This window comes from Gastrolobium bilobum, unplaced genomic scaffold (assembly GCF_033153095.1).
Source record: "Gastrolobium bilobum isolate Gb01-03AN ecotype WA unplaced genomic scaffold, APGP_CSIRO_Gbil_v1 utg20029, whole genome shotgun sequence".
Lineage (NCBI taxonomy): Eukaryota > Viridiplantae > Streptophyta > Magnoliopsida > Fabales > Fabaceae > Gastrolobium > Gastrolobium bilobum.
In genome coordinates this window covers 1,115-73,203 of record NW_026899277.1, presented here as the reverse complement: position 1 = coordinate 73,203, position 72,089 = coordinate 1,115, and the positions used below count along the sequence as shown (strand labels likewise).

The 72,089-nt window shown below is 38.2% G+C and overlaps 4 protein-coding genes and 1 non-coding gene across 7 annotated transcripts in view; all 5 read right to left on the bottom strand.

Annotated features, from left to right (window-relative positions):
- LOC133289135 (uncharacterized) overlaps positions 1–5,081 on the bottom strand; it is a 5,224-nt gene extending 143 nt beyond the window's left edge. Inside the window, exons 1-2 of the mRNA XM_061487005.1 lie at positions 4,710–5,081; positions 1–127 (exon numbers count right to left, since the gene is read on the bottom strand). The exon at positions 1–127 is cut by the window's left edge and continues 143 nt beyond it. Of these exons, the coding sequence (XP_061342989.1) occupies positions 1–127; positions 4,710–5,081 (499 nt within the window). The remainder of the gene's footprint in view (positions 128–4,709) is intronic.
- A 2,169-nt stretch (positions 5,082–7,250) lies between these two features.
- Positions 7,251–9,019, bottom strand: LOC133289136 (protein Asterix-like). Of its 2 annotated transcripts, none has more exons than XM_061487006.1 (3): positions 8,815–9,019; positions 8,607–8,707; positions 7,251–7,459 (listed from the first exon to the last, which is right to left on the bottom strand). In XM_061487006.1, exons 1-3 carry the CDS (start codon positions 8,953–8,955, stop codon positions 7,378–7,380), a joined length of 324 nt encoding a protein of 107 aa, XP_061342990.1. In that variant the 5' UTR covers positions 8,956–9,019; the 3' UTR covers positions 7,251–7,377. The 2 variants fall into 2 exon arrangements, with proteins under 2 accessions (XP_061342990.1, XP_061342991.1); XM_061487007.1 differs by lacking the exon at positions 7,251–7,459 and adding an exon at positions 8,495–8,531.
- Positions 9,020–13,024: 4,005 nt separating this feature from the next.
- LOC133289134 (uncharacterized) lies at positions 13,025–13,675 on the bottom strand. Its single transcript, XM_061487004.1, has one exon. It carries the CDS (start codon positions 13,673–13,675, stop codon positions 13,025–13,027), a length of 651 nt encoding a protein of 216 aa, XP_061342988.1.
- Positions 13,676–37,679: 24,004 nt separating this feature from the next.
- On the bottom strand, positions 37,680–58,654 carry LOC133289133 (uncharacterized). 2 transcript variants are annotated; one of them, XM_061487002.1, is made up of 10 exons: positions 58,586–58,654; positions 55,080–55,123; positions 54,741–54,940; positions 51,912–54,544; positions 51,651–51,775; positions 49,499–51,361; positions 49,223–49,271; positions 48,890–49,137; positions 48,652–48,753; positions 37,680–38,208 (listed from the first exon to the last, which is right to left on the bottom strand). In XM_061487002.1, exons 2-10 carry the CDS (start codon positions 55,094–55,096, stop codon positions 37,974–37,976), a joined length of 5,472 nt encoding a protein of 1,823 aa, XP_061342986.1. In that variant the 5' UTR covers positions 55,097–55,123; positions 58,586–58,654; the 3' UTR covers positions 37,680–37,973. The 2 variants fall into 2 exon arrangements, with proteins under 2 accessions (XP_061342986.1, XP_061342987.1); XM_061487003.1 differs by having other exon boundaries at positions 49,499–51,265.
- Positions 58,655–69,162: 10,508 nt separating this feature from the next.
- Positions 69,163–69,269, bottom strand: LOC133289137 (small nucleolar RNA R71). Its single transcript, XR_009748452.1, has one exon. It is a non-coding gene; the product is annotated as a small nucleolar RNA R71 (small nucleolar RNA).
- Positions 69,270–72,089: the final 2,820 nt, after the last annotated feature.

Sequence of the window (72,089 nt, the reverse complement as noted above, 5' to 3'; positions counted from 1 at the left end):
CTTTTGACTCCATCTTTGCCAACGACAATGGAGGCGTTGGCTCCGGTGCAGCCCTCACCATGGTCTTCTCCATAGATGACAAGCAGCGTTGTAGCACATCTGCTCGGAACTGCGTCCATGTAGCATTCTTCATCCAACCCATCCACCATTGGAACTAGTTCAACACACATCCCTCCAAGGAGAAATTTTTTAGTGCTCTAGGACCACCAACAATTGGTTGGTCCTTTCTCAAAATGGAAAAAAGTGGTTCCATTTGAGTCCCTCCAGTTTTTCATAATTCCCTCCTAATCCCTTCCCTTTTCTCTTTTTAGAAGGGAGCATGGTGCTCTAGGACCACCAAAAAAGCTCTCCCCTTCAAGGCCTTCAGCACGGTTGTTAGCCACTCTGGTTCTGGCTTCTGTATCTCGCAAAAAATAAAGTTATACCCGATTTAGCCATCTGTATGTGTCGTTGTCGCCAGAAAATGCCGGAATTTTCAACCTCTTCCTACATTCACATGTTGGTACATTGAGTGCTCTAATCGACCCTCCATCATCCCAGATCGTGTTTTGACTTCCTGTCGTTTCTCCGTGTTTCGATTCTAGCTTTGGTGGCTCCAATTCCACTTCCTCATCTTCCAAACATATCTTCGATAGGTATCACTGTAGAAACGCCCTAAAAAATATCCACTAATTTGCATTTGGATTGAGCCAACTCCAGCATTTGTACCAATTAAAAGCATGACCCCTAAGCCCCTTCACTGCCTCTGTCAACTTCTCTTCTTCAAGAATTCTTTCTGCCTGGAAATATTTTTCCTTATAGATGACCCATCCCCAAGCATCACCATCTTTATAGAACTTGGGAACTTCTCTTCTCCATAGCTTATTTTTTAGCGTGGCCATGGTTCAAAGCTACCCGGATCAGATAGCTCTGATACCAATTGATTAGATCTGAATAACAAAAATGGAAAGAAGTAGTAAAAAAAGGAAACTACTAGTATGATATTGATTGAAAAATGAAAGGTATATAGCCAAGCTTGCAACAATGGTAGATTACAAAGAGAAATAGCAAAAGTGCAGAAAAGAAAAGATAAAACCAAGAGAATTATAGAGCCCCTGGACTCTCCCAATGCCTAAGTCTCAAGATATCCCACATGCCCCTTTGCAACTATTCCCTACCCTTTATATAACAACTTTAGCCTCACCTAACAAAACACATCCATAGCTAACCACATGTTATTATCCCCATAACTAACCTCATACTGACTGGATGCCTTACTGTTAGGAGTTGTAACAGTATGCAATACAACATACAGAAGAAACAAGGTATCAAGAAAAATAAAATAAAATTGAGTCACACTTCAGAAAGTTCAGGGCTTTTATGAAGAAAAAGAAATTTAGGGACTCGGCTGTTAGCACCACATATAACATTGGTTACCTTTAAACAACATATATAATAAAGTAAACCGTTACATGCCTTTTGATAAGAATACCTAAATTTGTACGAAGTTGAAAATAATGACGAAGATTTTGATGCATTTATAAATGACTATGACTAGCCATCCTAAATGATGACAGAACCAAACTCAGACATTTACCTAATTGATGCATGTAATGAAGTATATTCTCCATCAAAATACAAAAACTCTGCAGTAAAAGGGAACTACTCAGAACATTGATCGGAATTAAAAAAAAGTTGGAAGTCCGCAGTATAATTGAAAGGAACTGACATTTGAAGCTTAGCATCTCTATTTAAGGAGACCCTTAGTTCACCATAAGGCATCTTGCATTCAAGCTCTCTAGCAATCACTCACTCTCACGTTCCCTATTTCCTCATTTGTAATCCTTATCCCTACCTTACACCTAAAGTAAGATCTAAATTCAATATTTGTAAGATTGAGCTCAATATTTGTATGCTCACTTTTTTGCATGCTTGTATTATTGCATATTTTGTAAATTTCAATATCAACATCAACATCAACATCAACAACACCTTTATCCCAAATTAATTGGGGTCGGTGGTAGATGAACCCACATGAAAGATACAAAACGGTTGAAAAAAAGTATAAAAAATAAAAAATAAAAATAAATAAATAAATAAAAATACACAAATAAAATAATAAAATAAAATAAAATGAAATAAAAATATATGTATATATAAATAAATAAAAGTAAAAAAGAAAGGGACAAGAAGAAGTGGGGGAAATGAAGGGGAAAAGGACTAAAAAAGGACCATCTGGAACATAGGAATAACAGCGAGTCTATCCCTCCACCATACTTATAGCTTTTCTCCATTCCTTTCTAAGACATACTGTCCGCCAATCTATATCCCACTCCATTAAATCTTGTTTTACTACTTTCCCCCAAGTAAGCTTCGGCCTACCTCTGCCTCTTTTTGTGTTTAGCTCTTGGTAACAAACTTCTGTTCTTACAGGAGCATCCATGGGTCTTCTCATCACGTGCCCAAACCACCTCAATCTATGTTCTCTCATCTTCTCGGCTACCGGTACTACTCCGACCTTTCGTCGAATATCTTCATTTCTTATCTTATCCATCCTTGTGTACCCACACATCCACCTTAACATCCTCATCTCTGCTACTCCCATCTTATGCTCATGTTGCCTATGTGCTAGCCAGCATTCCGCTCCATATAGCATTGCCGGTCGTACTGCCGTTTTATAGAATTTTCCTTTTAACTTCAGGGGAATTTTGCGGTCACACAAAAATGCAGATGCACTACGCCATTTCATCCACCCTGCTCTGATTCTGTGATTTACATCCTCATCAATCTCTCCACCATTTTGTAAAATGGAGCCCAAGTATTTAAAAGCATTTTTTTTGGGTACCTCTTGACCATTTAGATGCACAGGTTCTTGGTCCTCATCTTGTACCAGAGAAAACTCACTTCAGATACTCAGTCTTGCTTCGACTTAATGTGAATCCTCTGGATTCCAATGTGCTTCTCCACAATTCAAGTTTTCTATTAACACCCTCCTTGCTCTCATCAATAAGCACAATATCGTCTGCAAAAAGCATACACCATGGCACTTCCTCTTGAATATCTTTTGTTAGTTCATCCATAACTAAGGCAAATAGGTAAGGACTTAGAGCCGACCCTTGGTGTACACCTACCGTGATAGGAAAATAACTTGATGATCCGTTACAAGCTTTTACACATGTAGTAGCCCCATCATACATATCCTTGATTGCCTTTACATACTTTAATGGAACCTTTTTCTTCTCCAGGACCCACCATAAAACTTTCCTTGGAACCCTATCGTATGCTTTCTCAAGGTCTATGAACACCATATGCAAGTCCTTCTTCTTTTCTCGGTATCTTTCCATTAGTTGTCGCATCAAGAAAATGGCTTCCATGGTACATCTTCCTGGCATAAATCCAAATTGATTTACAGAAACCTTGGTATCTCTCCTCAAGCGATGTTCAATAACCCTCTCCCACAGCTTCATAGTATGACTCATTAGCTTAATGCCTCTATAGTTTGAACAATTCTGTATATCTCCCTTGTTTTTGTAGATAGGCACAATCATACTTTTCCTCCATACATCAGGCATCTTATTCGTCTGGAGAATCTTATTAAAAAGATTGGTCAACCATTTTATTGCCACATCCCCCAGGCCTCTCCACACTTCAATAGGGACACCATCAGGCCCCAAGGCTTTATTAGTCTTCATCTTCTTTAAAGCCTCCTTAACTTCATGTGTATTAATTCTGCGTACAAATCTTCTATTCATATCATCATACGCGTCCTCTAAGTCCACCTCGCTTGTATTTCCATCCCCATTAAACAGCTTGTTGAAGTATTTCAACCATCTTTCATTTACATCTTCATCTCTCACCAGAAGTTTTTGATTTTCATCCTTGATGCATCTAACTTGAGTGAGGTCTTTACTTTTCTTATCCCTTATCCTTGCAAGTTTATAAATACCTCTTTCACCATCCTTGCTCCCAAGACTTTTATACAACTCGTCGAAAACCTTGCCTCTCGCTTCTCGCACTGCTTTCTTTGCATTTTTTCTCGCCAATCTAAACTTTTGCAGGTTCTCTTCATTGGGACTTTTATGCAAAGATCTAAAGCACTCCTTCTTATGTTTAATTGCCTCTTGCACCTCTCCATTCCACCACCATGTTTCCTTTGTATGAAATCCATTTCCTTTGCTTTCTCCCAACACCCTCCTTCCCAAATTTTGAATACACTTAGCCATCTCATTCCATATTGCATTTACTCCTCCATCAAACTCCCAAGGTCCTTCGTGCAACATTCTATCATTGAACTCTCTCGTTTTTCCCTCCTTAAGCTTCCACCACCTTATCCTTGGATTCTGAGCCCTCTTCTTCATTGTACGTACTTTGTTGAACCGAACATCCAAGACTACCAGCTTATGTTGCGTAGCAACACACTCTCCAGGGTAGACCTTACATTCGACACAAGAAGTTCTATCTTCTCTTCTAGCCAGAAAGAAATCAATCTGACTACGATTATGGCCACTATGATAAGTGATCAGGTGTGACTCCCTTTTTTGAAAAAAGGTGTTCACTAACATCAAATCGTAGGCTAGTGCAACATTCCAGATATCTTCTCCAGTCTCGTTTCTCGTCCCATAGCCAAAACCTCCATGGATTCTATCAAAACCTCCATTGCTTTTACCAACATGACCATTTAGATCTCCTCCTACGAAAATCTTCTCCTCTCGAGGTATTCCCCTCAAAACCTCCTCCAAGTCTTCCCAAAATTGGCTTTTATCAGTTGGTTGCAATCCAATTTGGGGTGCATACACACTGAGGATATTCAGGATTAAGTCACCCACAACAAGCTTAACCAGAATAATCCTGTCGTCTTTCCTTTTGACGTCCACAACTTTATCTCTGAAACTTTTGTCGATCATAATTCCAACACCATTTCGACTCTTATTCGTACCTGTGTACCATAACTTGAAACCAGTTCCATCCACTTCCTTGGCCTTTTCTCCAGCCCACTTAGTTTCTTGCAAACAAACAATATTCACTTTCCTTCTAGCAAAAACATCTGCCAACTCCCTCAATTTACCCGTTAAGGTTCCTATGTTCCAGCTTCCCAATCTCATCCTTAACCCCTGGGCTGTGCTTGCCCGCCACGCTCGCCCATCTGCGTGTTGGGACCCTGGCATACTTCTCACCAAATCCGGGTGAAGACCTGGCGCCTTGCCTTGGGGCAAGGACCCTAGCCCACTTTTCACTACACCTCGGGTCCGATGCAGCGCCTTGCCTTGTGGCAAGGACCCTAGCCCATTTTTCGCTACACCCGGGGCCCGGTGCAACGCGTCGCTATGAAGGGTACGCCCCAACGAAAAATCATATAGGTTCATCACATAAAAATATAGCTGTTTTTTACGGCCGGTTCGCAACACCTGACGCCAACCCTCCTCCTTTATCCTGGCTTGGGACAGGCCATGCATGCAAGCACACATGGGCAGAGTTTTGTAAATTTCAATATATTTCAAATTTTCTGTTCAAACATCTTATATTTCATATCAGAATTTTGTTTAACAGAAATATAAGCAGGACTGTAGATTATTGACAAGAAAATAGACTTGAGTATACAAACATACTTACAAAAAGTAATCTTGATATAAAAAATGGTCTTGAAACAGAAGTTACTGTATATTACAAAGGCCTCAAGAGCACAAAGGATTGAACACAAGAAGTCAGGCAGAGAATTGGTCGCAAGGAAAATTAATGCCTTTTTTGAGTACTGAACTGCTCCCTAGAAAGAGCTAATAATCGGATTTGAAGGATCTGAAATCCGAAATGCTTATCTTCAGAATTCCAATGATTTGGAGTCCAAGTGATTATCTTGAAAGATTTCCTTTTTTCAACGTAAAAAATCATTTCAACCCAAAAGTTTAAATTGTAAGGTGAAGCATTTATATTATTTTGTATTATATTATCCTTAACACACCTCCTGACGCCAAGAGGCTTATAGGATTGAAGAGTGGACAATTTACGCAAGCCCACCGCATCAACAGCTCTTTTAGGGATTGAAACAAGGATAAATCACATGCCCATTACACCAAGAACCATTTTAGGATTGAAGCGCTTGTGCTGAAATTTTTTATTAAAAGGGGCGGTAAGAATCAAACTCATGACCACTTGATCACAGGCTCTGTTACCATATAAAGAACCATTTCAACTCTAAAGCTTAAGTTGTTAGGTGAAGGTATTTATATTACTTTATATTATATTATTCCTTAATATTCAGTAAGTTTTATCTTTGTTAGGGAATCCACCTTTTTGCTTTTTGCATTTTATTAATACCTTAGTCTTGCTTGTCAACACTTTTGACTTGACACTTTTGGTCCCATTTCTTGAAGCTTTAAACCGATGCAATCATCTTCGTCTTGAGGGGATATACTGATTAAGCCTCATCTTCAGCTTCATCTAAAGAGTTAATTTCTGAGGCTGCCTTAAAATTTTTATTAAGTCTTTTGAGTTTGCGGCAACCAAATGGCCATGATTTTTTTTATTTTATGCTTAAAAGTGGGATGGATTATGAATATAATCTAGATCAAATTGGGGATTGTTGGTGATCAGCTTCTGATTTTCAGGGACAGTGGCAGACAGAATTTTATTTTATTTTATTCTTATTTTTTTTTATGTACAGCTAGGTGTGTTTATTAGCTCCTATTGCCTCCCCTATATTTTAGTCCGAGATTAGTATACAGTTTTTCCTAATTCTCTATTTATACTACTAGTCCGCCATTGTTCCTTTGTGACCGAAAGGTCGCGGATTTGAGTCTAGGAAATAGCCTCTTTGCAAAAAGTACAAGGGTAAGGTCGTAAGGCTGCATACAGTCGACCCTCACCCCGACCGTTGCATCGGGGTTTTCCCTTTGCCCAATTTATAGTGCCATCTTGTGATCAAGAGAATGAGGAACAATACAATATTTTCTCCATGGTATCAAAGCATGCAATTTGACCATCTCCATCATTGCTTCAGCAACAATCATCGTAGCCCTATTCATCAAAGGCAAACGACCAGGAGAGCAGCACCTTGGAGATGATATCCCAATCATAGATTGGTAGAACTGCCATAACCAACCCGATTGAAGGTCCATTCCTTGCTATCATTGGCCAAAACTTCATTCAATGGCCCAGATCAGTTTCAATATTTCTCCAAGGAAAAGGAATAGTACATCAACGGTGATGCCAAACAACCCGAGAAAGATTATTTCAACCACCACAGATGGAGACTCGAGAACAACCTGGTGATGTCATGACTGTTGAACACAATGACCAACAAGATTGAAGAAAACTTCATGTATTACAACACTGCTAAACAGATCAGGGACACAGTAAAGGAGACTTATTCAAATATGGATGACACCTCCCCTTTCTGTGAAATCAAGAGCATGCTTCATGACCTGCAACGTTACTCGATATTGGCAGCAGCTTGACATTTACAAAGAAATCGAGTAGAAGTTCCCTAAAGACAGCAAGCAATACAAAAATATTGTTAGGAAAGACAAGATCTACAAGTTCTTGCTTGGACTTAATAAGAACCTTGATGAAGTACATGGGGCATTCTTGGAACAAAGCCACTACCAAAGGTTCAAGAAGTATATTTTAAGGTAAGAAGGGAGAAAGTAGGAGGAAAATCAGATTAGGAAGCTCTGCACTTTACTCAGAGAGCTCAGCCATGGTAGCTAATGAACATCAGCTCAATCAGCCACACTCCCAACAAAAGAAAAATCAACCTTGTGGGAACACTGTTGGAAGATAGGCCACACAAAAGATACATGATGGTTCATTCATGGCAAACCAGCCAAAGCAAAATCGTCTAGTGGAAGAGACAATCATGGCAATACAGCCTCTTGAAATATACTAGAGACAGACAAGATAAATGCTATGCCTGAAGCACAACCCTTCAGCAAGGAGCAGATGGAAATACTTCATCAGACAATGAAAAATGATGGACCTAATCTTTGTACAGTGTCTGTAGCCCAGAAAGGCAAGATTTTACATGCTTTGAATGCTAATTAGGAAAGAACAACATCCTGGACCGTAGACTCAGGACCCTCCGATAACATGACTCAAGATTTTATTGACTTGAGCCTCAGATTCTTTGATCTATATTTCACAGGTTCTTGTCCTCAAGGATAATTCAGACTGGAACGTGGACAGGGTAAAAATTTATTTTGATATTATACCTGGCATTTCTGGAACATATGAAGCATGTGAATAGGATAAAAAACTTTCAACTTAAAAAATTTAATAAGGATAAGGGAAAGTTCCTCATTCCTGATTTCAACTTATAATTGATCAAGCTATTGAAGTAAGCCTCCAAATCTGACTTTTTTTATTTTTCCTGATCCAGCCTACTGATTCGGTCCATTTTATAGAAAAATTCGTATTCTTTCAAGTGCTAAGTTTGTAATTCATAAACTTACATGACATTGCTGGAAAATACACTAGCTCCCAAATGTAAGAACCATTTTCAACCTTTTTTTGTGTGGTTCCATTTTAAAATAACGACTCACATAATTAGATGCGTGGATCTGCAAAGAAAATTCATAGAGCAGAATGCAAACGCAAGTGTAATGCTGGAGAAATATAAGAATGAAGAAACTTACATCATAGCCATCATAACTTGTTTGAGATCATTTTCCACATTCCTCATGTTCGCAACGGATTGCGCACAGAATATGAGAGCCAGCCACGAGCTCAGCTTGTACTGATTTCACACAAAAATTAAAAAAAAAAAAATAGATTAATGCAACGAAGATTGTAAGATCCATCAAAACAATGAACGAAGAACGTAGAGGAGCTACAAATTCAAACCCTGAACATGACGCCGGCGACGCCGAATACGACGGCGATGAAACCCGCGTAATCGATCGGCATGTCTTGCGGGGAAACCGGCGGAGCCACATACGGCTTCGCCGTTGATGGCATGCGTGGATCGTTCCCCTGTGATGACATCTCCGATTTCTCTCCCTCTCCTTCGCCTTTCTGATTTTCTCCCACTTCCTTTAAATGTGTTTATATTCCCTTTTGCCAGGTTTTTAAAAAAAATATGTTGCGATAGTTATTCTAGCTACCCTACAATGCACGCACACAGATACGGGACACGTTAATTCTAAAAAATGTTATATTTCGACACGTTGAGACACGTTTTGATATTAAATAAAATTTTTAATATATATAATATAATTTATATTTAATACATATAATAATACATAATAAATTATATAATTAATCAAATATTTAAATTTTATAACATAAATTTGAAAAGTAAATTTTTATCCCTTAAAACATAAAGTGAAAAATAGAGTTATTAATTAAGCCACAATTAATGATCTGTTCAAAATTTGAAAAACATCTATACGTGGCATACTCATCTTTCAAGTAACATTGGATAACAGCTCATTTTTAATAAAAAAGAAAAAGAAAAAGAAAACTATGGATACCTCGTTTTTTTGTTTTTGGTACAGACAAGGGGCAAAGCCCCAAAAGAAAGCAACAACAACAGAACATAAATTAAACTACTGCATAACGAAAAAACACAAAGCAACAACACATGGGATTCTTAATCAGGGTTCCACACAGGTGGCTGGCCAGCAGGGATCTAGGCATCAATCTCCAACAGATATTGAAGTTCACCCAGTTGGTTCAAAAGGGAGTAGACACCAAGGTGCTTGGAGAGAGCATCTTTTGCTAGCCAATCTGCGCAGTTATTAGCTTCTCTATTTGTGAAAGAGAAAGCAGTCATCCAGTTTCTGTCAATTAAAGCTCGAATCCTAACTACCAAGGGCAGTTGTCGAGCATCTTTACCACTGGGGGAAAGCAAGTTGATTGCTTGAGAAGAGTCACTCTCAACAACAACTTTGGAAATACCTAGCTGCCATGCTAGATCGAGCCCATGGAGTATAGCCCACAGTTCAGCATGTAGGGGAGAGCAAGTACCCAGAAAAGCTTGAAAACCACTTACCCAACCTCCGTCCTTGTTTCTCAAGAGACCCCCACAAGCTGCTCTTTTAGAAGAGACAGCTCCATCAACATTCAATTTGAGCCAATCCAACACTGGCCGAATCCAAGGAGTGAGCAACCTGTTACTAGCTGTTCTGGAGGTTGAACTGAGCACCTGTTTAACATTAGACAATTCAACACAAGTTCTTTGAATTTCTACAGTCACATTATCAGGCCTCTTGAAGTCTTGTTCATGACAATCTTTATTTCTCCACAGCTAGATATACCAACAAGAGATAAAGAAAAAATCTCTCCAATTAGGCTGCCTCACATCAGAAAATAATAAGCAGTTTTCTAACCAGATGCGCAAATTTTGCTCAGTAAAGAAAAAAAGAGGTTGAGCAGGGAACAAAGAGCAGTTCCAGAATTTAGAGGCACGGGGCAATCTCTGAAGGCGTGGAGAATGGTTTCTGTCTTATCAAGGCAGAGGTGGCACCTGTCAGATGTATTTCCCCACTTGGCTACTAAGTGGTTGGTTAGGATCCTTCCATGAGCAAGTTTCCAAATCAGGAATTTGTATTTTTCAGGAACTTTTTCACTTCCAAATAATATCCCAGTGAAAGTTTGGAGAAAATGCATCAAATTTCATCAGGCTTGAGTAAGCCTTCTTGACCAAAGAGGTCGATGGATTCAAACCTTTCCAAGCAAGCACATCACACCCAGCTGCAGCAGTGGGAGGGGGAATGGCTGCTATCTTGTTAACCACTTGCTGATCAAAGAAATGTTGAAGAAAGGTGAAATTCTAGTTGGTGGAGTTTTTATCAGTGCGATCAGCCACGGTTTCAGCAATAAGAAGAGGATGAGGTTCCATGATTGCAACATTTAACAGCTTAGGAATATCTCCAAGCCAATCATCAAGCCAAAAATTGGTATTTTTGCCATCACCAATGTTCCACATCAAGTTGTCCAGAAGCAGAGGCCAGATTTTAGAAAGATTCTTCCAAAGTCTTGAATCATAGGCCTTGCTGATGCATTTACCATGCAGCTCCACCTTCCTCCCATATTTAGCAAGGAGAACCCGAGACCAGAGCTGGTGGGGATCTTGAATAATAGACCAAGCCATTTTCATTAAGAAAGCTTCATTCTGCTTCCTTAAGTTTATGATGCCAAGACCCCCCAAGCTCTTTGGTTTGCACAATTGCTCCCATGAAACTAGATGGGTTGTCCTCTTTTCTTGAGTGCCACCCCAAATGAATCTTCTTTGAATTTTTTCAATTTCATCACAGATCCCCAGAGGTATATTGTTATTTTGCATGTGGAACATAGGGATAGAGGAAATGACTGATTAGCTAGGACTACTCTACCAGCTATAGAGAGGTTCTGTTTAGACCAGCCATTCAGTCTTCTGTGAATTCTGTCCAGGACTTCGCTATAAAGACTCTTGCTAGCTCTGCCATGTTTCATCATTGAACCTAAGTACCTCCCAAGGTTTTTAGTAAGGGCAAAACCACAGATGTCTGTTATTTTCCTGGATAAACCCTCATCAATATTCCTAGAAAAGAAAATACTGGTCTTGTCTTTGTTGACTTTCTATCCAGAAACATCACCAAACAGGTTTAGGATCTCCATGATTTTGGTGATTTGACTTCCTGACGCTTCAGCAAATAACATAAGATCATCTGCGAAAAGCAAATGAGAAATATTTGGGCCACCCTTACCAGCTTTCAAGGGTATCCAACTGTTACTTTCTACTGCATCAGCAATAAGATGTGAGAGTTTCTCCATACATAAGACAAAAATATAAGGTGAAATAGGGTCACCTTGTCTCAGACCTCTAGTAGGATGAATGGCTCCAGCTTTAGCTCCGTTCCAGAGGAGATCAAAGTCAGAAGAAGTAATGCAGGCCATGATTAAGGAGATCAACTTAGGTGGAATACCGATTTCAGCAAGGACTTTCTGAATGAATTCCCAAGAAATACGGTCATATGCTTTTTCTAAGTCAATTTTCACAGTCATAAAGCTTTTTTTCCCTCTCATCCTGTTCATGGTGTGGATCATCTCCTGAACAATGATGATGTTATCTTGGATATTACGGTTAGGAACAAAGCTGACTTGGTGGGGAGAAACCAACTTCTGAAGGTACGGCTTCAGCCTGTTAACAATGATTTTGCTAATCCCTTTGTACAACACTGAACAGAGGGAAATCGGTCTAAACTGGGCAACCCTTTCAGGTTTTTGAACTTTAGGAATCAGTACCAGTAGGGTTTTGTATGTTCACAAGATTCAGCCAGAGTTGGATAACAGAAGCCACAGCTTGCTTTCCAATGACATTCCAATTTTTCTGAAAAAATAAGGCTGGATAGCCATCCGGGCCACGAGCCTTCAAAGCACCCATTTTAAAGAAAGCTTGATGAATTTCTAGAGGAGTAATGGGAGCATCCAGATTGCGCACCTCTTGCTGGGATAGAGTTGGCCACTTTGTTATGGTATTGTGCCAAGGCCTAGTTAGGTGATCTTCCGTGAATAGATGAGTATAAAATGCATGAAAGAGTCTAATGATGCTCTCTTCTTCTTTTAACCAGTGTCCATCTTCATTTTTAATGACAAGAATCTTGCTCATAGCTCTCTTGATCATAGTAGTGGTATGGTAAAATCTTGTATTTTTGTCCCCATCTTCAATCCGTTTGGTTCTAGATTTTTGGTACCAAAGACTTTCCTCTGCCTCTAAGACAGCAGTGATGTCTTGTTGTAAAGTGAATTCTAGAGGGGGGAGAGACTCGTCATGAGTAGAATGAATTCTGGCTTGCAAATCTTGGAGACTCAATAACAGCATCTCTTTTTTAGTCAAAATATCCCCAAACACCTGCTTATTCCACATTCTCAGCGGATTGACCAAATGAGATAAGGAGGTAGGTACATCAAAGTTGGGGTTCCAATGCTCTTTGAGGAAGGATGGAAAAGCACCATGCTCTTGCCAAGCAGCCACAAAGCGAAAAGGTCTCTCTCTCTCTCTCCAAGTAGACACCTGGGGACAAAAAGAGAGAAGCAGGGGGTTGTGATCTGAGTTAAGTCTTGGCAAAGCTTAAACAGTAGCCTCAGAGAAGGCAATTGTCCATAAGGCATTGGCATAAATCCTATCTAGTCTATTAAAAACTCTCTCCAGGTGTAACCATTTAGATCCTCTCCACGTGTATTTAGCACCATGACAGCCAAGATCCATGATATTGCAGTCATCAAGGACCTCCATAAACTTTGCACATTTGGCTACATTGATAGGTGCACCCCCTTTTTTCTCATTAGCACTCAGAATCTCATTGAAATCCCCCACAACTGCCCAAAGAACAGAGATAGTCTCACTGATTCTTCTAAGGTCCGACCAGAGAGCATTTCTCTCTTCCTCTCTAGGGCTGCCATAAACAACAGTAAGGAGAAAGCTGGCTCCATTACTACAAGTACAGAGGACATGAATGAACTGGTTAATTTTTTCAATGAGAGAAATCTTAAAAGAATCATCATTCCAACAGATCCAAATACCACCCATGAATCCCACTGCATCCTCAATCAGGTAGTTTTTGAATCCCAGTTGTTTAATTTTCCTAGCAGCTGAGAACCCACTGATTATGGGCTCTAAAACTGCTGCCAAACCAACCTTGTACTTCTTAGTGAGATTACACAGGGTCATTTTAAAGGATTTCTTAGCTGCACCCCTGCAATTCCAGACAAGGCAATTCATTGGATAAACATCTCATAATCAGGATTATTGAGTTCCTGAGCACTCTCAATCAATTGGTCCGTAGCCACAACACAAACACTGTTCACAACATCCATTCCTTGCAGATTTACCTTGTTAGGGGGATCAGTCCCATTCAATTGTTCATCACTGTTGCTCTTACCAATATCTATTGCAGAATTCTCTTCTTCCACAACACTAGATTCACACTCCGGGGAAGATACAAAATTTCCACTAATTCTGGTTGTGGAGATTTTAGAACACAGATCCTTTTCAATCTCCAGAGAGGGGATCTCATTTCTTGGCCCATTAGTCGGATCAACTGGGTTAATATGATCCTGTGTTTGAGGGAGCTGCTTGTTCAAAGAACTGGATGAAGGGAGCTCTACTGAGCTAGAGCTAGTGTCTGCTAGAAGGGGCTTCGATGTAAACACAAATGTACTACCCTTGTTTTGAAACTTGGGTTTATAACTGCCTTTAGGAGGAGACTTCTTGTAACTCAAGCCATTTTTCTTTGCTATTGCCCTAGGAGGAGGCTGTGAGGGATTTGCAATTTTATTTTCTTTTAGTTCCCCTGGTTCCTAACTAGAGAGAATATTGTTAGGCTGCAAATTCGGGGGAGGAGGCCCTAGTATTATCACAGGGGATTTGTTCCTGTGACTAATGTTCTTTTTGTTGGAGATGTCCTCACCAAAAGTTCTGCCTTCTTGCCCAGCAGTTTTAGTATTAGGTTGCTGTTTCACAAACTTTTTTTTCTGCACCACCATCCAAGGGCCCACTCCTTGATTACAAGTAGGTTTAGCTGCTTCTGGCAGAGGATCCTGTTTGTCGGTACTTACAACCGGCTTCTTGAGCTCTGAGCATTTGTCTATATTGTGACCGTATTTTCCACAGTTAAGGCAAATTAAATACAGTCCTTCATACTCTACCTTAAAAACTTCCCCTTTTAGGATATATTCACCCCTCAACTGATTGGATAAATCTAATTCAACACAGATCCTGGCAAATTTGCCCCTATCACCCAAAGAGGTAGTCCTATCAACCTTTAAAACTTTTCCAATGGAGCTTCATATCATTTTCAACACAGAATGGACACAATATTCTAAAGGGATACCTGGAAGCCGAATCCAAGCAGCAACTCTATGGATGTTTTCTTTGTGAGGGTTGAAGAACGGCTCCCAACGGCGGATGGCAAGATAGTGCCTCATTAGTACCCATGGGCCTCCTGTGAGCGCCAGGTTGAGATCCTCCACGCTCGAAAACTTGTCTGAGAAAAAGTCATTACCCAAATCTGCTACAACAATAGATCTCAGTCGCGACCACAAATTCTCCAGCTTGGTCTTCATATACGCAACCCCCACCTTCTTCCCTAAAAGTTTGACAATAATAGTATTCTTCCAGGGACTCCTTAGCCTTAGCTTGGCCTCCTTCGAACCCCTGAAGCTGACAGAGCCGTCGTCTCCGTAACTGACTTAGAACCCCAGCTCGTTGATTTCGCCGAGCGCAGGATCAAATGGTTCGCAAGGTTCCTCCATAGCGTCTTCGTGCCAAGAATCATCTTCCTCCATCAAAACTCCATCAGTTCTTAGTGCATCTGCAAACGATTTGAACTTACCAGAGGGAATTCGCTCTTGGATATTCCCGAAGCTGGCCTGTTAGACGATTCACGGGAGAATTCCTCCCCATTTTTGGATCTCTTGATACTTCTTCTCATACTTTCCTTATTCTCCATTGCGATTTCTGATGATGCTGCTAAGATTTCCTTCGTAGAACCCATTGCTTTTGCCCTAACAGATAGAAAGGAACGCGCGCGTGTATCTCACGTGTCTAACCTCGTTTTTAGCAGCCACTAGCCAGTACATGAGGATAAGACGAAATAATAAAAAAATAAACCGTTTTGTTTTCTTTCTTCTTCTTTCTTCATTTTTTGTTTTCTTTCTTTCACTTCTGCTTGCAGCTTGACGACAGCGGTTTCCTTCGTACTGTTTGGAGCTTGACGACGGCGATGGCATGTGCCTGTGTTATTTGATGTCTCCTTCTTCTGTTTGGAGAGATCAATGGTGGATGATGAAAGTGAAGAAAATGAGGTTGAGATTGCCTAAAATGGGCCCTTCACACCATGGAAACCTTGGAAGAGGTTTTCCCGGTCAGTACACAGATTTTAATTTTATAAAATATCAAAAAATTTACATTTTTACCCTTTGACCGTGTTGGACACGGGAAAAATCGCGTGTCCAAAAAGTCAACGTGTCTCAAATAATTGTCTGCGTGTCGGACGCGTGTCCAAACGTGTCGGACACGTGCCCGACACACATCATTTCTAAAAAAAGACCTATCCGTGTATCAGAGATTCTACCTAATTTTTTTTAATGTTTATCTTGTCTATTATTTTTACAACATTTTTATATCAGAATCTTAATTAAGATTTATCATCTCTTTTCTTTTAATATTATGATCTAACGATGTTGGAAAATGATAAGTACGAAAAAAAGTAAATAGAATAAGTTATCTCAAAAATATTATCATGCCTTGTTTTTTACTATTAAATAATGAGATAGATTATTTTATTTATTTTTTTCATGCCTACCTTACCTACAACTCTCCAATACCATTAGATCATAATATTGAGAGGATAAAAAAATAATAAAGATTAGTTGAGATTTTGATCTAATAATATTGAAAAGTGATAAGTAAAGTAGGCATAAAAAAAAGTAAATAGAATAACTTCCCTTTAATAATTTTAATCATTTATCAAAACTATATATCAATATATCATAGTTTGACTACTTTTGACGGACAGTTATTTGAGTAACTGACCCAAAAGCTTATAACGGTGGTTTCGACCACATTTCCATCATTAATGTTTTTTTATCCCAAATTCCCACTCGTTTTTTCATCTTTCTTTCAACCCAGCAAATTTACTTTCACCCCACCATCCTTAAACCTTTACCCTTATTAAATCATTATTATTACACATAGATATTCTAATTTTTGTGCAAAAATCTTATCTCATCTTCAAACCTTAATCAAAATCTGTGACAAAGATAAGCTCAAATTCCAAAACATATGTTCAAATTGCTCACCATAATGGTCGGCAATTTGAAAGTTCCAATGGTGCATTTTTTGAAAGTCCAACGAAAACAATGCAAATAAAATGTGTCATTACATACAACGATTTCAAGAGGAGAATTCAACAAAAATTAGAGCTCCAAAGTAACAAATGCATTTCTTGCTTGATAACCAAAATTGAGATTACTAATGGGTAGTATCTTGGTAACAATGTCAACGACAATGAAGATGTGAATTGTTTATTTGATATATTTGATAGCTAGAATATGCAAAAATTTATTGAGATATATGTTGAAGTTGATTTTGATCAGCCGTCTTCTTTACCCATTCAGCCGATGTATATGAGCACTGAAGGGTATTTGTCCACTCATTTGCACTTCCACTAATGTTAAGTCAAATAACATCAGCAAGATAATGTAATTTTGGAGTAGAATCCGTCTAATACACACAAAACTTAATTTAGACTTTTATACGGAATCTACTCAAACCATTCATGAGCAGCGTAGTCCCAAGTCCCAACAACGAATCATCCATGTAAGTGGCGAAAGACATAATAACTAACCCAGAAGGAGAAAACTCAAGCAAACCACAACTGACAACAGCTCCAAAAGGGGTTTTGAATAGTGCACAATCCCACCCTAGTGACCATTCTACAGCCATGCATGATTTAGACTTTCATAAACCTCCAAACCCTTTGCAAGCCACACTAGAGTAAGTCATTAATTTTGTACAATACCCCTTATTCACATGCGATGAAGACCAAAATATGCATACAATAACAAAGGACATGAGTGTGGGTGACCAGCCTGAGCTGTAGTTACCAAATATTAATCAATAAATATTTTGAAGTAGAATTGTAGGGGAGCATGAAAAATATCTTTTAGTCGAATAATGCACACTTTCAAAAGAAGGTATGGAATCAAAGTCGCTTTTATTTTGGAACCACTCATTAATGGTGTCTAGGCTTAGTCAACAATCAGAAAACTTGGATATAGACAATTCATTGTGGAGGAAGCAATAGGATATTTTGGAGATATATGGTTGTTGGGTTTTTCCTCCTTCAATGTACAAGGCCCTATGTTGATGAAAATTGGGGCTCAAGTTTGTCAAGGAACTTGGGGTTCAAGTAACCCTAAACTTTCTTCCTCCATATATATGCATTATTTGTGGGATGGAGGTAAGGTTGGCTTGTGAGATTTAAGGGTTTTGAATGAAAAGCTCAAAGCTTTAATTTTGAGAGCACCTCTAGGGAGAAGCTTGAGTGTTACACCTCTTTAGAGAAGTTTGAGATAAAATCACCATTGTAGGTGATGTTTGAATGTACCACTGTCTTAGTGAAGCTTGATTCTTGTAACCCATTATTTTCATAGTGAAAGTTTGATTCTGGACTAGTATCCGGTGAGTTTTTACTTCTTCACATGGGAGAAGTTTTCCCACATTAAAATATGCATGTGTTCATCTTTCTCTCCTTCATAATTTTCTATTTCTACTGCGCATAGGTTGACCTGGTGATTCATGCCTACCTCGGATTGTGATAACCGAGCTCCGAGCCTGACGTTTGACTTCCGCAGAGGCTTCTTAGCCTAGTTGAGGGAACCAAGTTCCCAACAGTCGTATCAGAGCCCGAGTTCGACGGGTTCTAAAGGAGACGAGATGGAGACCAGTGACGTTTCACATAACATGACATGTTCAAGCTAACTGCGGATAACTTTACTTACAGGAGACCGATGATGGAAGAACATCTGTACTGTAAAGACCTATATGAGCCAATTGTCCATTGATGAGAGGCTTGAAGGCAAAACTGATAAGGAGCAGGAGATCCTGAGTCAAAAGGCGGTAGCCATGATCAGGAAATATATTGACAAAAACCTCTTTGAGCACGTGTCCGAGTTCACAAATGTGTACGTATTATGGACGAAATTGGAGTCCATGATTCAAAAGAAGACTCCCATGAACAAAGCATACCTGGTTTGCCGACTTGTTAAGCTGGAGTACAAGGAAGACATGAGCATGATCGAACATCTAAACACCTACAAAGGTATTGTGAATCAGTTGTCTAAGGCCGAGAAGAAGATAGATGACGAGATGTAGGATTTTCTATTGAACTCAAAAAGAAAATATCCTATTTTATAGTTTATATATATATATAATATAACACTATAAAATAACAAACATATACTATTACATATATAAAAGAATATATATATATATATATATATATATATATATAATTTTGGGATACTCTGGTGGTGACAATAAGCAACTCGGTTCCTGATGGAAAATTGAAGATGGAAGCCATGACTAACAGACTCCTGAATAAGGAATCCATGAGAAGGGAACGAGGTGTAACCAGCACATCTGAGGCAAACGTGACCGAGAACAGAGGAAGGTCTGACCCCCAAGGTCGTAGCAAAAGCAGAGGTCGTGACAGACGAGATAAGTCCAGACGCTGGTCTAGGCCAAAATATGAGTTGAAATGCTTCTATTGTGGGAAGCCCGATCATAAGAAGCCAGACTGCAGGACTCTGTAGAAAGATGAGAAGAACGACACTGTGAAGTGGAATCAGATTATTTCAAAGAAGAAAGAAGACAAGAGCATTTTTGCAGTGGCTGCTAACTCGGATGCAGAGCTATTCCTCTATGGTGAGGAATTTTTTTTGAATGTTGCATATAATGACTGCATCTGGATTGTTGACTCTGGTGCCTCCTTCCACATTACTCCACATAGATTTTTTCTCCTCATACAGAGGCGATGATTTTAGAGTCGTGAAGATGAAAAATCAGGTGACCATCAAGATTATTTGTGTCAGTGGTGTGACCCTGACTATAGATGTCAGGTGCTGACTTGTGTTAAAAGATGTAAGGTATGTTCTTGACATGCGACTGAACCTAATCTTGGTAGGCAAGCTTGATGATGCTGGGTTGGTGAACTTCAGTAGTGGTAGATGGAAATTGTCTAAGGGAAATTTGGTGGTTGCCCGAGGTAAGAAGGAAGACTCCTTGTACGTGATGCAAGGAAAGATAAATGGTGGAGAAGCAAACTCTGTCCGAGATGGACCCACCCTAGAGCTATGGCACAAGTGCCTCAGCCACATGAGCGATAAATGGATCCAAACTTTGAACAAGAAAAGATTATTGACCGGGTTAAAAGGCCAAGCACTAGAGAGCTGCACACACTGCCTAGCTAGAAAGAAGCATCAGGTTTCTTTTGTGAGACCAGATTAACCCAGACGACGCAGGTACATTCTTGATCTCGTCTATACCGACGTATGTCCTATGTTGGAAAGATCTCTTGGTGGAGCTGAGTATTTTGTGTCTTTTATTGATGATCATTCTCGCAAAGTGGGTATTTTTGTTGAAATCTAAAGACCAAGTACTCCAATCCTTCAAAGAATTTCATGTTATGGTGGGAAGGGAGACTGACAAGAAGCTAAAAGTGGTCAGATATGACAATAGTAGTGAGTATTGTGGCTCTTTTGATGCATATTACAAAGCGACCGGGATCCAACTTGAGAAGACGCCCCCAAGACTCCGTAGTTGAACGAACTTGCTGAAAGGATAAATCAGACTATTGGAGAGAAGGTCTGAAGTATGCTATCCAATGTCGGATTTCCTAAATCATTCTAGGGAGAAGCCGTTAGAGCTGCTGTTGACTCGATCAACCTCTCACCATCACGGCCACTTGAAGGTGAAATTCCAGAAGAAGTCTAGATAGGTCGGAAAGCAGCCTACGATCATTTGAAGCTATTTGGATGCTGAGCTTTGTACATATTCTTAAAGATTAAAGGGAAAAAGTCAATGCGAAGTCTAAAGAATGCATTTACCTCGGTTCGTCGAGATGTGAGTTCGGATTCAGACTTTGGGTCCAATCAATAAGAAGGTAGTGAGATGACGAGATGTGGTATTTCATGAGAACGAGACTATTCAAGACATCTTGAAACCTAAAGTCTAGGTTACTATCAGACGTGAAGAACCTAACCATCCCTATCCGAGCTGAAGCAGGGGGAGAAAATCAAGAGAATGAAGAAAATCATGAGATTGACAAAGGTACTGAAAACTGAGGTCCTGAGGACCAAGATGCTGAGGACCGAGATGATGACGAGCCTAATTTTCAGCTTGATGAACAGCCCAGACACTCTACTCGAGTGAGACGACCTTCTACAATGTGCCCACCTGATAAATACACTGTTGTTGCTGAAGATGGTGAACCTCAAAGTTATGATGTGTGATGAACTTATATAAGGAAGAATTGGAAAAGGCAACGCAATATGAGATGAAGTCTCTGCATGAGAATCAAACTTATGAGCTGACCAAGCTGCCTGAAGGATGACGAGCTCTGAAGAACAAGTGGGTTTACAAAATAAAACATGAAAAGAACGGCTAGAGCCGAGATACAAAGCCCGGATTATAGTGAAAGGTTGTAATCAGAAGTATAGCGTTGATTTTGAAGAAATATTCTCTCCTATGTTAGGCATGGCAGTTTCGATGGACCTTGAAGTGGAACAGATACATGTGAAGACGGTATTTCTTCACGGTGACCTTGAAGAAGAGAAACATATGGAGCAACCAGAAGGATTCTGAGCTCTAGGACAAGAAGACTTGGTATGCCAGTGGAAGAAGAGTCTATAAGGCTTGAAGTAAGCACCGCGGATGTGTTACAAGAAATTTGAATCTTTCATGACTGATCAAAAGCTTGTGAAGAATAAGGCCGACCATTGCGTATTTGTGAAAAAGGAAGGAGTCTGGAGATTTTCTGATTTTGCTTTTATATGTTGACGACATGTTGATTATAGGGTAAGACAAGATGGGGATAGCCGCCTTGAAAAAGGCATTAATATCATCTTCGCAATGAAGGACCTCGGCCCTGCAAAGTAGATACTAGGAGTCAAGATTATTCGAGATAGACAAAAGAAGCTACTGTGGCTGAGTCAAGAAAAATACATTGAGAAGATTCGGAACATATTCAGCATGGACAAAGCCAAACAATAAGCACCCCTTAGCCAGACATATTAGGCTAAACTAGAATCAATGTTCGAGATTTGATGAAGACAAAGATAAGATGTTGAAGATCCCGTACCAATTCGCTGGGGGAAGATCAGCCTGTTATCCTTAGAGTAACTTTTATCCGTTGAGCGACGGCCCTTCCACTCGGTAGCGTCGGATCAATGGTTTGTACGAGACCCGACTTGGCGTATGCTGTTGGAATGGTAAGCCGATATCTGTCAAACCTCGGCAAAGAACACTGGGAAGCAATGAAGTGAATTTTCAAGTATCTTAGAAGAACAACAAAGTTGTGCCTCTGATTTGGAGAAGGTAAAACCGAGCTGCAAGGGTATACAAATGCTGATTTAGGGGAGATGTTGACTCGAGGAAGTCGATGACAGGATATTTGATGAAATTTGCAGGAGAAGATATCTCCTAACAATCAAAATTGCATAAAAGTGTGGCACTTAAGATGACTGAGGCCGAGTACATAGCTGCAACTAAGACAAGCAAAGAAATACTGTGGATAAAGAAGTTCCTCACTGAACTCGGTCATTATCAAGATAAATACGAGCTGGGATATGACAATCAAAGCACAATTCATCTTGCAAAAAATTCGACTTATCTCTCCCGCACTAAGCACATTGATGTGAGGTATAACTGGATCTAGGATATGGTGAAAGATGGAGAGCTTCAACTCTTAAAGATAGGAAATCAGGTGACCAACAAGATTATTGGTGTCGATGATGTGACCCTGGCTTTACCTGTTGAGTGCCGACTTGTGTTGAAAGATGTAAGGCATGTTCTTGACATGTGACTGAACCTAATCTTGGTAGGCAAGCTTGATGATGTCGGGTTAGTGAACTACTTCAGTAGTTATAGATGGAAATCGACCAAGGAAAATTTGGTGGTTTCCCTAGGTAATAAGGAAGGCTCATTGTACGTGATGCAAGGAAATATAAATGGTGGAGAAGCCGACTCTGTCCGAGATGAACCTACCCTGAAGCTATGGCACAAGCGCATCGGTCACATAAGCGAGAAAGGGCTCCAAATTCTAAACAAGAAAGGATTGCTGACCGAGTTGAAAGGCCAAGCGCTGGAGAGCTGCACACATTGCCTAGCTGGAAAGCAGCACCAAGTTTCTTTTGTGAGACTAAATCAACCCAGGCGATGCAAGTACATTCTTGACCTTGTCTATACCGATGTATGTTCTATGTCGAAAAGATCCCTTGGTGGAGCTCAGTATTTTGTTTCTTTTATTGAGGATCATTCTTGTAAAGTGTGGGTATATTTGTTGAAATCTAAAGATTAGGTACTCCAATCCTTCAAAGATTTTATGCTATGGTGGAAATGGAGACTAGCAAGAAGCTGAAAGTAGTCCGATCTGACAATGATGTGAGTATTGTGGCTCTTCTGATTCATATTACAGAACGATCGCGATCCGACTTGAGAAGACTCCCCCAAGACTCTGCAGTTGAATAAACTTATTGAAAGGAAGAACCAGACTATTGAAGAGAATGTCCTAAATATGCTATCCAATGTCAGATTGCTTAAATCATTATGGGGAGAAGCCATTAGAGCTACTGTTAACTTGATCAAGCCTTCACCATCACGGCCACTTGAAGGTGAAATTCCAGAAGAAGTCTGGACAGGTCGAAAAGCGGCCTACGATCATTTAAAGGTATTTGGATGCCTAGCTTTCGTGCATATCCCTAAAGATGACAGGGCAAAAGTCGATGCGAAGACTAAAGAATCCATTTACCTCGATTCGCCAAGATGTGAATTCGGATTCAGACTTTGGGTCCAATCAATAAGAAAGTAGTGAGAAGTCGAGATGTGGTATTAGATGAGAACGAGACTTTTCAAGACATATTGAAGCTCAAAGTCCGGGTTACTGTCAGACGTGAAGAACCTATCCCTCCTGTACGAGCTGAAACAGGGGGAGAAAATCAAGAGAATGAAGAAAATCATGAGATTGACGAAGGTACTGAAAACTGAGTTGCTGAGGACCGAGATGCTGAGGACCGGGATGATGAAGAGCCGAATTCTTAGCCTAATGAACAACCCAGACACTCTACTCGAGTGAGATGACCTTTTACAACGTACCTACCTTATGAATACACCATTGTTTCTGAAGATGGTGAACCTCAGAGTTATGATGAGGCTGTGACGAGCTCAGATAAGAAAGAATGGAAAAAGGCAATGCAAGATGAGATGAAGACTCTGCACGAGAATCAGACTTGTGAGCTAACCGAGATGCCTGAAGGAAGACGAGCTCTGAAGAACAAATGAGCTACAAAATAAAACATGAAGAGAACGACTAGAAGCTGAGATACAAAGCCCGAATTGAGGTGGAAGGCTACAATAAGAAGAAAGGGAATTGATTTTGAAGAAATATTCTCTCTTATGGTGAAAATAACTTTGGTTCGAATCGTGTTAGCCATGGCGGTTTCAATGGACCTTGAAGTGGAACAGATGGATGTGAAGACGACATTTCTTCATGGTGACCTTAAAGAAGAGATATATATGAAGCAACCAGAGGATTCCGAGCTCTAGGACAATAAGTCTTGGTATGCCGGTTGAAAAAGATTCTATAAGACCTAAAGTAAGTACCTCAGCAGTGGTACAAGAAATTTGAATCTTTCATGTCTGATAACAAGTTTGTGAAGACAAAGGTTGACCACTGCGTATTTGTGAAAATGTATGAGTCTGGAGATTTTCTGATTTTACTCTTATATGTTGACGTCATGTTGATTGTAGGGCAAGACAAGATGAGGATAGCTTCCTTGAAGAAGGTGTTAAGCTCGTCCTTCGCGATGAAAGAGCTCGGCCCTGCAAAGTAGATACTCGGAATCAAGATTATTCGAGATAGACAAAAGAAGTTACTATGACTAACTAAAGAAAAATATTTTGAGAAGATTCTGAAGAGATTCAGCATGGACAAAGCCAAAACAGTGAGCACCCCCTTAGCCGGACATATTAAGCTACACCAGAAGCAATATCCGAGATCTGACAAAGACAAAGACGAGATGTTGAAGATCCCGTACCAATCCATTGTCGGAAGCTTGATGTATGCAATGGTTTGTACGATACACGACTTGGCGTATACTTTTGGAATGGTAAGTCGGTATCTGTCAAACCCGACAAAAAAATACTAGGAAGCAGTGAAGTGGATTTTCAAGTATCTTAGAAGAACAACAAAGTTGTGTCTTCGATTTGGAGAAGGTAAAGCCGAGCTGCAAGGGTATACGAATGCTGATTTAGGGGGAGATGTCGACTCGAGGAAGTCGACGACGGGATATTTGATGACATTCGCATGAGGAGCTATCTCCTAGCAATCAAAATTGCAGAAGTGTGTGGCACTTTTGATGACCGAGGCCGAGTACATAGCCGCAACTGAGGCAAGCAAAGAAATGTTGTGGATAAAGAAGTTCCTCATTGAACTTGGCCATGATCAAGACAAGTACGAGCTGGGATGTGACAATCAAAGCGCAATTCATCTTGCGAAGAACTTGACCTATGACTCTCACACTAAGCACATTGATGTGAGGTATCATTGGATCCGGGATATGTGGAAGATAGAGAGCTTAAACTCGTCAAAGTGCACACCGACCTAAATTGGTCTGAGATGATGACGAAGCCGGTACTAGCAAGGAAATTTGAAGATTGTTGTGAAGATGTCAGTTTACTGCTGATGCCGACGCATTGAAGTCGAAAAGGGGAGATTTGCTAGGCTTTTTCTCCTTCAATGTACAATGCCCAATGTTGATGAAACTTGGGACTCAAGTTTGTCAAGGAACTTGGGGCTCAAGTAACCCTAAACCTTCTTTCTCCTTATATAAGCATTAGTTGTGAGTTGAAGGTAAGGTTGGCTCGTGGGATTTAAAGATTTTGAGTGAAAAGCTCAAAGCTTTGATTTTGAGAGCACCTCTAGGGAGAAGATTGAGTGTTACACCTCCTTAGAAAAGTTTGAGAGAAAATCACCATTGTAGGTGAGGTTTGAATGTACCACCATCTTGGTGAAGCTTGATTCTTGTAACTAGGGGTGTAAATAGGCTAGCTAGGATTTGGCTTAAATAGGCTTGGCCTGTTAAACCGTGTAGTCTTAAATTACAAATCTGACCTGACCTATATTTCAAATATAAAAGCCTAGGCTTGTTAGCATGTTAAGTCTATTAAACATTCAATAATTAAAAAAATAACTAAAATAATATTACTTTATTATTCAACATTATTGAAATAAATAATATGATATAGGTCGGCCAATGGATTTATAGGCCCGACTTATACAAAAAAAGCTTATGGCCTGCTTTCTAAATAGATTTTTTTAAAAGTCTAGACCTGTTCTATTTGACTATTTGTAATAGGTCATGACTGGCCTAATATAAGTTAGGCCGTAGGCCCCTGTAGGCCGGCCTAGCCCATTTACACCCTTACTTGTAACTCATTATTTTCATAGTGGAAGTTTGATTTTGGACTAGTGTCCCATGGGTTTTTACTTCTTCACATTAGAGAAAGTTTTCCCACGTTAAAATCTATATGTGTGCATCTTTCTCTCTATCTCCTTCGCAATTTTCTGTTCCTGCTGCGCATAGGCCGACCTGGTGGTTCAGGCCGACGTTAAATTGTGATAACCGAGCTTTGAGTTTGACGTTTGACTTCTACAAAGGCTTCTTAGCCGAGTTGAGGGAACCAAGTTCCTAACAATGGTGTCTGTGGAATGAAGATGACTGCACCACAAGCCTAATCGAAAAAACCTCTCAATTTGTTCATATAAAAATCTTCTTTTCTAATCAATCTTCATTCCTCTATATGCTAACCCAAGAGTGGAGAATAAACCTAAGACAATTGGACAACAATGCATTATAGCTTTGTGTAATGTCATTTTTAAAGGTATCATAATCACTATAGCAAACCATTTGAAGCCATACCTGCCTTATTTAAACTCTTTTTATATGTTTTAAAACTACGAGGTGTTATAATGCGTGTTTGTAAAACAAATACACTTGTGATAAATAAAATATTTGCAGCTACTTCAGTCTGGACGTAGCACCCAATTTAGGCTTAATGGATATGAACCAGGATATATCGTGTGTCTTTGTCTCTTTGATTTAATTTGTGAATATTCTGTTTAGAGACTGACAGTTATAGTGATTTTGGTTTGAAAATGTTGTAGAACCCTACTAGTTCTGATATAGTTGTTGTAGCACTTAAACTATTTTCTAATATTTAGAAGTTAGTCATTTTCTGGTTTTTGTAAGAAAGCTTGTTGTGGCGTTTGCTCTGTAAAATAAAAGCTCAGGTACATTTTCTATTGATATGCATCATATAGAAATTATTTTGGGCATATAGGGACCTAAGGTAAAATTAGTAAAATTGTTATAGCGGTATGACTATGTATTGACTTAAATTTGTAAAATAATTTTGAACTGTCAAATAGTTAGATGATGTGATGATTGAGCTTAATTATTCAACTTTGTCTAGACTTTACAAATCTAAAGATCTAAACATAAAAAGTTTTTGAAAAAGTTTAGAACACCTATTCACCCCCCCTCTAGGTGTTCCGTAAGTGTCATGTGTAAGAAGTTACTTTCCCAACATTAATTGCCAAGATCAAATGGCGCTATCACAGAATTGAAGGATTATTTTTTCATGCATTCAACAAGAGAGTAATAAATGTGCAGATTCCTTTGCCAAAAGGGCTCTTCATGATACATCTGGTCTTACAATGTATTTTGACATTCCCCCTATCCTGCCTAGGTATTTTCTAACTGCTAATTGTATGTAGTGCAGCTTTTTCTATGTCAAGCCCTCGAAGAATATCTCAGTGTAGTTGTTTTGGGCTTTGCCCTCTCGATTTACCCTAAAAAATTAAATTCTATGCATAGTATCTTTCTTTGAGATCATCCCAAAGTTATTATTATTATTTTTGCAAAAAATTGGATGAACGGTTGAAGTTGAGGGTCTATGGTGTTGTGAATAGAGGTGGCAAAGTGGGCGGCCCGCCCTGCCAAAAAATGAGCCAACCTTGTCCCGTCCCGTTTGGCGGGTTGACCTGTCAGCCCGAGCCTATTTTACACTGATTCGCCTCAGCCCACCTATGCCCGCCATCAACTTGCCAAAAAATGAGCCTGCCCTGCCCCGTTGGCGGGTTGGCCCACCGAGCCGAGTCCGTTTTGCCGGCTCTAGTTGTGAATCCAATTATTGGTCATTGAATTACAAATTACCCAAGCATATCCTTTATAAAAAATGTCATCTTTTGGCTTGGTAATGGATTCAGTGATGAATCCTAGTTTAACTTTTTGCCTTTAATGCATTTTTCATGGTCTTCATCCAATTGACGTAGTTGCCCTCTCCACGTAGCATTATGTTCGTCAACAAGATCCCATGGTTGTAGGATGGGGACATATTGTGATATGGAATTTGTCACCTTAGGGTTCTTTCCACCATTTCCTTCTCTTGCCATTGTGAGGTGTATCAGACAAAACAATAAGGGAATAGAGTATCTCAAGCGTTGCATAATTTGGCAAGACCACATGTCTTCATGGATGAATGCTTTGATACCATAATAGAATTGGAAAATATTGTATTTATTTCATTACTCAGTAGGAGACCTTTATAAATGCAATATAATGTACATCTATAACTAATTTACAAAATAAGATAAGGATACAAAATAAAATAAGTTGTCCTTATTACTAATAGAATGCTTGTCCCTAATCTAATGTGATGAAATCTGATTTCAACATCTTTTATCCTTATACCAAATAAGTGCTTAGTGATACAGATGATATTTAACAAAGAATGTTTCAAATCATTTTTAACCAATTAAGAAAGGAATAATCATGTGGGTGGACAAGAAACAATTATTTTGTAACATTAGTATAATGAGAAAAGGAGAAATTTTACGTTGTTTTGTGTGTGTGTTGTTCCAAAAGTTACTTTTCAACATTTTTCTTGAAAATCGTATTCATACGTACGTCCTTATAACAAAATAGAAATTTCATTTTTAATGCTTTTGACTGGCTATTGTGATTCTTTAAGACCTTCTTCTTCTTCTTTTTTATGTTTCGCCTTTTCTGCCACTGTCTTGTTTATGGTCAAAGGACAAATGAATGTGGTCAATGTCAAATTCCACTATTTTATAGTTCTACGAAAGAGATACAATGATCCATCCCTTTGGGTAGCGTATCGCCCTAAGCATGTTTAAGTGATACATTGGCCACAATATAATCTCGACCAGACGAGGGACCAGTAGCATCATAAAGATTGATAAATTCTGACATTACCATAGCCAGGAAAAATAAAATAGACCCATGTCTAAGGATTTTATTTTTGGGTACTGATCTGACACAAGGCCCATTTTGAAAGCATTCATCCTTACGCAAATAGTGCAATCAACAAAGGCTATTATAGTTTAATACTAATCTCAGTAAGCTTCTCAACATTAAAGGCTACATGACAACAAGCTATTCCTTTTACAAACTTCTCAAGCTTACTTTCTCCAAGATACTTCTGTAACAAGATTATTTCAGTCATTTACAGTAACCAATAGGGAAGATTTACCGCCTCATAAACTTGCAACCAAGCTGGACATCTCTATACTATAAAAACAAATGTGTTAACACAAGGTACACATCTTCTACATAATAAAAACCTGCTTGAACCAAATCTGACTTGAGCGTCAGAGTGTCTTGCACGTACACCCCCCACCTTGTTCCACTGAAGACCCATAAGTTAAAGCTGCTCGAACTGCAAGCTGCACCTACTCAAGGCGGTTTCAGGACATTTGTGTAAAGGAAGATCACTTGATCAACCCAATTGTAAAACTGGTTCTGATCATTTGCGCCGTCTATGGGAATAAATAAACTTCTACTCCCACCACCATGTACAAAGCAAGCAAGATAACTGCAGAACACTAGGAAAACATTATTTTCTTTACATTAATTCCTACAATTATTACCATGTTGTTTGCACAAGACACTCCTTACATGCACGCAATAGCCGTACTGCTCAATATATTGACAATGATAATATATGTTGCTACATGGTTGCATAAAGTCATATAAATATATTGCGCAAAGACGTAATGTTATATTGCGCATATAGGTGGCAATATTTGATTATTGCGCAAATATTGCACATAAAGTCATATCAATATATTGCGCAATATGCAATATATTTGTTGCGCCATTGGTTGTTTCTACAGTATATTTTAATTGACCAGGTATATAATATGTATGTTGCGCCATTGGTTATTTGTACAGTATATTTTAATTGGTAGTTATTGAAAGGTTACTTAGAATAACCATTTATATGACTTCCAGTTCGCAATATATACCTGATCATTTCTACAGTTATTTCTACAGTATGCAATATATATATGACCAGGTAAAATAAGGTATAAGTCAATATATAACTGATCATTCCTACAGTCATTTCTACAATATAACACTTCTTTTGAAAATGAATATGTGCAATGCTTATCCCAAAATGCGCAATGCTTTGATATTTCTGAGATGCGCAATTCCAAGTACGATGCTTATCCCATTCAGATTGATTCTCATATGAATATGATCATGAAACTGCTGGAACGAGAACTGCATGTTGACCCTGAATGCATGTGATCTTTTGAAAAATTATTTTGAACCCAAGATGACTTTGAACACTGAGATGTTTTCTTGTGTGACCCGAATATTTATTATAGGCATCTTTGGCATGTCACCATTAAAGGATTAGGTACCCCATAGTACAAATACCATGATTGAACACAAACCCTCTATGTGGTTGCTATGATTTGACAGACTTTAGATTTTACACAAAGTTATTTTAAAATAACACCCATAAGAATAACTATGAGAGTGTTAGGTAGTATAACTATAGAGTGCTAGATGCAGTGAGATCTATATCACGAGGATAACAAATCTTTAAACTAAGGCACATATGCATATTCGTAAAGACTAAAGTTTTTATAATCAATACAAGATCTACCTAAACTAGGATATGGAAAGACGAGATTACACCATGCAGCTTAAGAAGAGTATCCAAATTCAGAGATGACTCAAAACCTCATCAGTGGCAGGTTACAAATATTTTAGTAAACTTGGTTTTCCATTACACTAATTCAGTACACTAATAATGACTGAAAGGTTCTCATGTGAATTCTACATTGTGAAAGCAACAAGATTGTATACTAACAGAGGTTAGTGTGAGACTCCATAACTTGCAGGATGGCCACATATATATGACTTATGTTGACAATCTTATGTCTCTGCTTGGAAATCCATCCACGATTGCGGGGATACAAGAATGATAAAAGGCGAAGATAAAGGTCTCGTGTGGAATGCAGATAAACTCGAAATTTTTTGAACTAATTTGAACTTATTGAACTTATCATTTTAATGATATGAGATTATTCTTTGAGATCCGTGGAAATTGCAGGTTTCACAGAAATAGAGAGATATGAACCTCGTCTACAACCTGCTAAAAGTTCCTAAAGCTCTTAAGCTTAGGTTTGGAGACACTTGAGGGTAAAGTGAATATGCTTGAGGGTAAAGCCCGACAAAGGTTAAAAGCTCAAGTCTTAACTTGAGGATAAAGCCTAAGGGTTAAAAACTCAAGTATGAAGAAAAAGAGGGTAAAACCTTAACATGTTAAAACTTTCAACTCGCAACAAATAGAAAGAAGAGGAAGGTAAAACCTTAACTTGTTAACACTTTCAGTGCGCAAAAGAAGACAAGGAAGGTAAACTTAACTGGTTAAAACTTCCATTGCGCAAAGAATGAAACGAAGGTAAGATCTTAGCTGGTTAAAACTTCCAATACGTAAAGACAAGAAAGTAAAACCTTAATTGCTTAAAACTTCCATTGCGCAAAGGAAATGCGAAAGCAAAAGTGACATCACAATACGATTATCCTGATATCTCGCCCAAAAGCGACATCAAAACTTATAACAAGCGACATCAAAACAGAAAGCATGTGAAATAGAAAGGTACGCAAAATATATGAATTATGAACTGTATAAAAATGCAGGATACAACTACGAAGCTCTCAAGCACCCATACAAAGTACAAACCATAGTGCCAAATAAAGGAACAATGAAATGAATTTTCCATGTTGATAAACGGATAAGTCATCCCGCGAACTTATACATCTCACTACTCATGCTCTCAGCATAAGCAACGAGCTGGGAGGGCTTCTGATATGGATTTATATTATAATAACACAAGGCCCATTTTGAAAGCCTTCATCCTTAAGAAAATATTGCAGTCAACAAAGGCTGCTATAGTTTAATACTCATCTCAGTAAGCTTCTCAACATTAAAGGCTACATGACAACAAGCTATTCCTTCTACAAACTTCACAAGCTTACTTTATCTCCAAGACACTTCCGTAACAAGATTATTTCAGCCACTTATAGTAATCAATAGGGAAGATTTACTGCCTCATAAACTTGCAACCAAGATGGACATCTCCATACTATAAAAACAAATGTGTTAACACAAGGTACACATCTTCTTCTACATAATAAAAACCTGCTTGCACCAAATCTGACTTGAGCGTCAGAGTGTCTTGTAGGTACACCCCCTCACCTTGTTCCACTGAAGACCCATGGGTTAAAGCTGCTCCAACTACAGGCTGCACCGACTCAAGACAGTTCCAGGCCATTTGTGTAGAGGAAGATCACATGATCAACCAATTTGTAAAACTGATTTTGATAAGGTACAAATGTCTAGCAATTATGGCATTCATCAAGAGACATCAAGATGCAGAGTAGAAATATGTGCAGGTGTAGACTGAGTTTTACCTTAAACTCTAAATTATAAGGAGCACATGGGGACACAACAAGAGTTTGAAGGGAACAAAATAAATTACTGGGAAAATTTTTATTTTTACTCATCGTGGTTTTATGATTTATTATTTGAACTCTTATGATTTTAAACTTATAATTTAGGCTCATTATGCTTAAATAATTTATTATTTAACTTCGAGTGGTTTCAAATTTTTACTTATACTCGTTCTAGTTATAAAAATATATCACTTAGACACCTTGTGGTCTTATATATACATAATATTTTTTTCTCAACATTTATCTTATATTATTATCATATTATAAATTAAAATTATGTACCGAAAAATATAAATTATTTATTTAAATTTAAATTATTTTTAATTAATAACAATATCATTATGTCCTTATAATTTTATACATATAAAAAAATTTATTTTCCCTATTTTTTATTATATATCCTCATGCATTTAAGGAAAATAAATAAATAAATAATTAAAAAAGAACTTCTTTTTGTCATGAAAATAAATTCAAATCAATATTATTTTATTGGAAAAACTTTATTTACACCCATTGTGATTTTATGATTTAACACTTGAACCCCCCCCCCCCCCCCCGTGGTTATAAACTTTTTGTGTTTAAATAATTTATCATTTAACTCCATGTGATTTCAAATTTTCAATTATACTCATTGAGGTTACAAAAATATATCACTTAGACCCTTTGTAATTTTATAAATATAAAAATATTTACTTTTTCTAAATTTAATTTTATATAATAATGATATTATGAAATAAAATTATAATAAAATTAATATTTAATATGAAATTGAAAAATATTTCAAGTTATTTCTTTTGAAATTAATTTATTAATTATCTTAATTTTTTATCTTAAAATATATATTATTTAAGATAAAATAAATATGTATTATCAAAATAACATATTTAATTTCTTTAGATGATTTTAGAACGGTATGGGTAAAAAATAGATAAAATAATATAATATTTGATTAGAATTTATTTTCATGACAAAAATAAGTGAATTTTTTTAAAATTTATTTTTATTTATTTGCCTTAAATGCATTTGAAAAAGAGGGAAAATAAAACATTTTATATGTATAAAATTATAAGGATATAATTAATATTATTACTAATTTAAATTTAAATAAATATTTTATATTTTTCGGTAAATGTGTTGTTGATGTTGGTATATAATTTTAATTTTAATATGATAATAATATAAGATAAAAGTTGAGAAAAAAATTATGAATATATAAGACCACAAGGTGTCTAACTGATATATTTTTATAACCACAATGAGTGTAAGTGAAAATTTGAAACAACAGAAAGTTAAATAATAAGTTATTTAAAAACAATGGGCCTTAATGCCAAGTTTAAAATCACAAGGGGGTCAAATGATAAATCATAAAACCACGATAGGTGAAAATGAAGTTTTTCCCATTTTATTTTATCTATTTTTACTTGATATTGTTATAAAATTATCTAAAGAAAGTAAATATTTATTTTGATAATACATATTTAATTTATCTTAATTAATGTTTTTTTATTTTAAAAATTAAAAAAATTATAAATTAATGTCAAAATAATTAATTTGAAATATTTTTTCATTTAATATTTATTTATTAATTTTATTATATAACATCATAATTATGGGGCAGGATCATTTGATACCGTTGTCAAACTTTGAATTATGACATCAAATCCTAAGTGTTGATTTTCGTCAATCAACGGTTATCATTTATTGAAAATTAATAATTAATTAATAAATTTAATTGGCGAAAATCATAACCGTTGATTGCCGAAAATCAGTGGTTAGAATTTGGTATCAAATTTCAAAGTTTGACGTGTGAAAGGATCCTATCCCCATAATTATATAAAATAAAATTTAGAAAAAGTAAATATTTTTATTTACTTTTTTGGTGAACAAATATTTTTATATTTATAAGACCACATTGGGTCTAAGTAATATATTTTTAGAAAAAAACGCTTGTCCTTTTAAAGAATATAATCTTGTGTCATTTTAGATCTTAACTATTGATTTTCGTCAATCAACGGTTAGGATTTATTGAATCAAACTTATTAATTAATTAATAATTCGTAATAAAATCCAATAAATCCTAACCGTTGATTGACGAAAACCAACGGTTAATATCTAAAATGACACAAAGTTATATCCTTTAAAAGGACAAATGTTTTTCCTTATATTTTTATGGGAAATGTTATATTTACAACCTATTTTCGTTTACAACCTCTTACAACCATATCTTAATCATTGATTTCTGTCAATCAACGATTATCATTTATTGTGAATTAATAATTTATTAATAAATTTGATTTACAAAAATCTTAACCGTTGATTGACGAAAATCAACGGTTAAGATATAATTATAAGAGGTTGTAAACGAAAATAAGTTGTAAGTATAACATTTCTCTATTTTTATAATCACAACGAGTGTAAGTAAAGATTTGAAATCACATAAGTTTGCTTACCCAAAAAAAAAAAATCACATGAGTTAAATAGTAAATTATTTAAGCACAATAAATCTAAGTGACAAGTTTATAACCATAAAAAATCAAGTGATAAATCATAAAATCATAGGGGATACAAATAAAGTTTCCTTAAATTATATACACATTGGGTTCCCACATGTGGAGCTAAAAAATAATCGAGTAAACAGATACTATTATTGAAGCACGCAAGTTGATACGTTAGTACATAATGTATTATTACCTAACACATCCAACATTTTACGCCGGTCAAAATCACCATTTCTCACGACATTCTAGTGGCATCATTATAAATAAAACTATGTATGGGTTTCGATTTTCTCATGCGGTAGAAGAAAATGTTTTCATGTTATAGATGCATCTTATGTGGGGTCCATATCTATTAAAAAAATAAAAGAAAACATTGCACGAAAATTGAAGGGTCATTAGTAGGAGAAAATGTTTTCCCATTTTATATTCATGATAATCTTATGTGAAATTTTTTATATATTGGATTTTAAAATACATGTATATGGTTATAATTTAAATTATCTAAAATAATACAGAATCCAAAATATTATTTGGCATAAAAGTTTATGTTCAGAAAAATATGACGAATGCCTACTAATTAATCATCATTTAAAAGAGAAAAAAGGAAAATTCAAAGTACAAAAAATAATTGAAAAGACACGATAAAATTCTTTCACTTGTTTTCCTTCCAAGAATCATAGACAAAAACATTCGTATCATTTAACAATTTTCATATAAAAATCCCTATAAACCCAAAATAATAATAATAATAATAATAAATCCAATAAATAACAGAAAATCTAACATCCATTCATAATATAACAGCAACGGAAAAACTGAACTGTAAATATTATTCCCTAGTTTAAAAATAATTCCTTTTTAGTGCATCACATACAACATTCCACTACAAGTTTCGACATAAGCCTAAAAAATAAAATTACATTGAATTGTATAAGTTTCAACGGCAACTGAAGCTAAGAGCTAAATTTCAAGGAAATTTGGGGCAAACCACAAACAGACACCGCATATCGTTCCTCAATTGGGCAAATTCCCAATCTGAATCTAGGTTTATGTTTGAATTCCAGGAACTCACAAGCAATATAACTTTCAAAATCGTATTTCATATATAAAATTAAAAACTTAATAAAATCAGTATGCCAAATTCTTTTAAGTCATTATACATGGGCTAAAAATATCAACGAGTTGATGGCAAAGAAACCAACATGATACTCAATAGAATCGTCTACTAATAACTCCCTAAGATGTAAATCATTCACAATATCAAATATTATCAAAACAATAAAAACTCGTCACCGCTTAAAAGTAATAGTTTTAAGAGAAAATTTTTATTTTTTTAAATGACACAACTTACCTCTTTTCACTCTCACAAAGAGGTAAAACTCACACCTTTATTTATTTTTGTCAACTCTCTCTCTCTCCTCCTTTATCTATTTTCTCTCTCTTTTAAAATAACCTAACTTTACATCCTTTAAAATGACATACATCTTTCCCTAATTTTAATTGATATTAAAAAAAGTCACCCTGATGCTATAAAGATCCCATCATTCGTTGGAGGTAAAGGTCTATAATAAATGATATTTTCACGCGACTGATTACAAAAATCGAACATTTATGACTTCCAGGTCACGTGACAACATTATCTGTCGTGTCAAGGTTTCCTTCAATTAAAAATCGATGCCGAATAATTAAAGGAAAAAACTATTCTCATATTACATGACATAAATTTTTTCTCCTACATACCTTTCGATAACCTATGAAGCACCGATACTTCAAAAATCCTGATATGTCGTGTCCGACACTCCGACACTTCAATACTCGTTGCAAAGACACCAAAAAGATTCAAAGGTTATGTTACGTTGCATTTTGAATTTCAATTATTAGATTCGTTAGATTAGGATTACGATTTTATTGAGTTTAATATAAACATTTGAGATATATTATGTTTCTTTGCAAAATTGATAGATATTATAAGTTTAGCTTTTTTTTTTGTTAAATAATTGAATACTAAATATAATATACACTACATAAATTAAAAATATTATATAATATCAAAATGTGTCCTAACATGTCAAAATTTAACATTTTTTTAAATTAATGTGTCGAAATGTCGTGTTGTATCCCGTGTCGGTGCAACATAGTTCATAACTGTGCCACCTTTTTCTTTTCTTTTTATTTTTCAGGTGGTGGAGCCAACAAATTTGTCTCTATGAGATAGATAACTTATTTCTTTTAACATGAAATTAATAAAACCCATAATTAAATTAACATCCACGAGACAATTTTCTGTATGGCATCAACCAATATTCTTATACATTTATTACCAATTTTTACCCAAGACAATTTGAAGGAACAAGAATTAGAATTGAATGAAAGTTTTATAATATACTACAAATTGATGTATGATAGACTATGGCCAAAAGTAAACCAAGTCCACAATTTTAGAAGCCCTACACTTACTGATGGTTGTTTCATAACATCCTCTGCCAAAGGGGTTTTGTGATGGGAAGGCTACACAGGCAAACATACAGAAAATGATTTGATATTGAGATAAACAAAATGAGTGAAGGAACCTATGCTAATTAATCAGACGAAACCAAGCCAAATGGTATGGTTAAAACTTAATAGACTGCATATATAATTTTACTATATACAAAAGGCTTGAAACCTGAAAAATAAAAAGTAAAAGATAACTAGATTGCAAAGATCTACACATACATACATATATAGATTGCAAGGATCTAACGGCCTCCATAGGTTGAGGAGGCAATCTAGTACCATTTTCCTACATTGCCAGTTGTATGATTCTATGGTGATGAAGTGCAATAATTTAAGTTGAAAGAAAAGGTAACCGAAGGTTATGGAGACAACTGACCAAGAAAGATGGAAAAATGAATTAATTAATTATCAAAGTGAAAGACATTGTACCCTGTGTGGGAGATTCCTAGGCAATGGAATTGCATTAACATATTTCAAGGGGAACGATTTCTGAGCATTAGCACTTGCATCAGAGGATGATGAGGTCTCTACTCCATCATTTTGCCCCCGTCCATGGAACTTGGCAAATCGATTGATGACAGAAAATCTTTCCAAATCCTGACATTCCACTCTTAAGTCCAAAATTGAGGCTCTGCTATCCAATCTGCATCACCAAGATGCAAAATGACATAAAATACATTAAGAGTACAGTACTAGAGTAAACAAAATTATACCTATCATGTAAAGAAAAATAAAAGCATTGGAATAAAATAGAATATAATAATAGTAGCATTAGCAGGCAACCAAAGTGGAGGGGAAGGATGAAGAAAGCAAAGTTTTCTACATGCCCTGTATAACAGCGATGCAATATTGCAAATAATATCATTACCGTGTCAAATTTAATTTTGAAAAGGCAAACAGAAAAAAGGGCATATCGAAATACTATTTCAATATTTTTGAGCAAATTGATTGTTGTAACAAGGTGCACATTAGATTCGAAGAGAAATATATATATGAAATTTAAGTGGTTCAACCGACTACAAATTTTAGGCATACTTTCACGAGAGATGCAAAAGAAAAATCACAATGGTTGAAGATGTTAACGAGTGTTTAAATTATAGGGATTTAGGTATGAAAGAAAGAAAGAAGAGAATAGAGATTTTAAATAATATACTTTTGTGTATAATAATGTAATATAATGCGATATGATATGCTAAAAAAGCCAAAGTACTACCCCTGATTTATAGTAATACAAGACTCCTAAACCTAATTAAATAAGGAAACAAATCATGAAATATGTTTAGAATATATGAAAAAGAGAAATGTTATTTTTACAACCTATTTTTGTTTACAACCTCTTACAACCACATCTTAACCGTTAATTTTCGTCAATCAATGGTTATCATTTCCGACAATCAAACTCATTAATTAATTATTAATTCACAACAAATGATAACCGTTGATTGGCGGAAATGAACGGTTAAGATGTGGTTGTAAGAGGTTGTAAACAAAAATGGGTTATAAGAATATCCTTTCTCTATGAAAAATATCTCATAATATCTTATTTGTATTTTAGAATAATTTAGAGTATCTTAAATGAACTCATAAAAATAGTTTCTTTATTTCTTAATATTTTGTGATTTATTTCCTTATTCAATTAGGATATAGACTATATAGTCTAACTTAAGTATAAATATGAAAGTGTTTTGTCGTTTGTATCAAATCATAACACATCAAATCAATACCAATTTCATATTATGCAAAAAAAAATTCTCTTTTTTCTTCATTTCCTACCTAAACCCCTATAATTCCAACAAAATATAAAAAATATGGAAACTATTCCTAAGAAATCATTAAAGATACTTTTTAAGATATAATCATGATATTATGAAATACCATCTATAGATTCTAACACTCCTCCTAGCTTTAGCTTGTTACAATTAAACATACCAGAAGATGATAGACTAAAAATATATTCTAATGGCCGGACAGGACGAGATTACGTCTGGGCATTGTATATGGGGCCAAACGCCAAACTGCACATGCTTACTAAAGACCAGTGCACTCCTTGGGGATCGGAGACAGGGTGACTGCATTTGGGGATTGGAAATGGAGGCCAGACTGCATTTGGAACTAGAGACAGGACAATATATGGAAAGACGAGAGAAAATAAAGCCAGTTTACGGCAAGACAAGATGAACCGGATGCTGAAATAATAGGAATTTAGGTAGGAAAGAGAAAAAAAAACGAGAGAACAGAGATTCTAAATAATACTCGTGTATGATGGCGTGATATAATGTGAAACGATATGTTACAAAAGACAAAGCACTGACCCTAATACTAAACTCCTAATCCTAATTAAATAAGAAAAAAAATCATGAAATATAAAGAAAAGTAAAAACTATTTCTAAGAGATCATCTAAGATACTTTAAACTATTCTAAGATATAATCATGATAGTATGAGATATTCTTTAGATATTCTAACAAGAAAAAATAGTTGCCCAAACCCAAAGCCATAATTCCAAAACACCAAAATTCTCAATGTGAATGAGATTAGCAAAACTCTGCAACCTAACAACTAATAATAAATCAGAGTTTGTTTGGGGAACATAAGGATAAGAAAATCGGAAATCTTAAAAGAGACTGATTCCTAGACAAGTTAGAAACTGGTAGGGACTTTTCCAAGGCATAAAGCAGAGAAGATCAAAATTACAAATGACTTCGAGCAGGATTTTCTCAACCGGTAAATTAGTTAGAGGCAGAAGTCTAGAGTTTACGTGTTAAGGAGATGCTAACTCTAAGTTATTTCAGAGTAGCCACTGGGAGGAAAAGACCTTATCAAGGAGATGGCACCCAAGGAGGTGAGCTTTTAAGAGATAAATGGATAATGGAACAACAGTAGAAAAATAACAGTTCTTTACATATCAAGGAAAACTTCTGTAGGCCTTTTAGCGAGGGATACGATTGGTTTCTGTTGAAATATATAGTTCCACATTGATTGTGTGGGCAACTAATGTGACCTTTATAAGGCCTTGGACACTCCCACCCTTTGAGCTAGCTTTTGGGGTGGTGTATCCCAAAGTTCTTTATATGGTATCAGAGCCACCCAATGGGCTCTTGTGTGAGGGGGCGTGTTGAGATATATAGTCCCACATTGATTGTGTGGGCAACTAATGTGACCTTTATAAGGCCTTGGACACTTCCACCCTTTAAGCTAGCTTTTGGGGTGGTATATCTCAAGGTTCTTTATAGTTTCTATCTCTCAGGCCAAGTTTTGCTGGTTGGAAAGACCATTCAAAGAGGACCAGATCTGAAGTGTAATTAGTAGTTAATAAGGAAAAAGCTCCCATGCCTGACACAGTAGTTTTCTTCCGGCATAGGCATTTCATAAGACAAGACATTTCAAAGGTGTGTGCAAAGTTTTACAGCAGCAAAATTGGGGTTAGCATGAATAATGACTTTCATTACTTCGATGGCAGAGTACAGATCCAGTAAGGAAAAGGATCACGACCTATTAGCCTTGTCAGTAGCCTGTATTAACTCACCAGAGTTCCTTTTCCTTAGGTTGAAAGAGGATGTAAGCCTGATAGCATTTTAAAGAATCAGAGTGCCTTCAATGTACTCTACGTTTTTAACTTTTCAAATATTCTAATAGGAATCAAATAGTAAACCAAAAGAATCAAACAGTAAACAACAAGGTTTCTGGAATAAATCCTCTATATATCTCTCATTGCAGTAAACAAACATGGATTAACAATGAAACAATTCTGATTACATGCTATAGTGCTGCTATAGCTCAGAATTATGCAGAAGGAAAATTAACAGAAATGTAAATGGATCAGGATCCTTCGAGACGTCCTGTGATCTCCCATTTTTGCATCAGCAAACTTTATGACCATTCAGGTAACGTTCCCTCGTTCCCTCACCCCTATATCCTCGGGCACAGCATGTGTAACAAACTTCTCTAACAGCCCTGCTGACTCAGCATACTCAATTGGGCTGTGACTCACATCAGCAACATCAGCAACCAAGCTGTGAGCAGCCTTCATGTGACCAGAATCAATAACATCCTCCATGGGCCTCTTACCCCTCTTTGGGTCCCAAACGTACACCTTACCATATTGGGCCTTGTGAATTTGGACCCTATCATATTCTATATTATTTATTTATTTACTTGATGTATATATTATTAATTTTTTCTATAAATTTTTCTTACTTTTATATGGATTCATCGAATGTCGATCACAACAAATTTGGAATAAAGGTGATGATGCTGTTTTTGTGGTTGTTGAGAGTAATTTCAATGCAGAAACACGGAATTTAAAAGCTGTGTAGGATGTTACAATAAGGAAAAGCAGTTTAGTTTCCAAGTTATTTTGAGAGAGCTTATGATGAAGTTGGAGTTTCTGTGATAAGGTACTTACAGGAATGGCACTAGATGGAGACATTAAATTTCTGGATGTACGCAATTGATACTATTCTGTGATTGTTAATGGAGAACCTAAGCCTTAATTGCATTAACAAAAGGGACTTAGGCAAGGGGATCTATCCCATCACTTGTTCACCTTCGTGATTGTTCATAATCTTTTGTTTTCAACTGTTGAAAAGGGACCTTAGGAATGGCATTACAGTCAGCTCTAAATCCATTATAGACACTAATTACTAATATAATTCGATCTGCTCTACATAGACAAACTTGGGATTTGCAATGTCAGGTAGGATTGGTTCAGGGCAATCCGTGCATTTGGATGAAACAGAACCCATATATTATAGGGAATCTCCTAGCCCCTAAATTAGCATAGGGATAGGTTATGTTATCAGCTACTCTTTGGTTCCCAGCCCATGTTTGTTTCAAAGAGGTTGCCATATCCAATTTGCAAGGGTACTAGTCTTCCATACTGCATGCTAGCTTTTTACTTCCTAGTTTTCATTTATCTTATTTTAATTTTCTTCAGGATCCCCTGTCCTTGCCCTTGTGTACTTATTTTCTATTTCATAATTCTTTTTTATGTATGATAAATACCCTTCTACCTTTCAAAAACTCAGTATCAAGGAGTTCACATTTTCAATCATTGATCTTCATTTAAGTGCTAATTCATCTCACATATATCCAATTTGATGCCTTTGGTGCATCTATCATAGCTAATGTAGAGGGTTATACAAATTCTGCTATCAAGAAACCACTTTCCGACCTCTTTATAATCACCCATCTCAGTTCAGCACTTGAAAAGAGCTATAATAGCAACATCAAAAGCAGAAATAATTTTTCCAACATAAAGACATTTTTTTATTCTATCTAAACAAATAAACACAAAATCCAACCTAAATTTGCAAAGGAAGCCACTTACACCACCACAGCCTGTATCTCTATCTCATTAGTATGGGAGACCCATTTAAAGAAGCAAAAAGAAAGTACCCAACCAAGACAAAAGGCCTAATTCAACAACAATTAGCCAAATACCACACAAAAAATGAACAGAAATAACAAGACAAATCTATAACCTTAAAAGATTTCAATGCCAAAGCACTTGTTCATTTGTATTCATACAGATAGATGAGCCTGTTTACTAAATTTGTTACTTGTATAGACCAGAGACACTATTTGAGAAACCCATGAAGAAAATAAAATAATGGATAGAAAGCATAAAATTGAATACTTGTTGTAAATAATATTGATTTATTTTTTATTTAGTCGTTTATTGTTGTATTGGGCCAAGCCCTTTGCTGTATTGGGCCAAGCCCTTTAGGTTAAAAGTAGGTCAAATATTCTCTATAAATAGAGAACCCCTTGTACACATTATTTACAATTCTCAAATATATCAGAATACCCTTTTTCAAGTTGGTATCAGAGCTCTCGATCTTGAGGGCTCTGCTTCCGCGCCTACGAAACCTTTTTTTGTTTTTCCATCTCTCGCTGCCATCAGCCGCCACCGGAAAAATTTTCCGGGGACCTCTTGGACCGAGAGATCACTGCTTCTCTTTGTTTTTTTCTCTCATCTTCCTCAATAACAAGACCCCAAACTGAACCGTTCAACGTCACCTCCAAACAGAAAGCGTTTTTCACTAACTAAGAACATTGTTCATCGCGATTGATCTTCTTTCTGGCGGCCATTCAACTCCGATCAGCCCCAGATAGGTTCGCAACCCTTGGACGACCTTTGCCTGAAAAGCCCAGCCAGATCAGACGTCAGACGCGCCTCCACGCGCCGCTTCTTTCCCTGCGCGTGAATCCCACGCGCCGCCAGCTTCACCGGCGCGTGACAGCGCGTGACGGTTGCTATTGGCTGCGGACCGGTGCAGTCTTGATCGACTCTCCAAGCTCGTTCTGGATCTGTGCTCACCTCTTTGATCGGACCTCGTTTGGTAATTTTTCGTGATTTTTTGGCTTCTTGGTACTATTCCTTGGGTTGTTTTGCAGTATGGCCGCTTCCGACGGTGATTCAACTCTAAACTTATCTGAAAAAAATTCTACCTCATCTGTGGTGACCCCTCTTGGTCACAATGATCTTCCAAGTCTACATCAAAGTTATCGATTTGACGGATCAAATTATTTGTCATGGTCTCAGTTCATTCGTACTACCATCAAGAGTCGCAATAAGATTGCTCATCTTGATGGCCCTGCTCCTGCTGCCACGGATCCCGATTTTGCTGTTTGGGATAACGAGGATTCTCTTATCATGACTTGGTTGTGGAATTCGATGACTCCTGAAGTGGGTCGTAATTGTATGTTCTTGTCTTCTGCTATGGAGATTTGGGAAACTGTCCGCTCCACTTATTCCTTGAAACAGGATATGGTTGCGCGCTATGAATTGCGCAATAAAATATTCACTACAAAACAAGATTCTTTATCCGTGACTGAGTACTATGGCACCTTGAAGGAGTTATGGACTGAACTTGATCAATTTCAGAGTTTGAAGATGAAATGTACTGCAGATGCTACTGCTTTAGCCAAGGAGGTGGAAAATGAGCGTATTTTTGATTTTCTTGCTGGTTTGAATTCCGAGTATGATCCTATTCGGGTTCAGATACTTGGCAAAGAAACTTTTCCATCCCTTTCTGCTGTTTTCAATACTGTTCGGGGAGAGGAGAATCGTCGGGGTGTTATGATGAACCCTGATAAATCTGTCATGTTATCATCAAAAGATGGTGCTGCTTCTAAACCCACTGATGGGTCTGCTATGATTTCAACAAAAAAGGATGGTTCTACTTACAGGAGTTCCTTTCCAAAATATTCTGATGGAGCATCTTCTAGACCTAAGAAAGATGATCGCTGGTGTTCTTATTGTAAAAGAACAGGTCATATCAAGGATCTATGCTATCGCCTCCATGGAAAACAAACTGTCTTAGAAAAGATGGCAAGGATGCGTGGTCAAGCGCATTTTACTTCTTCTGATATAGCTCCTACACCTAATGAGACCCAACCTGCATTTCGTCCAGATGAGTTGGAACGACTTCGAACCATACTTGATTCTCTGAGTGAGCCATCTGGTACTAGTGATTTGGCTATGACTGGTATGAGCTCCAAAATTTCTTCTTTTCTTACTTCATGTATTGATTTTAAACATTCTTGGGTTGTTGATTCTGGTGCTACTGATCATATGGCTTGTTGTGCTGACCCCTTTGTTTCTTATAACCCTACCATTGGCACTCATACGATAGCCGTAGCTGATGGCTCCCATACATCAGTTGCGGGTTCTGGTAACATAAAATTACAGCCTTCCTTACATCTCAAAGATGCTCTTCATGTCCCTAAACTTTCTACTAATCTTCTTTCTATTCATAAAATCACAAAAGATTTAAATTGCACTGTAACCTTCTTTCCTACTAACTGTGTTTTTCAGGATCTCGCCACAGGGAAGACGATTGGGGGTGCTAAAGAGCAAGGTGGGCTGTATTATCTGGTGTCACAATCTCCTGCAACTCATGTTAAGGATCACATCTTACTGTCACATGGCCAGTCAACTGCTGATTCTCTGATTTGGCTTCATCATAAGCGCTTGGGACATCCTCCATTTAGTGTACTCAAGTCTTTATTTCCGTCTTTGTTTTTGTCTAAGTCTGTTGAGTCTTATCATTGTGATGTTTGTGAGTTTGCTAAGCATCATCGTGTGTCTTTCCCTTCTAGTATTACTAAAAGTGTTGAACCTTTTGATCTTATTCATTCTGATGTTTGGGGTCCTTCTAAGGTCCCTCATTCTTCTGGAAATAAATGGTTTGTTTCTTTTATTGATGATTGCACTCGTGTAACTTGGGTTTACTTAATGCATGAAAAGTCTGAGGTACCAAAACTGTTCTTTCAATTTTATAAAATGATTGAGACTCAATTTTGTAAAAAAATCAAAAGACTAAGGACAGATAATGGTACTGAATATGTCAATCACTCTTTTTCACAATTTATACAAAATCAAGGTATGATTCATGAACTTACATGTGTAGACACCCCTCAACAAAAATGGGGTTGCTGAAAGGAAAAATCGTCACCTTCTTGAAGTTGCTCGTGCCCTATTGTTTCAAACACATGTACCCAAAAGCTATTGGGGAGATGCCATTCTTACTGCAGCATTCTTGATCAATCGTCTACCCACTCGGGTTCTCGATCATGTAAGTCCTATTCACTCCATGACTTCTTTTTTTCCTTCTATTCCAACTTTGCAAAGTCTTCCTCCTCGAGTGTTTGGGTGTGTTGTCTTTGTTCATATTCATAAACAGCATCGCAGTAAGTTGGATCCTAGGGCTCTTAAATGTGTCTTCCTTGGATATGCTCCTGATAAGAAGGGCTACAAGTGTTATCACCCTGGAAGTCGGAAATTTTTTGTTTCTATGGATGTTACATTTCAGGAATCTGAGTCCTTTTTCCAAGGTCCTCATCTTCAGGGGGAGAATGATTCACCAGAAGACTCATCACCTTCCTTCTTTGAAACTTCAGTGTCTACTCCTTCACCTGTGTCAGTGTCACTTCCTCTTGTTCCTGTTCCTAATGTGTTTATGTCTGATCCTCCTGTGACTGATCCTCCTATGACTAATACATCAAGTACACAAGAGATACGGAAGATTGTAACACCTGAATTGGTATATCAAAGAAGGAAACAGCCCACATTGCCTCAACAGCAACCTCAATCGTCTGAACCACTGGTAAGTCCTGAATCTCATATTTCTGATCATGATACTTCTGATGACTTACCCATTACTACTGCTTCTGATGATTTACCCATTGCTTTAAGAAAAGGAAAAAGATCTTGTTCCAAGAAATCTTGTTCTTCCTGTCCCTCTTGTACTCAATACCCTATCTCCCATTTTGTTTCCTCTGCTAATCTTTCTGTGCAGCACAAAAGCTTTGTTTCAGCACTAGATTCTACTTCAATCCCAAAATCAGTACATGAAGCTTTGAAAGATGGGAATTGGGCTCAAGCCATGCAAGAGGAGATGAATGCGTTGGAGAAAAATAAAACATGGGAAGTTATTGATAGACCCAACGGAAAGAAAGCAGTAAGGTGCAGATGGGTTTATGCCCTAAAATATAATTCTAATGGCACTCTTGAGAGATACAAGGCTCGAGTAGTCGCCAAAGGTTACACTCAAACCTATGGCATTGATTATGAAGGAACCTTTGCTCCAGTTGCAAAGATGAATACAGTGAGAATCTTGTTGTCCCTTGCTGCCCATTACAATTGGGATATAAATCAATTTGATGTGAAAAATGCTTTCCTCAATGGTGAGTTAGAAGAAGAAGTCTACATGGAAATCCCGCCTGGTTTTGATTCTGTGAAGGGGGAAAATAAAGTTTGTCGATTAAAAAAGGCCTTGTATGGATTGAAGCAGTCACCTCGTGCTTGGTTTGGGAGGTTTACTAAGGTTATGATGACCTTAGGATATAGACAGAGTCAAGGAGATCACACTCTTTTCTTCAAGCACTCCCAAAACGGGAAGCTTACTGTGCTCCTTGTATATGTTGATGATATTATTATCACAAGTGATGATTTTGTGGAAAGACAGATTCTGCAGACACGGCTTGCCTCTGAGTTCGAAGTCAAAAACCTTGGGAAACTGAGATATTTCCTAGGGATAGAAGTAGCTCATTCAAGCAAAGGAATTTTTATCAGCCAAAGGAAATATGTTCTTGATCTTCTCAAAGAAGCAGGAAAGCTCGGGTGCAAACCCTCTAATACTCCTATTGAGCAGAATCACAAGATGGGCTATGAAGAAGAGAGTCCTCCAGTTGATAAAGGACAATATCAACGGCTAGTTGGGAAATTGATATATCTGGCCCATACTAGACCAGACCTAGCTTATGTTGTTAATGTTGTCAGTCAGTTTATGCACGATCCAAAGGAAAAACACATGCAGGCAGTAGAGAGAATTCTTCAGTATCTTAAAGGTACTCCTGGTAAAGGATTGTTATTCCGACGTGATGGCAATCTATCTTTAGAAGTCTACACAGATGCTGATTATGCTGGATCCATGACTGACTGTCGTTCTACCACTGGTTATTGCATGTTTCTTTGCGGTAACTTAGTGACATGGAGAAGTAAGAAACAAGATGTGGTTGCCAGATCAAGTGCAGAAGCTGAATTTCGAGCTATGGCTCAAGGCATTTGTGAGTTACTGTGGCTGAAAATTGTACTTGATGATCTCAAAATAAAATGTGAGGGACCTATGAAGCTGTTATGTGATAATAAGTCCGCTATTTGTATAGCTCATAATCCAGTTCAACATGATCGGACTAAACATATTGAGGTCGACCGCCATTTCATCAAAGAGAAACTTGATAGCGGGTTGATTACCACTCCATACATTCCCACTGGGCGTCAATTAGCTGATCTATTAACAAAGGGGCTTCCTTCAGACAGATTTCAAGAACTTACTAGCAAGCTGGGAATAATAAATATCTATTCCTCAGCTTGAGGGGGAGTGTTGTAAATAATATTGATTTAGTTTTTATTTAGTCGTTTATTGTTGTATTGGGCCAAGCCCTTTGCTGTATTGGGCCAAGGCCTTTAGGTTAAAAGTAGGTCAAATATTCTCTATAAATAGAGAACCCCTTGTACACATTATTTACAATTCTCAAATATATCAGAATACCCTTTTTCAAGTATACTGTGTTAGTACCTTAATATATCATCTTCCAGTTTCCTTGCTCTCCCAACAAGATCCATAACTTTCAAAATGTAATGATCAATTTTATCAGAAGATTTACGCTTCTCATGCAGTCTACAAAACATATCAATAAAAAATGTCAATTATTTCATAAAGCAGGAATATATATATATATACATATATATATATATATATATATATCAAAACCATTATATGAGCCATTCAAAAAAAAAAAAAAAACAATTCTTACGGGTTTTTCGTGCCAGGAGGCAAAAGTGCATCACATCCAGACCATGAGATTGAACTGCATGCATCTCCTAATGCTAATCTGGCAACAGAGTATATCACACTCTCATGATGCAACTTCACATCTGCTACAAAAACCGCTGCTGGAGGAGGGCTAAGTAGTTGCTGCATAAGTTGTGTAGTCAAGACAAGTCTTCTTTTTGACTTCACCATTGCTGGCAAATCTTCAACTGCCTCTGCATCTTCTTCAACCTATAATTATAGATAGAGTGAAGTGAAGTGGTCAATTATAGAATTTATAGATAAATGAGTGTAGATTGATTAGTTATAAACAAACCTTTTCAATCAATCTATTTGCAGTTCGGGCCCAGTCTAATTCTGCCACACTGCAAAATAATAAGAATTTTAAGTTATCTTGGGAGAAAAAATATTTAATAAATTGATAAACTTAAAACAAGATTAAAATAGAGTCACATTGATACAGCAGAAACATAAGGTATTTTTCTTTCAAAACAATTGAAACAACATAATATCAACTGGTGAAAGACAGGATCTTTTCCTACAACAATAGAAAGAAGGAAAAAAAGTGCATTAAATCAGTTTTGTCAACCACCTGATATTTCGGAGCCTTTCAGAACCCTGTGTCAGTTCTTTATGCCATGGCAGAAGTTCAGATGTGGCACTTTTACGCTTCTTTGGTCTCATAATAAGCAAATCAGGTTCAACTGCAGGAGTCGATAACTGAGAATGTACATGCTCACTTGCAACTGAAGCAGGCATTGGACTTTGCCTAGCGTTGCCAAGTTGATCATCACTGAGACTACTAACTTGCTCTATTGAATTATGAAAATGCAAACTATTTGATTGGTTCTGTACCATAGAAGGATGGTCCATAATCTTAGAAGCAGTCATCTTCCTTGCATCATACATTGGCAATATCTTACCATTTTTAAAGGTTCCATATTGCTCAAACCATGACGGTGCCATCTGTGGATTTACCAGAGAATGATCACTTCCTTCAGAAGTTGCTTTACTACTATCAGAGACATTGAGAGCATTTTTCTGACAATATCCAACCACCTCCTGAGAAGACGTGTTTGTGTCCTGTCCATCACCTGTCTTTGTTGAAAAATGTATCATATTAGGATCTGATGATGGCGTGGGACAATTATTACCAGACACATCCTTGACCACATTATCATATCCATATGACAACTGTAGCCCACGGTTGGAATCTACCTGCTGTTTGTCCACGACATTATCTGAAACTTTCAATCTTTTGACATCCTGATTACCAGGATCAATAACCACATTTCTCATGGATTGAACTTGATCCAGCAAGGAGAAATTCTGATTCAAAACATTGTTTGGTCTTAAAGACCGGCCAAAAGCTTCAATATCTCTAGAGGTAGCAATTGGGCTAGGTTGAGGTGCATCAGATGTACATTTCGCAACAGGTTCCTTTACATGTGATGCACCTGCAGCCTTTTCAACAGCACTCTCAGGCAATTTCTGCTGCCCAGACCTTTCTTGAAGTAAATTTCCCACAGAACTATTGGAGTAAACAGAAAAAGGGCCAATTCCAGAAAGGTCATTACCATCTTTTTCTGAACCCTCATCACCTGGCTTCTGTACACCAGTTGTCATTTTACAATCACTTATTTGTTGGGGCTGCAGCGGAATGTTTGAAGTATTAGGATGTTCCTTGCTAGAAACACTGGTCCATACATTGTGTAAAACTTTTGAAGGGGCACCATGCAGTGATGCACTAAATGTGACAGAAGGTTGAGTGCCAGCCTCTACTGCCAAAATTTGGATGGCAGGATCTCCCACTCGAATTTGGTCTATACCACTCAGCTGGGACACATCCTGCGCAGATGCCAATTCAGACTGACTAGTTTGAGCTCTTTCACAATATTCATTTATCTGATTCATGGAAGCAGTGCAATCAACAAAAGTTGCATTAGCAGATTGAGTATTTGTTACTTGACCACCAAGATTAGCAATATTTTGATTTTGAGTAAGGATCCTGGAGAAAGGTAACCCAGGTGTAAAAGCACGTGGAGTGTTTCCCAGCATACTGTACTGAGAGGCCTTATCAAAAAAATTTCCTGTGGTACTAGAAATATTATTCCTGAGCTCCCTATGAGATGATTCCTGAGAAGGAAAAGACTGATTGGTAGCCAACCATGTATGGCCCTTATCCCCTGTCTCAGACACATGTGGCATAGTAAGACCTGTCTCTGATGATCCACGAGAAGGTACCATAGGAAGCCATTGAGTAGGAGGAGCCAATTGTAAACCAAAGCCCTGAGACAAAGAACTTCGATTCCGCTGAGGATGTACAACAGATCCATCAGAAGATTCATTTTCAGACACCCTGGAAGATAAACGGCAGTTAGAAGGGCTTGTGTTTGTTGCAATGCCATACCCCTTTGACTGATCCACTTTATGAAGAAGCTCAAGAATATTTTGACTACAATAATTTTAACAAATTGAAGCAAACAGTTGAGCAAGGGTCATCACTTTAGTCAGGCAAGACTTTATAGCAGGAGAAGGAAAGAAAGAGAACATGTAAAACAGGTATCAGCGCCAATTAGACCAAAACTTTAGCACATGAAATAATAAAAAGCATGCAAGCCATAGTTACTTATCATTACAAACAGCAGATACTTCAACAATGATTAAGAAGGAAATACCATATGATTATCCTAAATTCCGAAGTTTAAAACTAAAGCAAGAGGAAATTCTCAAAATTCAACTACCTGGGTGAAGCAGTCTTCTGTAAGGCAAAATTACCAATACTTCTATCCAATGAGGTCAATGTCTTTGGCATATGACCAGGGAGTATGGTTTTCAAAGCATTATTGCCCAAGCTTTTTGAGCCACCCTGAAAATCAGGTGCATGCTTCAGTCACATTTTAAAGGATATAAACAACTGTTGAATCTCCAAGATGTAGAGAAAATTCTAAGTATTAACAGTGACACTTGCATAAAAGTATAAAACTGGGTAACCTACAAATTACCTTCTCCGTTTCACTATAATTCCCATCAGAATGGCCATACTTTGACTGACCAAGATAGCTTTGGTCTTGCTCTTTATGTCCTCCAAAGGGTTGATGGGCCATAGGCTGTGAATTTATGACGTGCTTGTTTCCATAAGATTCCAATTCAACACCCAAATCCCCCATTGGGTGATACTGAAATTTACGAGTTACAGGAGGTCTTCGATTTCCCTGACCAGATAACTTTGGGCTACACAAATCATTGCCATCAAAACCGGTATTTTCTCTCATACCACCAGCTCTAGGATGGGAAGGATTAGAGCCAAGACCATCTGCTGATTTTTCTTTTTTGTTAGAATTCTCCATATCATGTGCCTCACCTTCTACCTTTCCATTCTTTGAAGATTCCAAAACTAAAGGGTTCTTCTCCATATGATGCTTAGAATTTCCCAAAACTTCATTTCTTCTATAGCTCCCTTCCGACTCTGCATCTCTCCATACATCAACACTAGGGAGCTGCTTGCTACTCTGCCGGCTGATCCATGCAGTGCCTGAATTTGGTAATGCAGCAATACCATTCATACCAGAATCCTCCCCACAAACCTGCATATTACCTGCAGACTTTACATGTTCCAACTCACCAGATGAATTAGTGTCCGATTCTGGCTCCCACATAGCAGGAACATGACCCATTTCCTCATGCATAGCTTTCCCGTGATGGGCCTGCAATGAGTTTTCATTTTCATGGGTTTTGAAAGTAGAACTGCTATCAAATGGGGTCGATTTCATAACATCCCAACCATTAGATTTATTGAATGGACCACCACTACTATTACGTGACGATATGGTCTGTTGATGGGTCCAAGAACCTGATATAACCTTTTCATTTTTTTCTGAACCTGAAGAGTTAGCAGCATTTCCATATATATGACCCCCTTCCAAAAGTTGCTTTTGCTGAGGACTGCAATCTAACCATTTGCCTCTTTCTAAAAACTGTGAAATTGGTCTCTGAGAATCAGTCTGTAACCTGTCATGCTGTTCATGTGAACAATCAGGACCTGACTGATGAAATCTAGAAACACCAGAACAGTTTTCAGTGGTATTGGGCCTATTCACATCATCAGGCCGCAGAAAAGGTCTTGAATTTATATTGGAAGCTGATTGCAAGTTATTGTCAGTCCAAACTGATTGCTGTTTGCTACTATCAGTAGTTGAAGGCCGGTCATTTCCAGACGAACAACCCTTATTCCAGACACTTAGACCACTCCATTCCTCCTGTATGCCCATGTCACTATTAGAAGTTTCTGCTACAGCAGATTGCATTAGCGCACTCCAACTCCCACTCTGAATAGATGGAAATCCACTAAAACTATCTGTTGTACCATCCAGCATATTGAAACCACCTGTATTCCTGCTAAATCCATCCCAAAGGCTGTCATCTGAACCAAACAAAATCTTCTCTTCAGTTGGATCTAGGGTAGCCACATTCTGTGAAGGAGGAGCCTGCACTAGCATCTTGTCCTGCGACATCTCTGAAGATCCATCTAATTCTTGCCTCCCATGAAAATCTTGCATTGGTACAATTCTTTGCTCAGAATTCACTTGCTGCAAGTTCTCCATATTCAGTCCACTATTTACACCATGAGCAGTAGAACTAAACACACTTTTTCCTTGAATATCCTGTCTTGAAACCAAAGTCCCATCATTTGTGTTAGTTTGGTCTGAAAATGCATCATATTGATGAGCAGGAAATGAATTTCCACTGGCTGATATGTTTGCCAGTGCAGATTTGTCCCCATGAACATGAGAATACTGGTGTGGGATAGAAAACTGAGACACTGCAGGCTTATCTGCTTGAACATTCCCATACAGGTTAGGAGTACCTCTTGAGCCAGAAATTGGAACCCCATAAAGAGACTGATCTCCATGATTAGGAACCAAACCCATCAGGCGCAGTGCCTGTCCTTGGTCAGGAGATAACATAAGTCCATTAGAGGACCCATGCATAACTGGAGATGCACCACGTTGGAGCCAGTTTGCATTAGCTGGTACAACTTCAGGCTGCCATGCAAGGTTAGATGCCTCGTTGACGGGAATGCCATTGATAAGAGACCCAGAATGGGTTGTAACTGTCTGTTTTGAAATGGAGGAAGCAGGAGTTATAGAACTCTGTTGCTTTGCTTCTAGTTGATGAAATTGTTGCTGCCTCTGAAGCTCTTGCATCTGGTTAAGCATTGCTTGCTGCTGTAATAGATGCATTTCATTCATCCCTGACTGCTGTCTAGGCAATGGCTGAAGCATTTCACCATGGCGACCACTTATTTGCTGTTGACCTCCAAAAAAATCAAAATTGACAGGGGATTCAGCAACATCATTTCTGACCAAGTTTTTCTTATAGAGTTCAAGACCGCTCCCTTGTGACTCAAGCACAGGTATTCCTCTTGATAGGCTTTGCCAATCAGATTCCGTATCCACTCCCAAAATGTTAGCTTCATTCTGCCTTGTCTGGAAAACCTGCTGTCCCTGCATATAGCCATTCACAGCTGTTCGTTGGTTTGACAGCTGATTTCTGGTAGACTCAGGCCTAAAATTTGATTGCGACATGTTGAAACCATGTCGCAAATGTGGAGAGCTTGTGTGTCCCTGCTCAGAATCTTTGTGCCAGCAAAGGCAGTATTATTAGAAATTAATGGAGACAATCTCAAACCATATAACAAAGTTAAACTTCAACATCACATGTTAGTTATATAAATCCAAAATAAATGTATGGAACAGGATAATTACAAGTAAATAAATTATCATTGATAAAGTATTAAAAACTTAAAAAAAAAAAGTTTATAGAACTTTTACCTGATTGCTGTAGATTAAAATTCTTCACATTGGAAATAAAAGGCACACCAGCCGACCTCTGGTTACTAGCCCACAAATTGTTGCTTAGTCCTGGCCAGTTCCCATCAACCGCCTGTGAATGATACTGTCCCTGGGACAAGTTTTCTTGACCAAAAAAATTATGGACCCTGTCTCCTGCTTCGTTTCCAGGCATAGATAATCTAGCCCACAAATTTTCAGCAAACAACTATTTATAAGGCCTAATTGACCAAGGCAGAAAGTTTAAATTTTAAACAACCTATGTAGCAGGAAGACTGAAAAAAAAAGTTTCTCCAAATATGATGAGGTCCAAAAACACACCTCTGAGCAACTATCATTCAACCCTGGAAATTAGTAAAAAATCCCTGCAAGTAAAAATCCATTTGGAGTATATTAACTAATAGAAATAGCAGTGAAAAGATATGGCAGGATAACAATAATAACAGACATGTGTCACAAACATCATATACTTGGGCACCATAAATAAAATGCATCATGTCATTTATAATGTTGTTTTGTTCTGAAACAACAAAAGAAAAGGGTTACAATATTGGGCCACAATCTCCTACATGCATAATAAAGATTACTGAGGATTTTGCACAACAGTGAAATCCACACATGTCTCAGTAGCCAGCAATATAAGATGAAAAATTAGCTTTCTAAAAAGGAACATCAAATGATTATCATATTGTTAGAGATATAATAAACCATTTATGTCCCCCCCCCCCCCCCTCCCCAAACACACACACACACACACACACACAAAACCACCCAATAATTTAAGCTTTTGGGAGAGTTGGTTCTTGACAAGATATCGTAATTTATATGACCAAGTGATCTAGAGTTCAATCTTTACCGCCCCTATTCTTCTAATAAAAAATTAAATTTCAACATAAGGTCACAAGGTAAATTGGGTCTTTGTATTATCCACACTTCAAATCCCAAAAAGGGTTTTTGCATCTAGGGGCATGTTCAAGATATAATAAAATCATTCATGTGCCTTTCCCTAACAACTTAAACTTTTACGAATGTTTTGGTTCATGACATATGATGTTACCAAGTGAAATAGCCTAGTAAAAAACAGCCTTTAAGCTTTTTTCCTAAGCCTAATACCATTATCCTCAGGAAAGTTACAAATGCATCACATTTGAGGCAGCTCATCCACTAATAAGTTCACATCAACATCAACAACACATTCATCCCAAATTAATTAGGTTCGGTGGTCGATGTACCCAAATAAAAGGCAAGAAAAGATTGAGGAAAAAGAAGAGAAATAAAAATAAATCATAATAATAAATTAAGAAAATAAGATAAAATAAAAAATATATTTAGCTTCCTACTTCAAAAAAATTTTGCTAATTTAAGGAGTGGTGCACAATTGCACATGAGGGATCAAAATGGAGAAAGTTTTAACAGGCCGAGACAAACTCCAAGTCAGCCAAGCCAATGAATCTAAAGTACGAAACACATATAATAAGCAAAATGCAAAACCTTAAAGAAATTTCCTGCATGTTTATGCCTAGGAAAAACAATAGTCATTCAGACATAGAAGAAGAGAATCCCACAACAAAGTTTCTATTTTGCATGCCCTATATGCAGCTTCACCTCTATTTGAAATTGGTTGTTGTTCTAGAATGCATTCAATCTTACTATTTCTGTTATACCATACTTACAGCCCACTAATATTTAACTATTCCTGCAACTTACTATCCTTAAGAAAGTTGATAAATTCATCACATTTGTTGTAACTGGCAGTTATTCTTCAAATAGAATAACCAGTGAAGATCCAAAGGAGTACCCAAAAACTTCAAATCATCTGTAATCTTGAAACTTCCCCATTTTGCACTAAATGTATACAAACAATTTAACTACAGATATAAAAAGACATTCACCACAAGAATCCACCATTCCTGTTCATACCTACCAGACTCATATGGCATCCAAAAGCATAGAATTTTGAGTATAAAACCTATTTTAATAACTAGCCTAAAATTGCCTGGATATAATCTACCTACATAAATTATTTACAAGCTCAGATTTTAGATACAAGAAAATTAAAGATGAGTATAAGTTATATATTCAGACTTCAGCATATGAATTCTCTCTCAGAGCCACACTAAGGTAGACGGTTTGGTACATAGAACAAAATGGAACGCTCTGTTCAGTTCTGCCTTCCTTGGTTACACTGCTTTTAATGGAACCAAAAATGCACTACTTTTTAACCCCCATGTCCTGACATGTTCTATTTTTATAATGCACCAAACATAGAATAGAACCAGTATGTTATGCTCTGTCCCGTTTTAATATTTCTAACAAATGCTAGCTATGCACTGTCCTGAAGGCATCAAGAACCTCTGGTGTCATTACAACATATTTCACTTAGGGGCTGTTTGGTATAAAGATTGTTTTAGAAATCCTGGGAAAGTGGGGTGGGGCAAAAAATTTTCCTAACGTTTGTAATGAGGAAACTGAAAATATTCCTCGGAAACTTTTTTTCCCATCATTTTAGTTTTAACTACAGAATCTCAAACGAAAATACCATCTGATACATAGTATTTTTATTTTCCCAGGGAATTAGTATAATTAACCCAACATTCCTGGAAAAAATTTAGACCTACCAAACATCTTTTCGTAACTTACCCGGGAAAAAAAAAATCCCACATCTTGTTTTTCCAGTAAAAAAAATATCTCCTCTACCAAACGCCCCCTTATGTAAACAAACAGGTGCACCAATTAGATTTGCATATGCATATGTATGCGTGCCTGAATTGAACAGTTTCATAGTTTATCCATTCTATCTCAAGATGTCGATGGTTACAGGCTGCACTGGGGTCAGAAATCAGTATAACTTTACTTGACCATGTCTCCTGATTTTTTTGAAGCTAAGGCAAACTACTGACCCAACACCAATAGAAAAAATCATAAAAATTTTCGATAGATTCTTGCAGTCACTTAGTACTATTGAAGTATTGACTGAGCCATTTTCAGTAAATTAGAAAACAGAGAACAAACCAATTAGACCAAGTGACTAAAGATGCACCCATTTTATATTAGAACTTCTGTTAGCCCTACTTTCTATGATGCAAAAGGCACACCAATATTGCAGTGCAAAATGGTGTCTGAAGAGAAGAGAAAGAGAAACAGACAGACAGAGACGAGCAGGGATTTCAAAAACTCCACCTCTAAATGTGTTATTTTAAATTCTTCATTTTGAGGGGTGGAAAAAAAGAAAACACCCTATGAATATCCTTAAGAATTTTCAAAACTCCTAAATAAATTATCCTGAAAAAACAGTATTTTATCACAAACACAATGTATTTTAAATTCTCCTCCCTCCTCAGAATTCCTTATCCAAACAAAGCCTTACTTTCAATAGATATAAGGGATGCCAACAATTCAGGGTTTCCTTCCCCTGACAACGAAACAAGGAAGAAGAAGAAGAAGAAACGAGCCAAGACTAAAATCTAATCAAATACGCACAAAGTCAACAGAGATGAAATGGGAGGAAGCAAAATACACAAACACTCAATCACAATTCTTCTCCCCCAACTCTCCCAGCAGCTAGTTCAACCCACAAACAAAATAAATAAATAAATAAATAAAATAAAATCACACATTCACAGCGAAAACACACAAGATCGGAAGCACGTGCACAATTCCATCTCACAAGCAACATTTAAATTCGACGAGACCGCACAAAAACAACTGCACGAGCTTCCACAATTGCACACAATCGTAGATTTACTATCTTCTAAACTAAAGTTTTCTAGAGAGAGAAAGCTGAAGATAGGGTTTTCAGAGACACAAAGATAGGCAGCGGAACTCACAGTGACATTGAGAACGCTCCATTAAAGCACGAAGCTGATCCCCGAAGCGCGTTGAGGAGCCAGGCTTTTAGGGTTTGTAGCGAGGAAGGGGAATGGGGGAGGGAATGGCGCGTGTTCGAGCTCTTTCAGACAGATAAAGTGATCGAAATTTTCAACGAACAAGAGGCAGGTTCGGAGAGCGGAGCTTCCTGCTTCGGATCCGAGGCAGAGCAGTTTCTCGCAATTTGGGAAGCGTTTCAATGGGGAAGAGGGTGTTAGAAGAGTTGTTGGGGGTAAAGCAGGTAAAAAAAAAATCAAGTCACCACCCAATTAGCATGCGACAGGTGCCAACACTTGACCCACCATGACCCAATTTTATTTTTTTAAAGGGCTTAACACCTCTCCTTGAAACGTAAACGAGAAAAAAAAATTTACCGAAGAATCACAATTACTGGAAAGTAAGTTTTTTTGGAAAATTAAAAAAAAAATTATTTGATAGGCTAAAATATTATCGGAAAAATTAGTTTAAATTTTCTGAGTCTATGTTTAGTTGAAGATAAAAATATTGCTGGAAAAATGAGTTGAAATTACCAAAATAATCTTTAACTATTAAATTTTGGCACGTTATTTCAGGGATATTTGTGTCTAAATTTTTGCTCCCCAATTTTTTGTTTCCCAGCTAAATCAAAATATCACTCTCAAGGTGGTATTCTCAAGTAGTAATCTGGATAAAATTTTACACACAATGTCACATTCCTATGCAAATTAGAACCCTAGGCAGATTTTTTGAAAACTCCTACCAAATATGATCTTATTTGAATCCCATGTGAACTTTCTCAGGCAACAAAGGGTGTGCATGACAACCATTCTGTTCCCTGACATTATTTCTGAAGAGAAACAATTCTTTTCTATTTTTGTGCCTTGGAACAGTTTCTGAGAAAAAAAATGTGTTTGATAACATATTTTATTTTTATTCCGAGAATGAGAATTGCGTTTGATAAAAAAACAAATAATAGAATAAAAAATATTCCTATTAAGCATAAATTTTTTTCGGATCATCACTTTCCTTTTCATATGGTGTGGTGGTGCTGGTAGCGGCGACGGCGGTGGTAATGGTGGCGATGGTGGTGGTAGTAGTGGTGGTGGTGGTGGTGATGACATGGTAGCGGTGGTGGTAATGGTGGTGGCGACAATGATGGTGGTAATGGTGGCATGGTGGGGGTAGAGGTGGTGGTTGTGACGGTAGTGGCTGTGGCGATGGTGGTGGTGATGACAGTGATGATAGTGGTGGTGGTGGTGGGGGTGATGATGGTGATGGTGGCGGTGGCGGTGACGTAGAGGTGGTGGTGGTGACAGCAGTGGCCACAACGATGGTGGTAATAATGATGGCAGTAGTGGTTGTGATGACATGGTGGTGGCGGTAGCAATTGCGTGATAATGGTAGTGGCGCCAGTGGTGGCATAGTTGCGGCGGCGGCAGCGGTGGTGGTGGTGGTGGTGGTGATGGCCGTGGATGCGACGATGGTGATGATAATGACATGATGGTGGCGATGGCAGTGGTGTAGTGGTGATGGTGGTGATGTCAGCAATGGCTGCAACGATGGTGATGGTGATGACATACTGGCGACAGCGGCAGCGACGTAGTGGTGAAAGCCTATTTTTTTTTTAGTATTTATTAGTATTCGTAAATGTGTTCGGCGGCGGCGACGGCGATGATGGTAGTAGTGGTGGTGATGGCAATGGCAATGGCTATGTAACACCCCGTGTATACCCGGTAATGTTATCATACTATCGTATTAAGCTGCGCTTAATTAAAAATTACAGAATATCTTTTTCTTTTCCAATTATGACGTCATTATACTTAGCCAAGTTGATTACTTAATCAATTTCATAAAAACAATGCCTATGTAAATTGCAAGACAACTAACTGAAATACCTCAATATAAAATATAAAGTGAGTATCTAAGTCACGGCATTACATCACGTAATCCGGACAATATCCTAATACATTAACACAACTCCAAATAAAACAAGACGTAACAAGTCTACGTGGCATGGACAATCACCATGCTCACCAAATCAACAACATAAACGACAGAGTCTCAACAAGATAATCCAAAATCATAAAATGAAGCTAAAAGCATAAAAGCAGCAAGCATATCCAGCATCCAACATGTCAGCATATAATATCATCAATATCTAACTCAGCTCCGGCCTCCTGGCGCCTGGGGCCTCAACCCCCACATTACCTGATCCTGAAATAAGCATTCCCCAAACGTGGGGTGAGATCTCTAAACTAGAAATCTCAGTAAGACAAGGGGTCCTCAAGGATCTTCCACCCTAAGCTCACTTACATGTGCAATATAAGTTCAAAAAGCATTTATATCAATATAAGTTCCAAAACTATGCAGTGCAACAGATATTCATGACATGTGTGTTTAAATTATTCTACTGGCCAGAGAAATGCAGGAATACGTCTATACCTACATGTAGTACAAGGAACACCGCTTGCACCTCACCCACAGCCTCACCATCTTGTATGTACCACATACTCAGGCTTACCGTATAGGTGGAACACCACATGCATATCATAAAGGCACAAGCATATAACAGCTCAACAGCATTTCCAAAACATCAAAAGCATGTAACACAGCATGCATATAACCATACCTCCATGGGACATGGTGGAACCACAACATGGCTAAACCGAGGACATGAAAGCTTACCTTGCAAGCTTACTATCCAAAGCCAAGAGTCCTCACAGCTCAAGTCCAACACACAGCAGATCACAATCTGTTACGGACCAATAATACATCATTAATCAAACTCTACAAGCATACACTTAAAGACAACGTCTTTCCTTTACGTTTTACGTCTTAAGGCTTCTAACAAAGCCACAAGCCCTTCATCACATGATTCTGACTTAGTTCATTAATTATAGAAGTTCAACTTCATCACTCTAGGGTCCACAAACCCCCAATAGCCTACTGTCCTCACAGCACAGCTACTGTTCTTCGAAATCCCAGAATATCCGGATATTCTTCGGGGACATATCCGGATATCCAATATCCGGATATCCATCTGGCAATATCCGGATATCAATATCCGGATATCCAGATTCCCATATCCGGATATCAATATCCGAATACACATATCCGCATATCAATATCCGGATATTTCACGAGCAAATATCCGGATATTTCGCGACAGAATGCAGTTTCTGCATTTCGCGAAGATATCCTTCAAATGTTCCATTTTTACCGATTACAGAAGCCTAAACATGCACTTCTAGGTGTGTTTGACATTACCCAACGTTAGGTTATCATCTTTTAACCATTACATGCATCAAGGTTCCATTTTTAAGCACAAAAACTCAAGTTCAAAGATGGTGATCATACCACAAGCTAAAAACAGCAAAGGGAGATGCTCTTGGAGCTCACTTGAAGCTACCACAGTTCTGACTTCACAAGGCTACGAAAATACACTTCAAGCTTATCCCTTTATGCCAAAAGGTGGCTTCTTGGAGCTCAAGAAGCCAAGAACAAGGCCACACAACCCAAACTCAGAACAAACAACCCCAAAAACATCCCACAAACAGCAAGCATCAACTCAAAATGCTCCACCACCCCTTCACAATGCTCACAAGCTTAGTGTTTACAACTCTCAAGAAGAAGACTCTCAACAAAGATGGCTTCTTGGTCCCTTTACATGAGCAAAGACCAAGGCTTTCAAGAGAGAAGAGAAGGTTGGAGAGAAATCAGCAAAAAGACTCACGTAGAGGCTGAGTATGGCCTAGGGTTTTGTGCCCTTAGGCTTATATAGGTCCACTTAACACTAACCACATTGTATTAACTTTAAATGCTACGCTTAGCATTTTAATCCCAAACTTTGGATTCTTAACCTACTCAATTTTAAAGAATTATCATATTTTTATTATATTTTTCGGAGCACCTTTCTGGTACGCGCTTTTCATAGCCAGTATCAGTTTCTGGCACCAGCTCTTATTATTTTGACTTGAAACTCGTTTTACAAGTCCTACATATTATTCTAGTAATTATCATGCCCTTATTATAATTTTCCGAGATACTTTTTCGATACGCATTTATACCGACTAGCAGAACCGGTATCTGCACTTTTCTTCCGAAAAGCGACTTTCAGCATTCTGAATCACTTATCATAATTATTAAAGCCTCTTAATAATTATTAGGGTCAATTATGGAATCATTTCCTAATTTAACATAATTAATTACTTAATTTCCTTAATTAACGGTGCGGGTTCTTACATTCACCCCACCTTTTTAGGATTTTGTCCCCGAAATCAGAAAACATACCTGTCTCGAAACTCGGGGTACTGCCGGAGAAGCTCGTCCTCATGCTCCCAAGTACACTCCTCAGGAGTTCTTCCAGTCCATTGCACTTTGACCATCAGAATGGTCTTGCTCCTCAGCTGCTTCTTGTAACACCCAGTGTATACCCGGAATATTAACATTACATCGTATTAAGCGGTGCTTAATTAAAAATATGGAATATTCTTTTTCTTTTTAATTATGACGTCATTATCAATTACCAACTTGATTACTTAATCAATTTCATAAAATATCGCCTGTATGTAAATTGCAATAAGACATCTACTGAAATACCTCAATATATCGATAAAGTGTGTATCTAAACCACGACATTACATCAAGTAATCCGGACAATATCCTGATACATTATTACAACTCCAAAAGACTCAAGACATAACCAAGACATAATAATACTATGTGTCATGGAAAATCCCCATGCTCACCAAATAAACATAGTAAACAACAAGTCTCAACATAAAACTCCAATACATAAACTGAAGCTATAAGCATAAAAGCAGCATGCAAATCCAGCATCCAATCATGGCAGCACAATATAACAGCAATCTAACTCAGCTCCGGCCTCCTGCCGCCTGAGGTCTCAACACTACCTGACCCTGAAATAAGCATTCCCCAAACGTGGGGTGAGATCTCTAAACTAGAAATCTCAGTAAGACAAGGGGTCCTCAAGGATCTTCCACCCCAAGCTCACTTACATGTGCAATATAAGTTCAAAAAGCATTTATATCATTATCAGTTCCAAAACTATGTAGTGCAACAGATATCTATGGCATGTGTGTAATCACTATCTACTGGCCAGAGAAATGTAGGAATACGTCTATTCCCTACATGTAGTACAAGGGACACCGCTTGCACCTCACCCACAGCCTCACCGTCTTGTATGTTCTACATACTCAGGCTTACCGTATAGGTGGAACACCTCCATGCATATCAACAAGGCACTAACATACAATAGCTCAACAGCATTTCCAAAACATCAAAAGCATGTAACACAGCATGCATATACCATATCCCCATGGGACATGGTGGAACCACAACATGGCTAAACCGAGGACACGAAAGTTTACCTCTAAGCTAGCTATCCAATGCCACAAGCTCAAAGTCCAATCACAGCAGATCACAATCTGATATGGACCAAATATAAATCAATAAACATGTACCACATGCATACAATTAAAGACAACATCTTTTCATTACGTTTTCAAGTCTTAAAGCTTCTAACAAAGCCACAAGCCCTTAATCCCATGATTCTGGCTTAATCCATTAAATACAGAAGTTCAACTTCATCGATCCAGGGTCTACAAACCCCCAATAGCTTACTGTATGCACAACACAGCTACTGTTCTGCGAAATCCCAGAATATCCGGATACTCCTCGGGACCATATCCGGATATGCAATATCCGGATATCTCACTGTCCATATCCGGATATACAGATTCACATATCCGGATATACAATATCCAGATATCCCAAAACCCCATATCCGAATACACATATCCGGATATCCAATATCCGGATATTCCACGGGCAGATATCCGGATATTTCACGACAGAATGCAGTTTCTGCATTTTCGTGAAGATATCCCAAAAAGGTTCCATTTTACCGATTTTAAACACCTAATCATGCATTTCTAGGTGTGTTAAGCCTTACCCAACAACAAGTTATCATCTTTTAACCTTAACATGCATCAAGCTTCCATTTTTAAGCCTTAAAACTCAAGTTAAAGGTTGATACAACATACCAAGGCTCAAAACTCAGAATGGAGATGCTCTTGGAGCTCACCAACAGCCCCTCAACTGCTGACCACACAGGGTGTGCGAAAATGGAAGACAAGCAAGGCTTTTCCTCACCAAAGGTGGCTCCTTGGACCTCAAAAAAATGAAGTACAAGGTTCACTCACTCCACCAACCCAAAGTCAGCCCCCAACACTCCCTCAAGCTGACCTCCTTACTCAGAAACAACACCACAAACCCCTTCCCAAAGGTGACTCTCCCTCACACAAGTGTTTAAGAGAAGCTTTCAAGGAAGAGAAAGCCTCAAAGCTCAAGAAATGGTGAAGAAAGGGATGAAACAGTGACACACTCAGACCAGCCACCAAATCCCACGAAGAAGAGGCAGTTTACTAGGGCATTGTGCCCTTAGTAAGTGTATTTATAGCCAAAACTCACTTAAGCACACAATATTAACTTTAATTGCTACGCTTAGCATTTTAATCCCAAACTTTGGATTATGAAATTACATAATTTTCTAAGAATTAACATATTTTTCTGAGCAACTTTCCGATACGCGCTTTTCAAAGCCAGTACCGGTTTCTAGCACCAGTTCTCATTATTCGGACTTGAAACTCGTTTTACAAGTCCTACATATTATTCTAGTAATTATCATGCACTTACTTTAATTTTCCGGGATACTTTTTCGGCACGCATTTATACCGACTAGCAGAACCGGTATCTGCACTTTTCTTCCGAAAAACGACTTTCAGCATTTTCAATCACTTATTATGATTATTAAGCCTCATAAATAATTATTAGGGTCAATTATGGAATCATTTCCTATTTTTGCATAATTAATTAATTAAATACCTTAATTAACGGTGCAGGTTCTTACACTTCTCGCCACGATCGAGAATCTTGAGTGGTCCAACGAGAGTTTTCAGGTTCTCCCGAACCTCCACATCATCAGGTTGCACCACGTGCGAAGGATCTGCTATGTACTTTCGAAGCTGAGACACGTGAAACACGTCGTGGATGTTGGCCAAGTTCGGAGGCAAGGCAAGCCGGTAGGCAACTGGTCCTACTCTACCAATGATCTGGTATGGCCCAATATATTGCGGGCTCAGCTTCCTAACTCCGAGTGCCCGACCAACACCGGTGACAGGTGAAAGTCTCACAAACACGTGCTCACCCTCACTGAACTCCAGTGGACGATGCTTGACATCGTAGTAGCTCTTCTGGCGATTCTGCGCTTGCTTCAACTTTTCTCTGATCATCTGGATCTGCTGGGTGGTATCTTGGACAAAGTCCAAGCCAAAAAGCTCTTTGTCCCCAACCTCAGACCAACAAGTAGGAGTCCAACACCTCCTACCATACAGTGCTTCGTAGGGCGTCATACCCAGGCTAGCATGAAAGCTGTTGTTGTAAGAAAATTCAACCAACGGAAGGTACATATCCCATGTCGAGCCCTGCTCCAACGTGCAAGCTCGCAACATGTCCTCTAAGGTCTGGATGGTCCTCTCAGTCTGAGGGTGATAGGCGGTACTCAATCTCAACTGCGTACCAAAAGCCTCCTACAGCGCCTCCCAGAACCGAGATGTGAACTTCGGGTCCCTATCACTGATGATACTCTCGAGCACCCCGTGAAGCCTCACAATCTCGCGAACATAAAGCTTGGCCAACTGCTCAGTAGTGAAGCTCACCTTCACAGGAAGAAAATGGGCAGACTTCGTCAGTCTGTCCACAATGACCCAAATAGAGTCACAACCCGCCTGAGTCTTAGGCAATCCCACCACGAAATCCATGGAAATACCTTTCCACTTCCACTGTGGTACTTCTATAGTTTGAAGTTCACCAGACGGTCTCTGATGTTCAATCTTCACCTTCTGGCAAACCAAACACTTGGACACAAAGACAACAACATCTTTCTTCATGCCCAGCCACCAGAATTTCTTTTTCAGGTCTTGATACATCTTAGTCGCACCAGGGTGGATAGAAAACTGACCCTTTTGGCCCTCTGCCATAACCTCTTCGGTCAACGGACCTCGAGAAACCACGATCCTCTGCTGAAACAAAAGAAGTCCATCATCATTCCAAGACACACCGTCTTGGTTCTTCACATAATCCATACACTCTCTCTGAACTTGTGCCTCTTTGATCTTTTCTAACAGCTCATTCACAACATCTGTTGCTTCCAGCTCGAGAAGTGCACTCCTACATGGAGCGATCACTGCTAGGTCTCGGAACTTCTCAACCACATCAAGAAAACCAAGTAACAAGCTGGATGAGCTCCCGGGTTTCCGGCTCAAAGAATCAGCTACCATATTGGCCTTGCCAGGATGGTACTTCAGCTCGAAGTCGTAATCCTTTAGGAACTCTATCCATCTTCTCTGCCTCATGTTCAACTCTTTCTGGTCGAAGAGATACTTCAAACTCTTGTGGTCACTGAACACCACAAACCTCAAAACAAAAAGATAATGCCTCCAAATCTTGAAAGCAAACACAATAGCAGCCAATTCCAAATCATGAGTAGGGTAGTTCTCCTCATGAGGCTTCAACTGCCTCGAAGCATAGACAATCACTTTGCCCAACTGCATCAACACACAACCTAGCCCCTTCCCGGAGGCGTCGGTGTAAAGCTCGATCTCAAGCGCAGGATCAGGAAGGACCAACACAGGAGCAGTAGTTAGTCTCTCCTTCAATTTTCAGTTGTAACTGTAGTTAAGTGACAACCCATTTTCCCTTCTCTGTAGACAACCATCAAGACTCCTCACGAGCAAATACCCATCTTTCTCCATTTTCTGTTTCTTTTTGTAAACTGTCTTTTAAATTAATATAAGTATTTTTCTCTTCGTTCCAATCGTTATCTCTTGACTGAATCTTGGGTCTATGTGATCTCAGTTGAGAATAATTATGTTTAAACTATCAGCCATGAGCTGAACTATCTGTGGAACGGGTAAACTGTGAAACTCTTAAAGAACTGTTTTCAAAACTCTTGACCGAAGCTTTTTGTATTTCTTTGGCTAAGTAAGCTATATTCATTATGCGCCAATGGAAATTGGGTATATACTGAGAAAGGAACTTCCATAAGGAAGGGATTTCAGACAGCTTAGCCATTGAGGGAAGGTATATGTCATGGCAAAAACGCTACTGGTCACCTTAGGAATAAGGGGCCAACTCGTCCATTTTAAGGTTCTGAACTAAGTACCTGTTGGAGTCAAGGGAGCCGTAGGAATATGAAAACTTGTGAGCCATCTAGACCATGAGCTGAGGAATCAGAGTTGGCAGGAAAAGAAACTGGGACAAAGCCAAAAGGTGCTAAGTCTTGAGCAGAGAAAACAACCCCTTTAAGAGTGAAGCAGTGAATCCGTTCCTTCTGTTAAACTGTTTTAACCACCACCCTGTTGTCTCTTGATTATAGTTATTTCTGTTTTAGTAGTTCTATTTTATTTAGTACTTATAAAAACTCCAATGATTGTTATCTCACCTTCTTCTAAACAGGAAGGATCACATACATAACGCAGCGAGCAACTGTTTGCCATCAGATTAAACCTGTTGTTCCTGAGGAACGTTGTCAAGACAGTAGGGAACGTTTGACCCGACAGTTCATTTACTAACTTTTCTTCTCATTTTCACTCTTTATAAACAGTGATAAAACAATAATTAGCACTCTATCATCGTGGGAACGATAATTTGGGCATTAATACTCCATTTATTACTTGATGCGTGCACTTGCGCACTGGGTTGGAACTAAGGGACGAATCTGTGTTCTGCAAGAACAAAGGAATGTCCCCTATCAGAACTTATATTTTCCACCATCAGCAAACCACCCAACAAGTTTTTGGCGCCGTTGCCGGGGATAGAAACACTAGCTGTTGTTCTTATCATTGTTTTCTAACACATATACTGTATATCTGACTTTACTCTTATATTTTTTTCTCTTTATCACTGAATCTGTTGTGCATATATATATACCCTGTGTTATTGGTTTATGAGTGAAGAGTTTGAAACAGACTCTAACCACTCCATTGAAGTACCTGAGTTTCTTTTTGATCCTGAGCCAGAACGCACACTCCATAGGAGAAGAAGGAACCTCAGAGAAAGATTTCCTGAAAACATGGCTGATCACAATAATAACAATGAAGAGGTTCCCCCTGAACAGAACTTCAGAACTTTGGTTGCTTCTTTCAGGAACAGACCAGACAGGGGAGTAATCCTCCCTCCTGTAGCACCCAATTTTGAACTAAAACCTATCATGTTTCACATGATTAGGGAAGCAGGGGTCTTCAATGGACTCTCTGCAGAAGATCCTTACACACACCTCACCACATTCCAAGATATCTGTGACAATTTTAAAGCTGAGGGTGTAACAGAAGAGAGCATGAGAATGAGGTTGTTCCCTCACTCCTTAGGCTTAAAAGCTAAAACATGGATGAAAACTCTCACCCCTGGATCAATCCACACATGGGAAGAACTCTCTAACAAGTTCATAGAGAGGTTTCTCCCAATGTCTCGACAAGCAGATGTTAGAGCAGAAATCTCTAACTTCAGAATGTTTTATGGAGAAAATCTCTATGAAGCATGGGAGAGATACAAGGACATCATAAGAAAATGTCCAAACCATGGGGTAGAAAGTTGGGGAGTGTTACAATCTTTCTATAAAGGACTTGATCATACTTCTCAGTCTCACTTAGATTATGCTGTAGGAGGATATTTCTTTACAGGAACACTTGAATCAAGATATGAAATCATAGAAGGGACTGCTCAAAGATGTCTCCAATGGCCAATAGACAGAGTGAGCCCAGTGAGGAAGCCAGACATGCTAGAACTAGATAAACAAACTGCCATGGAAGCCTAGCTGGCATCACTCATGAATGAAGTGAAGAACCTAAAAGCCGACCAAGAAGCACCAAGGATGGAAGTCTTACAACTCACAGCAACTGAAACAGAACCATGCTCAGCCTGTGGTGACCTTCATGACTCAACAGACTGCCCATCCACTGCGTTGGTGTATTATGCAGAAAATTTTGGCAATAAGAACTTCACCAGAGACAATCAACAAGCAGGACGAAATACACATTCAAGCCCTGGAGGAACTATCATTAAGGATCAGAACCACAACACCCAATGGAGGCCACCCATTAACCAGAGACCATTCAACAATAATCAACAGCAGTATTAGGAAGGTAGCAGCAGTGGAACGTCTGAACAAAGAAGAAACAACTACGTTCCGTTCCACAGAGATGACCAACGCATCAACACGTTGGAAAATTATGTCAAGGAATATGTCACCAGGAATGATGCAGTGGTCAGGAACATTGAGTCCCATCTGAGGCAGATTGCTGCCAACCTTCAAACCTGAACACCAGGATCACTACCAGGGGACACTGAGGTCCCCTCAACCATTTCTGAAACTCCTTGAGAGGTAAGTACCATGTCTAGCTAAAGACATTAAACTAAGCGCTGAGTGGGAGGCAACCCAGTAGATACATTTGCTCTCTGACAAAGAGCAAAGTTTTGGGGTGGTTATCCATAACCACATAAGCTCCCAAAAAGGAGGAACGTCTGATGTTCCTCTCCAAAAAATCCAAATAAAGTACGTTCCGTTCCAGGAACGTAGTTTTGGGGTGGTCCCTGACCACACAATCCCAATATAAAATAAAAATAAAAATATACATATATATATAGATATAATTAAATATTTTGTTACATGTTCATTTAGATTTATTAAATAATAAGTGATAGGTTAGTAAGTTCCCTTTTCCTTATTTAGTACTCACTATTGCATATCTTCTTATTATTTATTTCAGTTAGTTATTTATTTATTAGTTAGGAAAAGACAAAGAGAACGTTCCCTGGATTAGGAGATAAGAGTGACTGGGACACCTGTCCCTGCTTTGTCACTTAAAAAGATACGCAGCCATATCCAATTTGCATTCATTACAATTCTTGGAAACGCGAGCAGAAAAAGCAACCGTCTCCTCAACCATTAAGACAACTGCACCCTTTCCTTTTCCCTCTCTCCCACGTCTTGACCTAAATTGTTCCATCTTCTCACACTCATCCCATCAGTAACTAGTCACCTACTGCTGACCACTCGTTCTGTAACGTCCCCATTCCACTACCTCTTCAACCTCTTCTCCTTAACCTCCATGTCCCAGAAACCTTTCATTTTCTCCCCCACAGTCTATTTAAACTCGGTCTCTGATTTCTTCAAGTTCTACTACTTCCATTCAACTCAGAACCCTTTTATCCCTCATGCGTTTGTGCCCTAACTCCCTTTCTGAACAAAATGACTAAGCTTTCATTTAAAGTGACCCCTGTAGCCAACCACGGTGAAGAACCAGATCTCACTGAACCCACCATCATTCTGTACCCAGAAAGGAACATTTCTCTGCATCAGGACAAAGTGGTTCTGCCTTCATTTGTGAAGGAATCACTGGACAAACTTCAGTGGTAGCTTTTCGCCACTGCGTGAGTTAAACTTGAACTGGGTGGGGGAATTCCTATACCAGACGAGGAGGCTGCCCGAAGAGGAAGCACCTGATGTGGTCACAGTGAGGGGAAAACAAGTATCATTTCCCCCGCTGATGTCCAAGAAGTACTCCACCTTTCCTCCGTCACCAACTGTCCATACCAGGAGTATTTGGATAGTAGGGAGGTGTACCAATTTCAGAAGGATCTGAAGTAGACAGTAGCCCTGGACAATCTCAACTACTACAAAGGGTCCCTCTGCAAGGGGAGCATGAAGGACATAGCCAGGTTCTGGGCACTGTTTGCCAACTCCAACATCACCCCCACCTCTCATGAAGCCTCTACTAGCTGCGGACTTCAAGTTCAAATTTACTGCATCATCAAGCACATCTGTTTTGATGCAGTAACCCTCATCTACAACAGCTTGCAGAGGAACATAAGGAAGACTACGGTCTTCCTCCCCTGCCTCATCACCAAAATCTGCAAGAGAGCTGGTGTAGAGGAACACCTAGATGACACCACGAAGGTGGCATCTGTCATTGATGCTAAGACCTGGAACGGTCTTAAAAGCACCTACATTGACACCACCCAACCTATTCCTGCCAATCTCAGACGTTCCCCCACCAGAGTTAGTGAGGAGGAAACATCTGTGGCCTCACTAAAGGAGACCACCAAGACCACCACTACAAAATCCTCCTCCTCTGGCCACGTTCCGGCCAAAAGAACCATCCCTCCTCCTTCCAAGGTGAAGAAGGATGCCCTTATTGCTACTGATGGCAAGCAGGGCAAGAAGAAATCTCCTGCCAAACCTCCCCCTAGAAAAGGGGAACGTTCAAGTCAGAGGATAAAGAGGGTCCTCAATAGCAATAGGCCAGAGGGAGCATCCTCTGCAAAGCCTATCACCCTCTATGACCAGGAGAGTGAAGACAATGAGCCTTTGGCAAAAAGGCTGAAGATTGGAAGCAAGTCAGCACC

Coding starts and splice junctions, on each gene's coding strand:
- LOC133289136 (XM_061487006.1), bottom strand. CDS start 8,955: ATGTCATCACAGGGGAACGATCCACGCATGCCATCAACGGCGAAGCCG. Junction 8,708..8,814: donor TCGCCGGCGTCATGTTCAGG/GTTTGAATTTGT, acceptor GTGTGAAATCAG/TACAAGCTGAGCTCGTGGCT. Junction 7,460..8,606: donor CAAGTTATGATGGCTATGAT/GTAAGTTTCTTC, acceptor TGCTGTCTTTAG/GGAACTTCTACTCGATTTCT.
- LOC133289133 (XM_061487002.1), bottom strand. Junction 54,545..54,740: donor TTTTAATCTACAGCAATCAG/GTAAAAGTTCTA, acceptor GCTGGCACAAAG/ATTCTGAGCAGGGACACACA. Junction 49,138..49,222: donor CAAATAGATTGATTGAAAAG/GTTTGTTTATAA, acceptor CTATAATTATAG/GTTGAAGAAGATGCAGAGGC.
- LOC133289134 (XM_061487004.1), bottom strand. CDS start 13,675: ATGAATTGCCTTGTCTGGAATTGCAGGGGTGCAGCTAAGAAATCCTTT.